The sequence below is a fragment of the Galleria mellonella genome, unplaced genomic scaffold, assembly GCF_026898425.1.
Source record: "Galleria mellonella isolate WM207_F2 unplaced genomic scaffold, CSIRO_AGI_GalMel_v1 utg424, whole genome shotgun sequence".
Lineage (NCBI taxonomy): Eukaryota > Metazoa > Arthropoda > Insecta > Lepidoptera > Pyralidae > Galleria > Galleria mellonella.
This window is the reverse complement of record NW_026442097.1, coordinates 2,801,120-2,862,067: the sequence shown is the minus strand read 5'-3', so window position 1 is coordinate 2,862,067 and position 60,948 is coordinate 2,801,120. Positions and strand designations below refer to the sequence as shown.

General features: G+C 36.5%; 3 protein-coding genes across 3 annotated transcripts; 2 read left to right on the top strand and 1 right to left on the bottom strand.

The window, feature by feature from the left end:
- Positions 1-610: 610 nt before the first annotated feature.
- Positions 611-9,131, top strand: LOC113516217 (cuticle protein 1). The gene is made up of 3 exons (XM_026900600.3): positions 611-728; positions 6,072-6,253; positions 8,502-9,131. Exons 1-3 carry the CDS (start codon positions 714-716, stop codon positions 8,584-8,586), a joined length of 282 nt encoding a protein of 93 aa, XP_026756401.2. The 5' UTR covers positions 611-713; the 3' UTR covers positions 8,587-9,131.
- An 8,720-nt stretch (positions 9,132-17,851) lies between these two features.
- On the top strand, positions 17,852-20,844 carry LOC113515372 (uncharacterized). Its single transcript, XM_052898391.1, has 3 exons — positions 17,852-18,002; positions 18,431-18,571; positions 19,752-20,844. The coding sequence occupies exons 1-3, from the start codon at positions 17,937-17,939 to the stop codon at positions 19,998-20,000; spliced, it is 456 nt and encodes a 151-aa protein (XP_052754351.1). The 5' UTR covers positions 17,852-17,936; the 3' UTR covers positions 20,001-20,844.
- Positions 20,845-21,873: 1,029 nt separating this feature from the next.
- On the bottom strand, positions 21,874-28,114 carry LOC113516164 (glucose-6-phosphatase catalytic subunit 1). Its single transcript, XM_026900545.3, has 7 exons — positions 27,890-28,114; positions 27,121-27,285; positions 25,627-25,815; positions 24,877-25,007; positions 24,051-24,247; positions 22,628-22,749; positions 21,874-22,146 (listed from the first exon to the last, which is right to left on the bottom strand). The coding sequence occupies exons 1-7, from the start codon at positions 27,940-27,942 to the stop codon at positions 21,918-21,920; spliced, it is 1,086 nt and encodes a 361-aa protein (XP_026756346.2). The 5' UTR covers positions 27,943-28,114; the 3' UTR covers positions 21,874-21,917.
- Positions 28,115-60,948: the final 32,834 nt, after the last annotated feature.

Genomic DNA, 60,948 nt, shown 5'->3' with positions numbered 1-60,948 from the left:
TGAACGCTGATATGATGATGATGATGATGATAATTAATCTATTAAAAGTATTAATTTTGTGAAATTTCGAAGTTTCTTTTTTTTACTCTAATACCATTGTTCTATGTTTCTACTTTTTCTTCTGCTGTCTTGTATTTATTGCTTTTACTGTCTTTTTACATTCCTACCTTCTTCCTCTTCACCTAATAACTTTTTATATTAATAATTCTTTCAACTATAGGAAGCTACATTATTATTTTTTTTACAACACGGGGCAAACGAGCATACGGCTCACCTGGTGGTAAATGACTACCGCCGCCCATGATCACCCACAACACCAACGGCATTGCAGGTGTGCTGCCGGCCTTTTAAAAAGGAATATGCTCTTTTTTGAAGGTTATGTTGTCGTATCGGTTCATTATCAGTGAATAAGACAGACGGTATTTTATTTAAAAAAAAAACTTATAGATAATACCTATCCTAGTCTCGAACCAGGGACTAGTCTTAATTATTTCATACGCACAGACACGTTCTAGTTACAATTTTATTATATGTAAAAATACCTCTACGACAAACTCGTCGGGACCAGTAAGGGCGTCGTTACCATAACAACGGGCTATCATATCAGTGACAATCGTGCGTACGCGCACCTCGCTACATATAAAAACGATCGCGTACACCAAATTGTCATCAGTCTCACAGCAGCGTTGAGAGGATACACACAAACACACACAATGTACGCCAAACTGGTGAGTTTATATCATTCACTAGCCTATTCCTGTGGTTTTTCTCGCGTATAACCAATATATAAATCCTGTGTTAAATTAGGAAAATAATCTATCCGCGTACGAAATGTCAATCAAATTCGCTCGGGGGGAAAGGGATTGTTAGTAATGGAGACTGAGAATTCCATTGCTAGCAATATACCTAACCAGGTCGACCTCCTCGCGATTCCCCCTGGAAACTATCATGGTTAATTCCTGATGAATTCATCATGATGGGCTAACTGGCCTGTTTTCATTCTCATCTATCAGCCTTCACTGGTGCTCCGCCAGCGTATCCCGTTAGCGCAGGCGGGGTTACCATACCATTTTCACGATATATATTTCAAAGATAATGTATTAAGTATTGCTTTATTTTTTTTTAATTCAATAATGCACCGCCTACGTATTTCTCTGTTCGCCCAATGGTTGACTGGTAGAGAACGCCGTCCGGTGTTAAGTCCGCCAAATTTAAATAGAGTTTTACTGTTGATTAAAGTTTAAATAAATAAAAATGTAAACTAGTAAAAATTAAAAATTTTGAGGGAATGGTGACCCCGCCAGCGCTATCAGTATACACTGGCGGGGCACCAGTGAGGGATGATTGGTGAGGATGAAAAGGCAGGTCAGTCAGCCTATCGTGACGAATTCAACGATAAACTTGTCAGGATAGTTTTCAGGGGGAACCGCGTAGAGGTCGACCTGATAAAGTATATTGATAGCAATGAGGATTAACCTCTCCATTACCAACAATCCCTTCCCCTAATACGATATATTAGAAAAAAACCGTTTTTCCATTTTTTACCCGCATGAATTTCTTCTTTTTTTATTAAAAAAAATGGCATTATAAAATTTATCAAGTTTATCAATGTGCACAATAATACATTTGCTATCTATGCCACAAGTGGAACACAAATTTGTCGATAGACACGTTCTCGCTGCTGTACGCGTGAGTTAGAACGAGACAGTAGCGTTCGGTGTCTTATTATTTATCATATATACGTATGTATACAATATCATGTCATATCATATCAACCGTCTACCATCCGCTGCTAAATGTAGGTCTTCCCCAGAAGAGGGTTTTGCCAGTAGTTGCCATGCTTGGCAAGGGGGTTGGCAACTGCAGTTAGGCTTTGGTGATGTTTAAAGAGGGACAGCATCATCGTCATTACCACCTTTCATGTACTCCTACATACTAAATATTATTTACTTTAAAATATACACATTTTAAAGTATATAATGCAATTATTTGCAAACTAATTTATTTGCGGCTAAAATCTAAATTACGTATACACTATCATCATTATTTTATATATATATCAATTTCATTATATAATTGTTAAGCTACAATATAACCTATCAGTGTACCGAGTTTCATTCGAAAACGTTCAGTAGTGTTTGCGTGAAAGAGTGACAAACATGTATCCATACAGACTCGTAATTTTTTTTATTATTTTTTTTTTACACCCTTTTGTCACATTTATTTAAATCTCTTAGTAATCTTACTATTATATATATTCTTTATTGCACTTGTAAGTTACATATAAAATAATGTATTTATAAATGTTGTGAGCAAGGGTGGACTTATCTCTGACAGAGATCTCTTCCAGTCAACCCAGTACAGTAAGAAAGCATTTCGTTAGCGGACAGCTGAAGTGTTACAACTGTTAATATTAGTTTCCAATAAGGAACTAGCACTTTAACTGCTGAACCGATGTGTCTTAACAATAAGTTAAATGAAACAATAAACGCACAAAACAGTGGGTGGCAAGGTTACGTGGGTGTAATTATGACATACAAACAAACATACAGGCGTGATAGGAATTCCAATTTGAATAGCACGCACTGCCTGCGACAATTTGTAATACATTATATATTTACATAATTATATGTCATTAAGTATTTATAAACGCAGGTAGCAGTGACGTAGGAATGAAATTTTCATTGTGTAAATTATTACTATTTGAAACTAGTCGTAAATCGCGGCTTTACCCGCGTGAATTACGATGAAACATGTACCAAATTTTATTCAAATATCTTCACCTTTATGGTAAACTTACGAAACTGAAAAAGATACATTTTTCATCACGCTATTGATCAATAGGAGCAGAGCAGTGAAGGGAAATGTTGGGAAAACGGGAGAAGTTACTTCACTTTTAAGCTTCCATCGCGTGTGCAGCCTTAATGGCCACTTTTTTAAATGTAAGAATGTCCACCCGTGCGACGCCGGGACGGGCCGCTAGTAATTAAACATAATCTGATATCTAATCTGACATTAATACACGTATATTAGCTACCTATTAATATAATTTTGCTACACCCAAACAAGGTTTCATGTCACTCTACATAAGAACATTGTAACAACTCTGTATTATGTATATGAATGTATTATAATAAATAAATATATAATAGTGAGTGAAATTCAAATATATTTGCAAATTTTCAAATTTAATAAATTTACGTAAATTTAGTATAATATGTTAAATAAAATTGCTTATGTACCTCTGTCCCATTCGTGTTTCTACCGTGAAGCAGTTGTGTCTGCATGGCTGTGTTTCGGTTTGAAGGGTGCGATGTGGCGTGAATTTACAGGGTACAGAGGAATAACATCTGAGTACTCAGGAATGGCAACGCATGGGGGTATCATGGGCGGAACAGTGTACTCTGTTATGTCCACGGTACTGCTCATGTCTATAGGCGACGGTGACCACTTTCCATCAGGTGGGCCGTCAGCTTGTTTGCCATTCTATGTTATATAAAAAAAATATGTGTTTCATAGTAGAATATTCGCCGTGTGGTCCCGGTATAGAATAAGCCACCACTTATTTTCCTGAGTGTGTCGTAAGAAGGGATTAAGGGAACTTGACAGTCGAGGGATGGACAGCAGCGTCCCTCTTAAAACATCACCAAGTCCTAACTGCGGTTGTCAACCCGTCTGCCAAGCGTGACGACTACTGGCAAATCCCCCCAATAGAGGGAGGCTTATGTCCAGCAGTGGACAAATAATGGGTGATATGATGATGATGACGACAATAGAATATCACGAAAAGCTATTTGTATGTTTGATATTGAAACATGGCGAAATGGCTGAACCGATTTTAATAAAATTTGGTACAAAGATAAGAACTAATCTTGATTAACATTATTATATAATATTCTATCTGTTCTCCTTTAACCAAAGGTTGTCTGTAAGAGATTGCCCTAGCGATAAGACCGCCTTTTGTACCTTTATGGGTATATTTCAATCTGTATTTACGTTACTGTATTTCACTTGAATTATTCACTTGTCATTGTATATTTTTATTTATGGTGCGATAAAGAGTTAAATAAATAAATAAATATAATAGACTTACATACCTTTATAATATTTACTACCTTTTGCCCGCGTCTTCGTACGCGTATATTTTGAAAGTTTTACATTCTTAAAGGTTGAATTTTAAAATTCTTTCCTTATTGTTTCCTTACGTTATTTAAAGAGCATATCTACAAAATTTAAAATTTTTAGATTCAAAGATCAAATGTGCATAGTAATAGCGATCAATGAAACAATTGGAACCCTCTTTCATATTTATGTATATATTATATCAATACATTCAAAATTTTAACGCAGACAAAGTCACAAGACATAGAAGGTATTTAGCGTTGTTTGTTATTTCATAGTAATAAAAATTTAAACAAACATAAGAACTTTATCCTCTACAAAACGAACTATAAAAATTGGTCTTAATCGGCGAAGAAATCACATCAAAGGAAAAGTTTATAAAAGGAATTTTCTCCCGCTCATTGCCGAGGTTTTCCCCAGAGACTTTTTTTTTATACCACTGAGGTGGCAAACAAGCATACGGCCCACTTGATGGTAAGCGGTTACCGTAGCCTATGAACGCCTGCAATACCAGAGGTATTACGCGCGCGTTGCCGACCCTGAAGAAACCTCTTTACCCCCCTTTTGAAGAACCCCATGCTGTAGTCTCTTGGGAAAACCTCGGCAGGGAGCTCATTCCATAACCTGAGTGTTAGTGGGAGGAAACATCTCTGAAACCGCGTTGTACGCGACCATTGAGGCTGTAGGACATGAGGGTGAACTCCCTGTCGATGGCGAGCCGTACGATGATAGAAAGTGGCCGTAGGCATCATTATAATATGGGTTCTTCAAGAAGGGCATATTAAGATTTCTTCAGGGTTGACAACGCCCACGTGACACCCCCTAGTGTTGCAGGCGTCCATAGGCTACAGTGACCGTTTACCATCAAACGAGCTGTATACTTGTTTACCACTTTTGTATAGTATAAAAAAAATAACATACGATACAAGAAATAAAATGTGAAGAATTAAGAAAGTGATACCTTTTCGCGTGACAATTTCTAATTGAAAACTAAATTGTTTTGAAGAAATTTCACGTTCAGTTTTTAATTAGATTAATAGGGCATAACAAAGGCGTTGGCTGGTGCAAGCAAAGCATGCAGTTGCAAAACTATTGGGCAAATTTACTTGATTGCTCGTATCAAGTAAATTTGTAAGTAAATTTAAACGGTTATTATTTTTTTTTTTTTTTAGTTTAGTTGATGGCTCAGAGGAGTAGATTTTCTTTTTTTATATACAACTTAGAATGGCAAACACGCTGACGGCCCACCTGATGGAAAGTGGTAACCGTCGCCTATAGACACATAGATCATTATTGGTAATTATGTATTAAAGTAAGTTTTTAAGTGCGTATGTGTTCCGGCATAGAATGGATCGCTCCTATCTTTGCCGTGGGTGTCGTAAGAGGCGACTAAGGGAGGACGAGGGATAGGCAACGGCGTCCCTCTTGAAATATCTCTAAAAGCCTAACTGCGGTTGGCAAACCGCCTGCTAAGCGTGGCAACTACTGGCAAAACTCCCCTTATGGGGAACACATGTCCAGCAGTGGACATTTAACGGCTGAAGTAATAAAAAGAATAGTGTTTAGGTACCAGAGGGAGACATTGTACAAAAGTCGATTGCTTGGGTACCTCTGTTCCATTCGTGTTTCAACCGTGAAACAGTTGTGTTTACATGGCTGTGTTTCGGTTTGAAAGGTGGGATATGGCGTGAATTTACAGGGTACAGAGGAATAACACCTGAGTCCTCAGCAATGGCAACGCATGGGGGGTATCATGGGCTCTGTTATGTCCATGGTACTGCTCGTGTCTATAGGCGACGGTTACCACTTTCCATCAGGTGGGCCGTCAGCTTGTTTGCCATTCTAAGTCGTATAAAAAAAAAATAAAAAAAACCTACATTTATTATACATTTGAAACAGACAAAATTTTAAAAATATATACGTAAGATAAGATGTTGTTTTTTTTTTAGTTCATCCTTTGCGCCGTGGCGGTGGTAGCGCTAGCCCGCGAGTACCCAGCCGGCGTACACCCAGCAATCTGCCCCAACTACCCATACTGTGATACGAATACCCTCGCTCGATTCACCCCTGACGGGACGCCCATCCCTGAATGGATCTACAACCCTGGCATTCTACCAGTCGCCCCTTCTGAGTAAGTTGACAGCCGTAGTTAGTTTCTCCACTTTAGAACTAGATGGCGCTGTTTATTATCATCATCATCATATCAACTTGTCGTTGCCTCCTCAAGAAGGAGAGCTTTGCCAATATTCGCCGTGCTTGGCAAGTAGATTGGCAACCGCAGTTAGGCTTTGGAGATGTTTTAAGAGGGACGCTGCTGCCCATAATTCTCCCCTTGATTCCTCCTTGACGCCTCTTACGACACTCTCGGGAAGGGAAGGTTAAATGATAAAGAATGCCTATATAAAATCCGTCTTTTGTACCACATTGTATTAGTCGACAAAATTTAAATAAATGAATAAAAACTACGGGCGTGTGGGGAGCGGAAGCAAAATCTTTTATAAGAGAGTTGAGTCTGCGCATTGCGAAAGAGATAGGGGCCATGATCGCCGTTCCGGTTCGTATCTGACTCAAAGGATATCTCTGGCAATCCAAAGTGGAAACGCCGCAAGTGTCATGGGGACTTCGGGTCGGGTACGGATCATGAGTACGACTGATCATTATTTTTTTTTTTTGTGATTAACACATTATTACGTATTAGTTAGTTACTTTCTATTTACTGTAATAAATTATGTAAGTAAGAATTCCACTATATAAAGTAAAGTATTTGAGTCATTTAAGAATTTAAATAAATCAGTAAAGAATAAATTCCCATTCGTGTTTCAACCGTGAAGCAGTTGTGTTTGCATGGCTGTGTTTCGGTTTGAAGGGTGGGATATGGCGTGAATTTACAGGGTACAGAGGAATAACATCTGAGTACTCAGGAATGGCAACGCATGGGGGGTATCATGGGCAAAACAGTATACTCTGTTATGTCCATGGCACAGCTCATGTCTATAGGCGACGGTTACCACTTTCCATCAGGTGGGCCGTCAGCTTGTTTGCCATTCTAAGTTGTACCAAAAAAAAAATTTTGAAGGTAAAAATGTACGTAATCGATAAATGAACATGTTTAATTCCGTTACAATTAGTATGCGTATACCTACCAACATGTACTGAGGAAATATCAATAAATATATCTTCAACATGGTGAACAGTAGCACGCATACTAATGGTAGCGGTAACAAACAAATTGATTCTAATGATTAAACTAAATCAATGATACGGATTTCCTTAAAACAACACATAATTCAACAAAATATATACCCGGTCAGTGTGACCTCGATTAGGCCTAAAAAATAGTTGCAGATTTTGTCACAATGAGGAAGAAACGCCGCAGCACTGAATGTGTCGCTTTAGCCCTCTCATACATAAACGATATATCTCCTTTGGAATACACACTCTATACTTTGAGGTGATAAAAAACATCGCTACTAAAAAGCAATTTAAAATTCCTATCAGCGATAGGAATTAGAAGCGAACTTTAAAAAAAGGGCGAGCACGAAACATCATGGAAAGGTCGCAGTGTCACAGGTTTTGGTGGTTTCCAGGGAAACCATTTGGAGGTCGACCTGATAGGGTATATTGCTAGCAACGGGACTGGTAGTTCAAATTATTAACAATCCCTCCCCTCCCCCCTAATTTAAATGTTTCCTATGTATAATGTTTGTTAAAATACAAATTGATATGTATTTAATTTTTTTTTATACTGCTTAGAATGACAAACAAGCTGACGACCCACCTGATGGAAAGTGGCAACCGTCGCCTATAGACATGAGCAGTACCATGGACATAACAGAGTATACTGTTTCGCCCATGATACCCCCCATGCGTTGCCATTCCTGAGGACTCAGGTTTTATTCCTCTGTACCCTTTAGGGGAGACTACCCTTTAGGAGAGGGAGACTTTGTACAAAAGTCGATTGCCTGGGTACCTCTGTCCCATTCGTGTTTCAACCGTGAAGCAGTTGTATTTGCATGGCTGTGTTTCTGTTTGAAGGGTGGGATATGGCGTGAATTTACAGGGTACAGAGGAATAACACCCGAGTCCTCAGGAATGGCAACGCATGGGAGGTATCATGGGCGAAACACTATACTCTGTAATGTCCATGGTACTGCTCATGTCTATAGGTGACGGTTACCACTTTACATCAGGTGGGCCGTCAGCTTGTTTGCCATTCTAAGTTGTATAAAAAAAAACATTTTTTTTTATAAAGAAAATACGTTATTTATTTTGTTTAATAAACATATAAATATATTGTTGATGTTTTAAAATCATCCAATATGGACAAGCAAAGATCATGACCCATACAGCATATATGTTATATTTTTTTTCTTTTACAGCCCCAACAACCCAGCCAGCGCTGCCGCTCGCTACCCTGCCGACTTCAACCCAGCCCTTTGCCCCAACTACCCGTACTGTTGGTGAAAAGAAAAACAATTCATGTCTATGGATATAGGATTAAAAAAAAACGTTCGTCGACTCTAGACTTTCTGATATCTGAACTTTAATTGGAACCGATCTCACGAATACTATGGTACCAAATATTTAGAACTCTCCTGATGAATTATTTTCAAATATACATTCATCTCTCTTACTCCTTCGTGATTAGAAAAGGCAGAATTGCATTCTGTTAGTTTCAATTTGTTATTGTGCCATCTTCATTGCTAGAAAGTCTGGATTTTACGAAATGTTAACGTGAATTGTGTTCGACACTGCCATATTTGTAAAACTATATGTAAATAAGTCGTGTTTCAATTTGTTCAAGTCGAAAGCGTATTGACAAATCGGCATAGATAAAGAACCATTTTTTTTTAATAAAATAATTAAAATTTGTACAGAATTTTTTTCATTCTTCTTTTAAATCATCATTTTCTTGTATTTACAATTGTTTAGTCATTTACTTTTCCATCTATGCCGATGTTAAATGTGTAAAAAAATGTAAATTGTAAATAAAGTACAGACTTTGTAAATTTATGTATTTTTTTTAATATCTCATACTAAACAGATATAACTGACAAATTCTTTTTTTAAATCGTTGAATATGGAATACAAATGAAAGTGGAAAAACCAATGACCACTTCCACCGCAGTCAATTTAGTGCAACAGTTTTTGATTATTAAAAATGGGGATTAGTAGCTCCATTGTTAGCAATACGTCCTGTCAGGTCGACCTCCTCGCGGTTCCCCCTGGAAACTATAGTGTTCTATTCCAAGTGAACTCATCACGGTAGGCTAACTAACCTGCCTTTTATGGTGTATTGGTGTACATCGATAGTGCGATTTCATTATCACCCATAAAAAAAAACACCGGACATATTATTTTTATCTTAAATATCTACCTTCTACAATGTCTAGATACAATTTTATTGTGACAATGAGGATTGCTGTTAAGGAAAAGTACAAAAAAACAAACAGGATAAGTTTGGTACAAATTAAAACCGACATCGGCTATCCGTCAGTCGATATTGCTCAAGTAATCGAATAAGACAGTAAATAGGTATCGGTAACGATGCATTGTAATCGAATAAATTAACATCGATTTGGTAGCGCAAGGCCGTGTTGTGTGTATAGAATATTCTGGGTGGAAGTGGCATTCGTATATACGTACATATTTCGTAAATGCGACAATGCAACAAAAAAAGTTGATATTAAATAGACTCTTTTAAAACGTTATTTTTTATGATTCTGAAGAAGATTGTATTTAAATAAGTTTCATAGCAACTTAAATATAATTTTCTTCAAAAGGTGCGTATTAACATTCCTCTGGTATTTTTTTAATGGATAATATTGGAATGGAAACCCCGCTGTAGACGCTTGCGGGGCACCAGTGAGGGATGATAGCTAAGCATAAGAAGGCAGGTCAATTAGTCCATCGTAACGAAAACTGGAATTCAGTACAATGGTTTCTAAGGGGGACCACGTGGTCAATCTGACAGGGTATATTGCTAGCAATAGGACTGGTAGTCCGCATTACTAAAAATCCCTTACCCCTCTCCCTCTCTAGGGTTGACAACATGTACGTAACAACCCCCCTCCCCATGTTGCAGGCGCATCTACATACATAGGCTACAGTAACCGTTTGTTATCAGACGGACTATATGCTTGTTTATAAGCGTTATGATATTTAAAAAATGTACCATTAAATCAGTAAATTGTAGTGCAAAGGTAGGACTTAGTGAGATGTTACACTCTCTAGCAGCCAACGTTTGGCATTCTTCTACCCTTCAGGCCCCACATAAGTAAGAGGATTTTCATAAATTTATTCGCACCTGCAAATTCTACGTCTCACTCGACACACGTGCGAGTGAAAGAGATACAGCGTGTATGTGTATGTGTAGTGTATGCTTGCGAGCCCTAACTGTTGTTTAACAGAACACGAGCTGTCAGAACACCAAAGTATATATTGTTATTAAATTCACGAAAGTGTCCGTTCTACCTGTATATTTATTCATATAGCCATGTTTTAGAATGAATTAAATTCTTGTGCTGTCAACACGCAGCGATGGGCAGGTAGGTACGTGAATAATTTTAATTAATTGTTTATTTTTTAATTTTCGAATACGTTGCTTGATTTTTTCATTGTTGCATGCCAGTTTTGTTTATGTATCGATAATAAAAATATAATTCTGTCAACGCTTAATCTTCGGCAATATACCATTCTATTTTCACCCATCAAAAAAAATATCCAATAATTTTGCCAAAATAAATTGAAGTGTTGCCAACTTACTCATTCTAAGGTAGTTTAGGCACTTTAACATTTTATCTAGCTCCTTATATTTTATTAACTCTCATCCTATCCTCAAATGTAGCCCTAAATTTTAATACGTTCATTTTTATTCGTATAACATGGCAATCGTATAACTGTCTATGTGGTCCCGGCATAGAATAGACCACTCCTTTCTTTCTCATGGGTGTCGTAAGAGGCGACTAAGGGAGGGCGAAGGATGGACAGCAGCGTCCCTCTTAGAGCATCTCTAACGCTTAACTGCGGTTGCTAATCCACATACCAAGCGTGGCAACTACTGGAACCCCCCCCCCCCTCCACCCCGCCAAGGGGGAAGCTTATGTTTAGCAGTGGACAATTAAAAGCTGGTATGATGATGAATCGTAATAGATGTTGTCCATACATGGGAGATATTTAAGAAAAATTTATATGAAAGGTCTTAATGAGACCAATAAATGCTAAAACAATAATTTATAGAAATTTTGACTGACTGTACGTTTGTTCAACTACTACACTAAATTATATGCGGTTTGTACAGCTGTTCCTGAAAATCTAATTTACAATTTGTTGTATTTTTTTATCCAGATACGGTGTTTAATATTCGCCTACTTCATTAAATTCCGATTCTAAAACCACACATACAAAGAAGCAAGCAAATAACCAGTGTAAGTAATAAGTAACAATCCCACCCATCTCGCCATACCGGCGGCGAGATCATAAAAACCAATTAGTCTAGAATGTTCCGCAATTTTCACCTCACCTTGCCCTTTCAGTGGGCCTGTACCGACAATTCCCGCCATTTCTCTTCTTATTTATTGAGAGTTGACATCTGCTTAATTCCAGTAATGTGATACCACATATTTTTATTGATAAATAATATAGCAATTTACTGTTCGGCGTTTAAATTCCCCGCCAATGTTGATTGGATGTTTTTTTTTTAATTGTTCCGCAATCAGTGTTGCCAACTCAAAGTTAGGTTTTCTAAATAAATTTCGTCTTTATTCAATAAAATGCAGAATTCCTACTATTATTATAAATGAGAAATAAAGTTACTGTATTTTTTTAATTGTTGTTTGTTAAAAACTAATTCTGGACAATGTTTCTGTACTTGTACAAAATACACAAAAAGACACAGTAAAGAAAATGATTGCTTGGGTGTTTCTACCGTGAAGCAGTTGTGTTTGCATGGCTGTGTTTCGCTTTGAATGATTGGATATGGCAGTGAATTTACTGGGTACAGAGGAAGAACATCTGAGTCCTCAGGAATGGCAACGCATGGGAGGTATCATGGGCGAAACAGTGTACTCTGTTATGTCCATGGTACTGCTCATGCTTCATGTTTGTTAGCTTGTTTGCTATTCTAAGTTATATAAAAAAAATTAACTTTAATGGCTCTGGAAACAAAATTTTTATACACATTTTTTTTTAATAACGGCATTGCAAGTGGAAGACTAATAAAATTAGCCCCGAAAAAACTATATTGGCAAGTTTTCATATCTTACCTCATTCTGCTATTCGGCGTAATATGTCTTCCTTTTGAGAATGAGAATAAATTTAATTGTAAACATTTTTAATAGTTTTTTTTTTTTTTTTATTTTGTAATGAATGGGTGTACTGATTGTCACATTCAAGTTGGTATCGATACTTTGCACGTAATTGCGTATTTTGAAACAAGTCAAGCTCATTATAATGTCCAAATTGATACCGGCGTTGTAGGCCGGATCATTTCGCGATGGTTGAAGACAATGATGAACGAAAATCTCTTTATTGGTTCTTTCAAAGAATGATACAGATTATAAAGAATAACAATATGCGCACAAACAAAATGTTTAATTAATTACATAAAAGCAAGATAAAGAGGCAACAATGGGCGGCCTTATCGCTAAATAGCGATCTCTTCCAGGCAACCTTAGGATGGAAAGGAATGATTAAAATAGTGTCTGGTCAAGGCGTAACAGAAAAATAATGATACTAAAAAAGGGAAAAAAGGGGCTAAAGGTAAATGTAAACTCAGTTTAAACAATGTAAATAAATATATGTATACACATACACATATATAAACGCAGATAAATAATACATACATAAATATATGAATATATAAATATATCGTCATAGTCTTGGAATACTGACGGATCTGACAAAGATTACATATAAAGATCCGTCAGTATTCTACGACTATGACGATATGTCTGGTTTATCCGTCATTCTCGTGAACGGGTGCTTCTAGTAGGTACCAGTTTGTTTAAAAATACTGGTTTATTATTGTCTTTTTTTATCAATATGAATTTTATGATAATTATTTTATCTATTCCTTTTTTTGTTGTAAACTCAACTTTTATTTGAAAAAAGTAATAGCTGAGTTTCCTGCACGTTATTCTCAGTTTTAAATTATATTCCGAATTGAAAGATAAATTCATAAAAAAGTGACTACTAAAAATGCTTATAATTAAATTTACTTAATTAAAAAATATTTTTATATATTTATATATTACATCGCCAAACAAAAGCCTCTTACCGCCTTTTCCAAACAAAATAAGTAAAATAAACGATTCAAGTACCAACATCTTACCTACTCGCAATAAACAATGATTTACCGCCAAAAGTGTATCATTATTTTTCTTATTTTTTTTTTATTTTGTCACTTGTCACAGAGTAAGTAATAAATCTGTCAGGTTATTTTTAAGTACCATAAATTGACTATATCAGAACACCGTCTCGTATGGAAACACGATCGTGAGAAATAACAAACGATAATAAGCGGTTCGCCTGCATCCTACGACGACACTGGAATGGCAAAATATGTCGAGCGCCATTTTGACCAATATTGTTATTGTCATTTTTTTTTTATTTAACCTTTAACTGTCCACTACTGAACGTAATCCTTCCTCATAAGAGCAATTTTGGCAGTAGTTGTCACGCTTGGCTGGTGGGTTGGCAACCGCAATTAGGCGGGGGGGAAAGGGATTGTTAGGAATGGAGACTGAGAATCCCATTGCTAGCAATATACCCAACCAGGTCGACCTCCTCGCGGTTCCCCCTGGAAACTATAATGGTTAATTCCTGATGAATTCATCATGATGGGCTAACTGGCCTGTTTTCATTCTCATCTATCACCCTTCACTGGTGCTCCGCCAGCATATCCCGTTAGCGCAGGCGGGGTTACCATACCATTTTCACCCATAAAAAAAACCGCAATTAGGCTTTTAGAAATGTTTCAAGAGGGACGCTGCTGCCCATCCCTTTGTCATGAAGTTCCCGTAGTCGCCTCTTATGACACCCACGGGAAAGAAAGGGATGGCTTATTCTATGCCGGAACTACACGGTCAATCATTACTGTAATAAATAAAAAAAAAATATATCCTTACTGTTATATAATTTATTTATTTAAATAATTAACCAAAATAAAATATAGTACTAAACTTAAAATATAAATTATATATGTCTGTATATGTCTGGCCGTCTGTTTACTGTTGATTTCCATTACTAGATTTTTTTTATAAATTTGTATTCTATACAAATTACCGGTGGATCCCTCATTGGTATCCCGTGAGCATTTATAACTTTAGCATATTGTAGTGTAGCAACATTGCAATTATTTGTCAATATTAAAAAAAAATTAACAATTGTCAATATTATGTAATAATTTAAAATTGACTTTTTGTTGAAGTATTTTAAAATTTTTTCCTGTGTTACCAGTACGAATCGATAAAGTAGTTATTGTCTTTTACTTTTTTTTTTTTGTTGTTTATGAATAGAATATAATATATATATATATATATATATATATATATATATATATGTATATTAATTATAATTTAGAAATTATAATGTATTCTAAACAATGTAAAAATTTATTGAAGTATTGATTAAATTTTCATTGTTATGCCACCATTTTAGTTACCAGCAGTTTTATAAAGTATAAATATTCCTTACTAAAAAAAAATAACCTTAAGCATGAAATCCTTTGCCGTTTAAGCAAGAAAATAAAAAATGTCTTATTTTTGGCGGGAAATGTCAACTACGTCAGTTTTTACTTTTTTCACACTCAGGACATCTGCGGTGCAGCCATCCGCGCCGCCATTGACCTTGCTAGTTGTCCGATATGAATGTCGGGCAGGTTATATCCGTAGCAAACATCCAATACTGAATATAACCAACATTTTTTTATACATCTTATCTGCATCTGCAATTAAATGCTTGATTCATCTTTATGCGATCAATCAAGCATTTAATTACAGTCCTAAACATAGACACCTACAAAAAAAAAATTCAATAGTAAAGATCGTGTTGACGTATTTTTATTTAAAAAAATAAAAAAAAATGGCGCCATCTTGCATAATGGCTTGTATTGAAAAATATGTACGATCCATTTTACCAATGCTCATTAAAATCTTCCTGCATCTTTATCTTCGCTACAACCAGATTCAACATATATGTTTCCATTAATTAAAATAAAAACTCCGTACAAATGAATATTCGTTGATTTCTTGTTAAACTTACTTATATACCAGTTTACTAAATGAAACAGAGTAAATACATTCGGATTTTATAGCAATTAGTGTCTCGTCCTTAAAACGTTTAAATACCATAAATTACTATTTTTAGATTAACTATTTAATAATAATAATAAACTCTTTATTGCGTATATAAACAAGGATATATATACAATAATAGATAAATATACAAGGAATATTTATACAGAATGTAATGTACAAAATGTAGCCTTAATAATAATACTACATAGTAGATAAGTACAGAGAGAAAGATAGATGGCGCAAGTCGGACACAATAAATAAAAAAAAAAAATTGTATTATTTTTCTAATTCTTCTTTCATGCAATTTCGAATGGCACTCAAGCTGACAGCCCGCCTGATTTAAAATGGTAACCGTCGCCTATAGACATGAGCAATACCATGGACATAGCAGAATATATTATATGGCCCATAACACCTCGCCCCCTTCGTGTTGCCATTCCTGAGGACTAAGGTTGTCCCATTCGTGTTTCAACCGTGAAGCAGTTGTGTTTGCATGGCTGTGTTTCGGTTTGAAGGGTGGGGATATGGCGTGAATTTACAGGGTACAGAGGAATAACATCTGAGTCCTCAGGAATGGCAACGCATGGGGGGTATCATGGGCGAAACAGTATACACTGTTATGTCCATGGTACTGCTCATATCTATAGGCGACGGTTACCACTTTCCATCAGGTGGGCTGTCAGCTTGTTTGCCATTCTAAGTTGTATAAAAAAACGCCATATCCCACCCTTCAAAGCGAAACACAGCCATGCAAATACAACTGCTTCACGGTAGAAACACAAATGGGACAGAGGTACCCAAGCAATGCATGGCCCGTTGCGAAGTGAGCGTCACCAAGGCGGGGTGCGCGTGCGGGAGGGAAGTTTAGATCTATGAGTAAGGTGGGTACCTACCTTACTCATAGATAGTACCTGCGCGGCTCAGATGCTTAAATCTTTAAAATTACATAACTGCTTCACGGTAGAAACACGAATGGGACAGAGGTACCATATATATATAAGCTATCAGTATTAATATAAAGTAAACACATAATATAAGATAAATCAAATGAGATAAACATTAACTGCCACTTGAAAGTTATCGCTTAATAAATATAGCAACTATGTTTATACCACGGCAATGTTTATTATTTAAAATACTTTATTGTATACTTTAAAAATTTATTGTAATAGATTTTAAATGATAGTGTATGATGCCCTTTAGAGAACTGTATTAATCTATGGTTTGTACTCTACTCTGTCATAGATAAATACATAGAGAAAACTAAAGATTGTATTTCTGACTACGCATTCTTATGTATTTAAATTTATTCAATACATACATATAATAAAATCGTAACTGGTCCCTGTCTATACATGGAAGACATATAAGAAAAACTATTATATGAACGCAACAAAACTCAAAACAAAGACTTTTAAATTTTTTATCTGTTTGACTATACCTTTGTGGGCGCTAATCTCAGAAACGGTTTAACCGATCCGATTGCGGTTTCCATTATTGCGTTGCGGTTTGCTCCACTTAACATTGAGTGTTTGTTTTATTTCAATCGGTTCATAAATAAAAAAGTTATATCAATCTAAAGAATCACATATAAAATGTTATAAATTAATCGGTTAGTTGAATTGGCTGAAACTTTTTTGATTATTTTCGAAAACTGTCTACTCGTGCGAAGCCGGGTCGGATCGCTAGTATAAAATATGTTCTAAATAATACATACATACATATATATATATAACGGTAGAAATATTGCCGTGTGGACCCAGCATAGAATATGCCACACCTTTCTTTCCCGTGGGCGTCATAAGAGGCGACTAAGGAACTATAATGGTTAGCTAAACACCAAAGGCTAGCTGCGGTTGCGGACCCACCTGCCAACTATGGCAACTACTGGCAAGACCCCCCCTTATGAGGGAGGTCTGTGTTTAGCAGTGCACAATTGACGGCTAATAGAATGTTATTGGGGGGAAAGGGATTGTTAGTAATGGGGACTGAGAACCCCATTGCTAGCAATATACCCAACCAGGTCGACCTCCTCGCGGTTCTCCCTGGAAACTATCATGGTTAATTCGTAATGAATTCTTCATGATGGGCTAACTGGCCTGTTTTCATTCTCATCTATCACCCTTCACCAGCGTATCCCGTTAGCGCAGGCGGGGTTACCATACCATTTTCACCCTTAAAAAAAAAATAGAATGTTATTGTCACGCTTGTACGGACAGACAAACCCATTTCAAGTTATCATACAGATAATATGTTAATATAGATAAAATATGACAAATGTAATGATAAAACCGATATCTAAGGTCAATATATAGTTATTAGTTTCGATATATATTTTTGTTTACTTACAAAATTCAAACTAGAAGTTTTATAGGTTATATATTATTAAAAAATACTAGTGTAAATAAATAATAAATAAATATATATTAATAACTAAAAAATATCTATAATATTAATTACGCATATATTTATAATAAGAGATAATTCTACACATTGGTATTTATATAAAATTAAGAAATGTTTTTCGAAAAACCCGTTTTGAACACAGAAAAGTTTTACACGTCTACGGACTTGTTGAAATACGTGAGTGTGATTGTTGATTTATTATGAGCCTTCAATGTATTTACGGGATTTTTTTTTGTTAATTTCTTTATATATTGTGAAAAGTATTTATTTATATGGTGGCTATATATCTAATATATAAAATTCTCGTGTCACGGTGTCACGTTCAACTTCTGTTTGTTAATCGCGATTTTTATATGCCGCAATAGGGTTGCAAGATGGCGATCGAATATAATAATTGTAGTATGATAAATTTTCATGTATAGTTCTCGAAATAATGTATATGGTAAAACAACGTTTGCCGAGTCAACTACTATATATAGTATTACCACTCATGAACAATGTATTAATATTTTTGGAAGTTTATTCAAATAAACTTTATACTTTAACAGTCTTCCATTAAAAAAATCTTAAGTACTGCAAGTAATGTTTTAAAAAAATGTTTCTAGGTGGAATCCATATTGAGATATTCTAGACTGAATGAAAGAAGGCGTGTATACAGATCTAATTACAGCTGGCTCGCGTCTAGAAGCTTCTGCGAGCCATTAACGAGGAATGAGTTGGACAAATTCAAATATGTCGTCCACAAGGTAATTAATATCAAGTCAATGTTAATCGACAGCTTCACTGACTAAGACTTAAGAGTAGGTAATATATATTACTCAGTATAAGTGAGAAACTTCTACAGCCTTCCATATTAACTTACAATCGCCGACTGCCATTTTGTTCACGCACATTTTGCAAATATTTGCAGTTTGAGCGCCGAGCGGTTAACACTCCTAGCAACAATCTAATAATTTGCCTGAAAGACTGGTAGGTTTTTTTTGATGGGTGAAAATGGTATGGTAACCCCGCCTGCGCTAACGGGATACGTTGGTGGAGCACCAGTGAAGGGTGATAGATGAGAATGAAAACAGGCCAGTTAGCCCATCATGATGAATTCATCAGGAATTAACCATGATAGTTTCGACGTTTTCGGGATTCTGTCTCCATCACTAACAATCTCTTTCCCCCCAAGACTGGTAGGTTGTAGAAATGTACATTATGGTAAACTTATTCACGCGGAAGGAAAGGGATTGTTAGCAATGGGGTCTAATTTCTCCATTACTAGCAATACATCCTGTCAAGTCGACCTCCACGCTGTTCCCCCTGGAAACTATTATGGTTAATTCTAGTGTAATTCGTCACGATGGGCTAACGGACTTGCTTTCGTCATCACCTGTCACCCCTCACTGGTGCTGAGGTAAACTCATTTGTAAATTTACGTGTGTCATAAATGGCTCAAATAAAAAGTTTATCTATCTATCTATTTAATAATGTTTTTTTTTAATGGGTGATAATGGAATGGTAACACCACCCGCGCTATCGGTATACACCGGCGGGGCACCAGTGAAGGATGATAGGTGAGGATGAAGCAGGTCAGTTAGTCCATCGTGACGAATTCAACAAGAATTGTTCACGACGGTTTCCAGGGAGAACCACGTGGAGGTGGACCTAATAGGACATATTGCTAGCAATGGGGCAGTCAAACTCCATTGTTAACAATAACTTGAAATTGCCACTGTCCTTGAAATAATATTTTGCACGCTAATGTTAGCAAAACATGTTAGGACTATACAAATCCTACAATGTACAACAAGTATGTCTTTGCACTTACTATGTACACATGTTTGCAAATAAATTTATCTTTATCTTTACCTTCCCCCCCCCCCCCAAACTCTTAGACGGGGAGGGTCGTTAGTATAACTTAATTATTAAACATTTTAACAGCTGACATCAGAAAACTGTGCAGTCGTCGCTGTTAAGCTTCAATCGATCACAGAAGAGGAAACCTCAACAGCCGCCATTTTGAGTGCCTTCGAGAAACTTCTCGAAGAGCAGTACAACATACAACTGATGGAGAGTAACGTGAAACGTGCGAAAGAGACAACGATCATTGGAAAGAGAAAGATGAATAGAGTATGCCCAGAGTTATTACCGCCTGGACGTCGGCCTACTGTTTCTTTTATTTTGAACTAAATAGAGAACAATCAATAACAATAATCTAATATATAAAATTCTCGTGTCACGGTGTTTGTTACCAAACTCCTCCGAAACGGCTTTACTGATTTTCATGAAATTTTGCACGAGCAATAACCGGTAACCGTCGCCTATAGACATGAGCAGTAGCATGGACATAACAGAGTATACTGTTTCGCCCATGATACCCCCCACGCGTTGACATTCCTGAGGACTCAGGTGTTATTCCTCTGCACCCTATAAATTCACTGCCATATCTCACTCTTCAAAGCGAAGCACAGCCATGCAAACACAACTGCTTCACGGTAGGAACACGAATGGGACAGAGGTACTCAAGCAAACGACTTTTGTACAGTCTCCCTCTGGTAAAAATAATATTTGAAAAAAGACATTTGAAAAATAAAAATAAATCTATACATACATACATATCTGTCACGCCTGTCTCCCATTAGGGTAGGCAGAAACAATGGAACGCCAAATGCTTCGATTCAAACAAACCTCTTTCGCTCCTTCCACATTCATCAATCTTTTCATACACGCTCGCCGGTTACGGGTACTTTTAATTCGGCCCTTCTTCAGCACGTCGCCTATTTGGTCGACATACGTCCGTCTAGGGCGGCCCCTACCGACATCTCCATTCATTCGTGCTCAAATTCAAATTCAAATTCAAAAATCATTTATTCATGTAGGACATTTTAGCCGCTTATGAACGTCAAATTTATATCTAAATCTCTTATCTTCTTCGATATCTTAGCTCGATAAATCTCTTTCGTAATTCTTCTTTCATGCATCTTTTCCAAATAACTTGTATTAATTTTTTTTTAATGGATAACAACAGAATAGTTACCCGCCTGCGGTGTCGGCATACACTGGCGGGGCACCAGTGAGGGATGATAAGTGAAGATGAAGCAGGTCATGCTACAGCATGAGGTTCTTCAAGGGGGGTGGGGAGGAAGAGGTTTCTTCAGGGTGGACAACGCACACGTAATACCCCTGGTACTGCAGGCATTCATAGACTACGGTAACCGCCTACCATCAGGTGGGCCGTATACTTGTTTGCCACCTCAGTGATATAAAAAATGGTCAGTTAGCCCATCGTAACGAAATTCACTAATGCATCAATCACGACGGTTCCCAGGGGAAACCGCGAGAAGGTCGACCGTAGAGTATATTGCTAGTAATAGATTTTCTAATCCCCATAGTAAAGGGAATTAGAAAATTTATTACTTAGTAAACAAAATATTATTTTGTTAGTAAACAATCCCTTTTCCTCCATATTAAGACTTCTACAACTATTTTACACGAAATAAAACAATGTTTATTTTAAAATGGTGTTTATTATTTATAAACATTTAAAATGGATGACGCATAGCTATCCAGTTTTTGGTGTACGCTTTTCAAGTAAACAAATAAAATATAAATTCACAAACAGAATTATCACAGCTTTGAACAATCTTAAATAATTGACTAATTCAATAAATTACCTATTTACATTCATCTATTCCTTTGCAGTGTTGTCATAAAATTAAAAAAAATAACAATTTACAATATTTCTGAGTATTAAAAAAGTACTCTGATAGCGAAATAAATATTATTTTATAAAAAAGTTACCTAATTTGATAAAAGAATTCTAATTTTCTTTTTTTTTTCTAATATAATATTTTAAGCAATTTTTTTTTTTTTTGCTTAGCCTGTTCGACATAGACAATGTGGCCAGTCAACGATTGTTTTACATAATAAGCATTATACAAAACTTACATAATTGAAAAAAAGTTTTTTTTTTATTTGTGATACTTTTTTTTCTTAACTGCGTTACGCAAGGCGTTATGGCCAGTCGAATTTTGCTTAACGAACAATTTAATAAAAAAAAAAATTCAAAAAAGGAATTCTATTCTCTTTATTATTATCTTCTTCTAATTACGCTACTTTCTGCTTGATCGGCTTTGAGAAAGGCCACATAGAGACCGCTGGAACTAATCTTAAAAGTAGCGCCGGCTTCAAAGCGCCTACGAGAAAGTGCATAGCATAAAACCACAATGCGTCGGATTTGCATATATTGTCTTGGAAGTGGCGTATTGCGTACACTATCAGGCCGGTGGTGAAGGCCGAAATTGTCAAGGATCTATTTTTAGTATCGTGGCGATACCTGAAAAAGAAATGTCAATAGAATTAATCTCGAAAACTCATAAAACGACTTTTACAGCCATTCAAAATATAACTGGGCTTGATTTTTTTTTAACCCTTCGAGTGCCGACGAGCGCCATCGCCCTCGTGAGCTTTGCAACTAAAAGTGCCACGAGCGTCATAGCGCTCGTGAAATCAGTCGCTATTTAGCTTGCTGTAAAAAAAAAATATTAAAATTGGATAATTTTTGGAGGAGATACAGTTTTTTTAGAGACAAGGGTAAATAGCATCAACATGACAAAGATTTCTTTGGCATTTTTAAGTAGACATGAGTAAAAATCAATGGCACTAAAAGGGTTAATAGATCATAATGGAATGGTAATTCCGCCTACGCTAACGATATACGCTGGCGGGGCACCAGCGAGGGATGATAGGTGAGAATGAAATAGCAGGTCAGTTAGCTTTAGTTTTTGATATTAGCAAGGATATGAGGAATCACTCACTGTGCCACGGCTGGGGTGACGCAGAGCGCCCAGCCCAGCAGCGCCGACGTGGACTGCACGAGGGAGTACATGGGGGTCGTTGACACGTGGATATCATCTGGAGATTCACACCAGCGGAATGCCTGCAAATTTATTTATACTTTATTATACACACTGATAAAAATATGACAGAAGTAAATGTACAAAGGAGAGCTTTACTCTACAAGAGTTCTCTTCCAGCAACACCCAAAGTGGAAAGGAGCATCAGAGTCAATGGGTAGAGCAGAGTATAATAAAGTGACAATTTTCAAATTAAAAAAAACTAAAGTTTATACATAGCTAATTATATCATATTTAATACGAGTATAATATACATACATACCAGAGGGAGATTTTGTACAAAAGTCGTTTGCTTGGGCATATCTGTCCCATTCGTGTTTCAACCGTGAAGCAGTTGTGTTTGCATGGCTGTGTTACAGTTTGAAAGGGGGGATATGGCAGTGAATTTACAGGGTACAGAGGAATAACACTGGACTCCTAAGGAATGACAACGCATGGGGGGTATCATGAGCGAAACAGTATACTCTGTTATGTCCATGGTACTGATCACGTCTATAGGCGACGGTTACTTCTTTCCATCAGGTGGTCCGTCAGCTTGTTTGCCATTCTAAGTTGCATAAAAAAATACATAGACACAAATGTCGTCCTACACTATGTTTTTTTTTTGATGGGTGAAAATGGTATGATAACTCCGCCTGCGCTCACGGGATACGCTGGCGGAGCACCAGTGAAGGGTGATAGATGAGAATGAAAACAGGCCAGTTAGCCCATCATGATGAATTCATCAGGAATTAACCATGATAGTTTCCAGGGGGAACTGCGAGGAGGTCGACCTGGTTAGATATATTGCTAGCAATGGGATTCTCAGTCTCCATTACTAACAATCCCTTTCTCCCCCCTGCACTATGTTTGCCCTTATGACCCGCACTCAAAAACATTTTATCCTCATCGGTTTCAAATTTTCCAGCTATGTTTCCAACCTATTGCCACTTCAGCTTGCTAATCCTCTGGGTATGGAGTGAATAGGATTGTTAGTAATGGGGTCAAATAGCCCCATTACTAGCAATATACCATGTCAGGTCGACCTCCATGTGGTTCCCCCTGGAAACCATCGTGACTAATTCCAGTTTAATTCGTCAGGGTAGGCTAACTGACCTACTTTCATCTTCATCTGTCATCCCTCACTGGTACCCTGCCAGTGTATACCAATAGCGCAGACGGGGTTACCATACCATTATCACTAATTAAAAAAAATCCTCTGGGCTATGTCAGTCACTTTGGTTCAGATATCCTCATTTCGGATTCTATCATGCAAAGAATCCAAGCATAGCCCTCTCCACAGCTCACTGGGTAATTTCAAGTTGAACTGATGAAATTCACTGACTAGTTTAACGGTCCAGTGTGGATCCCAGCCGCAGAGCGTGAGGCTGAGGTAGGTGACAGCAGCGATGGCGACTGTCACGGCAGCGCTGAAGATATGCCAGGCGACCGCGCGGGCCGCCGGCAGCCGAGCGTGTAGCCCATACCGCCAGATAAACGGGTCGGACACGTAAATACACAGCGCGGGGGCCAGGAATGAACCTGGAATGTAGACCGACGGGGATAAGTAATAGAGCTCATTTTCAAACGACTTCAAAAACATTTTAGAAGAACAAGCTGACGGCACACCTGATGGAAAATACTAACTGTTGCCTATAGACATGAGCAGTACCATGGACATAACAGAGTATACTGTTTCGCACATGATACACCCCATGCATTGCCATTCATGAGGACTCAGGTGTTAATCCTCTGTACCCTATAAATTCAATGCCATATCCCACCCTTCAACCGAAACACAGCCATGCAAACACAACTGCTTCATGGTTGAAACATGAATGGGACAGAGGTACCCAAGCAAATGACTTTTGTACAAAATCTCCCTCTGATAAAACAATTTTTTTTTAATGGATGAAAATGAAATGGTCACCTGCGCTAACGATATACGCTGGCGGGGCACCAGTGAGGGATGATTGGTGAGGATGAAAAGGCAGGTCAGTTAGCCCATCGTGATGAATTCATCAAAAATTAACCACGATGGTTTCCAGGGGGAACCGCGTGGAGGTCGACCTGTTAGGGTATATTGCTAGTAATGGGTCTGTTGGATCCCACTACTAACAATCCCTGTCCCCCCCAGACAAATATGTTAGCCCAGAACATTTGGTACTCACCGACTAACGCGCCCAGCAGACACTGGTGCGGGAAGTGCGTGGCGACGAACATGCGCGCGAGCATCACCGAGCCGAGCGCGCAAGCGAACACAGGGTACACCACATACTTCCACCACCAGACGTAGCACTTTCTGGAGACCACAGTATTAACAAAGTACATATTATATCTCAAAGTTTGAAGATGAAGGTCTTTAACCAGTGCCTGTTGAGGGGGGAGGGATTATTAATAATGAAGACTAAGGGCCCTATTGCTGGCAATATACTCAACCAGGTCGATCTCCACACGGTTCCCCCTGAAAACCGTCAAGGTTAATTTTTTTTTTTACAACAGGGGGCAAACGAGGATGCGGCTAACCTGATGGTAAGTGACTACCGCCGCCCACGGTCACCCACAACACCTACAGCATTGCAGGTGTGCTGCCGGCCTTTTAAAAAGGAATAATAATTTTAGTGAAATTTGTCACGATGGACTAACTGACCTGTCTTTTCATCCTCACCTATCATCCCTCACTGGTGTCCCGCCAGCGTGTACCGATAGCGCAGGCGGGGTTACAATTCCATTTTCACCCATTAAAAAAAAAGAATTTTCCAAATCGGTTTACAACTGACAGAGTTAAGAGGTAACAAACAAAAAAAAAACAATCAGTTTTGAAATCAGTTGAAAATGGGCCCGCTAGATGGCAGTAGAGGACAGCTGTAAAGTTTATTAGGTAAACCAGTTTTTTTTACAAAATTTATATGAAATAGTACCTGTCATTCATAATGTGAGATATCCACATGATTAGGAGTATGAGGATGGTGGCGGTGGTGGCCGTGTGACCAGAGGGGCAGCCGGGGCCCGTCTCACACGTGTGCCGCGACTGCCGGAGCTGCGGCCGCGGCCCGGTGTAGAAACTAGTCTCTCGGACCCACCAGTACGGACGGTCTTCCAGTAGCCACCTGTTTATATGAGATGACAATAGAATGGTAAGCCCACCTGTTATTGGTGTACACTTGCAGGGTATCAGTGAGGAATCACTGATGTTTTTAAAGTATTACAATGGAATAGTGACCCCGCCTACGCAGTCTGTATATGCTGGTGGGGCACCAATATCGGATGACGAATGAGGATGAACTCAAGTGATTTAGCCTGATAGGCTAACTTACTTGTATTGGAAGAATGGTATTGTAAGTAATGTGAACTACCGGTCCCATACTCTGTCAAGTCGATCTCCTCGTGGCCATCTTGGAAACCATCGTGTTTCAAGTGTTATAATTCCAAATGTATTCATGACTATAGGCTAACTGACCTGCCTGTTCATTCTCACTTATCATCCCTCAATGGTGTCCCGCCAGCGTATAGCGTTAGGGCAGGCGAATCTACCATTCCACTATGATCCATTAAATAAACCTCTATTTATTATCCTATCTTTAATATGTACATGATCCAGGGGATAGGGATTGTTAGTAATGAAGACAGAATCCCATTGCTAGCAATATGCCCAACCAGGTCCACCTCCTCACGGTTCCCCCTGGAAACTATCATGGTTAATTCCTGATGAATTCATCATGATGGACTAACTGACCTGTTTTCATTCTCATCTATCACCCTTCACTGGTGCTCGGCCAGTGTATCCCGTTAGCGCAGACGGGGTTACTATACCATTTTCACCCATCAAAAAAAAAAATTATATGATCTATTAAAGTTGGTAGGCTATGCACAACAAATCCTATATTTATTTGTTTAAATAATTAAAGATCCAAAACATCTAAGATAAAGTCCCACAAAAAAAAACTAATTCTATACTTTAATTCTGGACAAAACCAGTTGTTTCGATTTAAAAACTACTGAAGTTATATTGATAAAATATCTACGAGACCACACATACATCTATAAATACAACTTTTTAGATTAAAAAAAAATCCAAATCAGTTTAAAACTAATGTAAATATGAGATAGAGAACATAAAAAAGAAATGCAACCGAATGGAGAACCTTCTTTTTGAAGTCAGTTAAAAAGAATAAACACAGTCTTCTATTAAATTGGGTAAAGTATTGGTATTGGTAAAGATAAAAAAGGGGGGTAAAGAGGTTTCTTCAGAGTCGACAACGCGCGCATAATACCTCTGGTATTGCAGGTGTTCATAGGCTACGGTAACCGCTTACCATCGGGTGGGTTGTACATTGGTTTGCCACCTCAGTGGTATAAAAATAATTTATTAAATATTTTTCTTGCATGCACTGTCTTTATTACATTACACTTACCATTTCATAACAGAATTCAACCAGCTCCCAAAAGCCATGCAGAGTAACAGCTGTGCTCCAAACACAGAGTCCACAACGGATACCACGGGAAACAGTATTTCCAGCACATGATGCGGATTTGACAGGTCATTTACAAGCTCAAAAAATCCCTCCGAATCCTCAAACCTGTAGATAATAAAAAACATTGCTCGTGTTTGTAATTCCAAAAAAGAATATAGGTATCAGATTTTGTTCTACAAAATGTTCAAATAATAATGTTATTTTGATTAATTAAACTACTGAAATAATTTTAATGAAATTTTCATCGGACCAATTTTAAAAAACTCTTAAGCTGGGCAAAAGTCTCCTCTATCTCCTTCCAAAACTTCCTATTCAACAGCACCTCAAACCAGCCCCTTTTAAATGTGTCTATCCTCACAGCTTCATAGGCTGACTTCGGCGACACTGTTCATCAGTAAGCACCCATTGGGTGAAGATCTTAACCCACCTATCGGGACTCACACGACTAATATGATCCGCCCAATGCCATTTAAATTTGGCCGGCTCTCTTTATTTTTAAAATTTTCTTTTTAAAATTATTTATCTTTACACTAAAATCTCGCCTGGAGTAGACAGAGAGACGTTATTAAGATATTATTTAGTATATTTAATAACAATTAATTATACTATTATTAAAAATGTATGACCTTCCTTGTCGGCTTTAATGCTGTAATCAAATTAAAAAATCGATAAGAATAACACGTGAATTATGAACATAATGCTTACTGACCAGTATTGAATGAATTCTATACAGGATACACCAAGCGCGTATAGTCGGTCCATAGTGATTTTTATGTAGATTTATCACAGAAACATTTTATTGTACGTATCAATGCTACGAGAATTTGAATTTAAATTTAAAAATACAAAGTCAAAAATATTTGAGAGCAATGTCAATTTTTTTTTTTTTAGTACGTTTGTTCCGTTTGGAACAGGCTAAGGTCGGAGACCATGCTGCCTAGTCTTCAAAAAGATAATTTGTCTGGAATGAGCAATGTCAATAAAAACTGTCAATGAGGTCGATTCTGAGACGTCAATTCTCTAACCGATACATCTAAAATTAAAATTTGATGTTGATATCACAGTAAAAGCTTATAATAAATAACTCAATATATTAATTAATTTTCTAATAAATTTAAATCTAAAATTTCATAATTTTAATTTATAATAATGTATCAAGTAGTAATTTTGCATAATTATCAAATTAAAATATTAAGATTATAAATAAACGTCTCAGAATCGGCCGCAATGTATGTATCAATGTCTAGTGTCAAAGTCATATGTTTCATATTTACAAATTTTGTTTTTTGCATTAACTTTGCTTTAATTCATAATTTTATGTCTTTGTTTGAATTGTAAGAGTTAAATAAATATAATATAAAAAAAATATTGTTTTCAAAACCTTTTCAGTCTATATTTTTAGATTACGATCAAATAAAATGATTTGTTTATGCGACATCTGTTGGTTAATAGTAGCACTTTAAGAATTTAGAATTGCTGTATGTTGCCTACTTGACAGAAGATGGCAGTAGTAGTATTATTCGTATTAAAAATAAAGACCCAACAATTTATCGATCTGATTAAAAATCTCAATAGTCGTCAGTTCAAATCTAGCAACAAACTTTATAGTAGTCTATGGGGGAAACCTATGTTCAGAAGTGGACAGATAATAGCTGAGATGATGATAAAGAAACAAACTAAAATTTTATATTCCATCCGTGTTTCTGTCGTGAAGTAATTGTTTTTATATGACTGTATTTCGGCTTGAAGAATCGTTATGACAATGAAATTATAGGGTACAAAAACATAAAACCTTAGTGCTCAGGAATAGCAACGCATGATATTTATAATGGGCAAGAGAGTATGTCCATGTCTACGGGCGACAGTTACCACTTTCCATCAGGTGGACCGTCTACTTGTTTGACATTCAGAATAGCATAAAAAAATATATGCCAATTAAAGATATCAACACAATTTCGGATGATGAGAGATTACGTGTACAATATTTAATTATTCTGAGAATGACTGCGGACAGAATGGTTTTCTACACTTGCCCCGTTATTATAAATGTATGGTTTACTAACACCTTACAATCCTATTAATAAAATAATTAATGATTTTGTTTCACAAATAAAAAAAAAAAACTAAATTGAATCATGTCCAAACCAGTTATTATCATTTAAAAAGTAAACTACTAAAAAGATTTTGATTCCTGATGATTGCTACGGGATATATCTGTAAGTATATCTTTTCAGATAAAAAAAAAAGAATTTTACATTTTGGTTCATAAATGTCGAAGTCACAAACGTAAAAAAAAAATTTTTTTTATACAACTTAGAATGGCAAACAAGCTGACGGCCCACCTGATGGAAAGTGGTAACCGTCACCTATAGACATGAGCAGTGCCATAGACATAACAGAGTATACTGTTTCGCCCATGATACCCCCCATGCGTTGCCATTACTGAGGACTCAGGTGTTATTCCTCTGTACCCTGTAAATTCACGCCATATCCCACCCTTTAAACGGAAACAGCCATGCAAGCACAACTGCTTCACGGTTGAAACACGAATAGAGGTACCCAAGCAATCGACTTTTGTACAAAGTCTCCCTCTGGTAATATAGTCTAATCCATTTGAGTAGCTCCTTCTTTCTGAAGTTGGTAGAAAGCGCGCCATTAAAAAAAATAAGGCTGTTTTTTGAAATGTTGCCACTGTGTAGGTGTTATTTATCTAAGACCATTTTAAGTACATTGTTTAAGAGGTTTATTATAAAACATGCAACAACACATTTCACCTCTGGATACCTCTATATAAGTTTAAAATTAAATATTTCTTCAAGTATTCATTTGGCTGGCGAAGATTCCCTAAGCGCAGTTAACCGCGCTAAGCGGCTAGATGGCGCTCCTCTCCGGAGGCGCGTAAGGCAGGATTATTGTTTTAATAATTGAATATTATTCTACGGTAGCAATACAGTGGCGGTCACAAGTGCTGATCGCAGAGGAAAATACCGTTGAAATTTATATTAAAATATTGTCTTGTCAATCCTGAAAACAAACCTTTTTACTATAGAGAAAATATTTTTTTTAATAAGTGAAAATGGAATGTTAACCCCGCCTACACTATAAGTATATACTGGCGGGGCACCAGTGAGCAATGATAGATAAAGACGAATATAGATCAGTATGACAAATTCAACAAGAATGGTTTCCAGAGGGAACCACGTGGAGGTCGACCTGATAGGGTTTTCTTTAATGCATGATAATGGAATGGTAACTCCGTCTGCGCTAATAATATACACTGGCGGGACGACACCAGTGACGGATGGTAAGTGAAAATGGAATGGCAGGTCAGTTAGCCCATTGTGATGAATACACCTGGAATACAGCAAGATGGTTTCCCTTCTTTCTTTTTTTATGAGTCTTTTTTTTTACTAAATTCATAATTTAAAAAAAGTGTTTATTTATTTATTTATTTTATTTAGTAAAGTTAGTGCTAATTAGCTTTTTAAATCTATTGTTGATTTGGGATTATTGTTTTTTTTAACATGTCAATCCCTATATATATATATATATATATATATATATATATATATATAATATATATAAAATCAACAATATCACATTTACACATTTAAAAGTTTTTAGTAAGTTTAATACCCACCTCGTATTTTGCGTTTGCGTTAAAAAATTTCGAATTATGGAAGCGTTCCAGAAGCAAGCTGTTTCCGTTACTGTACGTTAGATATAAAATGGGGCCTGGTTTGGCCAAATTTAATCTTTGCCGTGTCGACGAGGGAGTATACCGCACGTGAGACGAAGTTCATGGGAGTATGTCTCAAGATAATTCTACAGCAACTACAGAAAAGCTAGTGCGAATTGTAAATTTTTTTATACAACTTAGAATGGCAAACGAGCTGACGGCCCACCTGATGGAAAGTGGTAACCGTCGCCTATAGACATGAGCAGTACCATGGACATAACAGAGTATATTGTTTCGCCCATGATACCCCCCATGCGTTGACATTCCTGAGGACTCAGGTGTTATTCCTCTGTACCCAGTAAATACACGCCATATCCCACCCTTCAAACCGAAACACAGCTATGCAAACACAACTGCTTTACGGTAAAAACACGAATGGGGCAGAGGTACCCAAGCAAATGACTTTCGTATAAAGTCTCCCTCTTACTTACAAAGATTTATGAAGATTCATGTGAATACGTATAAGACTGGGTCCACGTTTATGTCGATAAGTTTGTGCAACCTGAGTTTCCGCAACTATCCACTAGAGGCGTTGTTGAATTTTCACTACACATTATCGATGTAAACACAGTTGAAAGCTTTACATAACTCACACTGTACTAGCCACTTCGAAACGATGTTTATATTTATAGGGTTTTATTGATAAGTTTTACTTCTGTTCTATTTGATTCCATATTTAATTAGTAACGATTCAAACTGACAAATGAAGAAACTAAGAAACTAAAAAAATTACTTGTATGCTACAGACAGACAATTCCACATTCCAAATTCAAATATTTTCTAATTATTGTCTATTGCTGGCAACTTGGACAGCCGGCCTTTTTATATGTTTGAATTTTTATATTATTTTTTAATTAAAAAGAGTAAAGATTTTTATTATTTATTGGTTTTTAATAGATAAATTCATAAACTACTCAAACAATTTTAAAAATTCTTACACCTTTTTTACCTTTTCACCTAAATTATAAATCACAATTAAAATGGCTGTTTCTTTTTAAATATTTTTTTTTTAAATGCCACGTATATCAACCCAAACATCTATCTGACGATATCCATCTCATGCACACCGTACTGAGCACTCGTAAACGCTGTATGATCACATAGAATTATTGCATTAAAATATAATCTTCTCCCCTTAACCCCCCTCTACGGCAACAGGGAGGGAGGCGGGCTCCCCTAACTTGGTGAAGTTACGTAGGAGGGGGGAACAAAATGCGCACTTCATTGTTATTGCTAAATTGGTTAAAGTTGTGAATGAGTTTAATATCTATAAAGCTTTATGTACAGATTTGAATGACATATCTTAGTAATATGAAGTAATCATACAAATATGTTAGTAATATAAAAAAAAAATGTAACTAAACAATATCTGTACATGGGAGATATTTAAGAGAAGCTGATATTAAGTTCTTAACTTATTAATCAACTAGCTGATGCCCGCGACTTTGACCGCGTAGTATATGTTTTTTTTTAATGGATGATAATGGAATGGTAACACCACCTACGCTATGGGTATACGCCGGCGGGGCACCAGTGAAGGATGATAAGTGAGGATGAAGCAGGTCAGTTAGCCCATCATGATGAATTCAACAAGAATTATTCACGATGGTTGCCAGGGGGAACCACGTGGAGGTGGACCTAATAGGACATATTGCTAGCAATGGGGCTGTCAAACTCCATTACTAACAATCCCTTTCCCCCCCTGTATGACGCGTGGTATATGTTATTCCTGTTTAGTATAATAATATATACCTACCTATTTATTATGTCTGGCAATACTGGACCAAAATTAACAAATGACGTGTTGTTCTCACTCTTTGCCTTATGTCAAAATGACTTTACTTAAGTAGGTCGTCTACTAAACTGTATAAGTTACTTTTAATTTTTTAACTATCCCACGGGAACTCTTTATTTTCTGTCATCAAAAATGTCTAAAATATTGACCTGGGATGTAAGGTACCACCATGCAAAATTTCATTTAAATCGGTCCAACAGTTTCGAAGATTAGCCCGTACAAACGAACAAACAGACAGTTGAAACGAAAAAATTTATTTAAAAAAAATATTATTCGGTTTCTAGCGTTTTTTTTTCTATGTACAGACATTCCACCTCTACAGTTTTATTATATGTATAGATAAAAGTCAAAACAATATCTTTTAGAAATTTTGTCTGTCTGTAAGTTTGTTTTGACACCAAAGGTTAATTTTAAACGCTCGCGCTATTTACACATATTTAATTAACGTCAGCAAAAAAGAAGCAGTTATGTAGGTGTTATTATTTTACTATTTACTTACCTGCAAATTTTTTCATCACGCTAAATCCCCATAGTGTATTTAAATATCATGTAAAAACTACTGTACTAAATTCGATTCGTATACCTTCGTCTACCGTGAAACAGTTGTGTTTGCATGGCTGTGTTTCGGTTTGAAGGGGAGGGAGATATGGCAGTGAATTTACTGGGTACGGAGGAATAACATCTGAGTCCTCAGGAATGGCAACGCATGGGGGGGTATCATGGGCGAAACAGTATACGCTGTTATGTCCATGTTACTGCTCATGTCTATAGGCGACGGTTACCACTTTCCATCAGGTGGGCCGTCAGCTTGTCTGCCATTATAAGTTGCATAAAAAAATAAAAAGACTAACTAACATGATACTCTCATCTAAAAATATTATAACACGTATCAACTGGAACATATACACTGACATTATTTCACATCAATCCATTTAAATATACCACTTAAAACATCTAAAGCAATCCTTATAAACGCTCCTAATATGTCACAGCTAAAAGTATCGGCCTATAAAGCAGCAATTAGCGTTCGTTTTTTAAACACAAATAGAAATGGGGGAGGTATAATGCAATATGCTTGTTCGCTTTTTAAAACGGGACCACTCAATTAAATGGATAGCGTTTATGAAGCTAGTTTAGTGGTGTCGGTATTGATTTGTTTCTTTTTTTTTTGTTTTTTTAAAGGTTAATTTTGTAATGCGTGTTTAGAAAACGGGAAACAGGAAGTGTATTGCTTTAAATTGTTGCAGTTAAAACGTATGGGGAGATGGTGAACATGATTCTCGAATTATGACGAATAATCCATTCTTATACGATGACATGAGATTTCGATCTTTTAATTCTATCTTCCGATAAGGCACCAACGAACGGTATCTACCATAGTAACTAAATTTACAATATATCTATACGAATCCATATGATATTAAGTTACGGGTATTATAAGTATTTTTTTTTCAATGGATGATAATGGAATGGTAACTCCGCCTGCGCTAATGGTATACTCCAGCGGGGTAATAATGAGGGATGATAGGTGAGAGGGAGACTTTGTACAAAAGTCGATTGCTTGGGTACCTCTGTCCCATTCGTGTTTCTACCGTGAAACAGTTGTTTCCATGGCTGTGTTACGATTTGAAGAGTGGGATATGGCGTGAATTTAGAGGGTACAGAGGAATAACACCTGAGTCATCAGGAATGGCAACGCATGAGGGTATCATGGGCGAAACAGTATACTCTGTTATGTTCATGATACTGCTCATGTCTATAGGCGACGGTTACCACTTTCCATCAGGTGGTCCGTCAGCTTGTTTGCCATTCTAAGTTGTATAAAAAAAAAAAAGAATGTAAATACAGATCAGCCCATAGCCCATCGTGATGAATACAACTGAAATTCAGCACGATTGTGGTCAGGAAAGACTACGTAAAAGTCGACCTGACAGGGTATATTGCTAGCAATCGGACTAGTATTTTTTTTTATACCACTGAGGTGGCAAACAAGCATACGGCCCACCTGATGGTAAGCGGTTACCGTAGCCTATGAACGCCTGCAATACCAGAGGTATTACGCGCGCGTTGCCGACCCTGAAGAAACCTCTTTACCCCCTTTTGAAGAACCCATGCTGTAGGCTCTTGGAAAATTAATATTGTAATGTAAATGTAACAATATGTACAAAATTTGTATGGATCCTGGTAATCTTATTAAAGCAATTATTTATTATTATTATTAATAATAATAATAAATTAATTAAGTATAATATTTTTTTATACAACTCAGAATGGCAAACAAGTTGACGGCCCACCTGATGGAAAGTGGTAACCGTCGCCTATAGACATGAGCAGTACCATGGACATAACAGAGTATACTCTTTCGCCTATGATACCCCCATGCGTTGCCATTCCTGAGGACTCAGGTGTTATTCCTCTGTACCCTCTAAATTCACGCCATATCCCACTCTTCAAATCGTAACAGAGTCAAGCAATCGACCTTTGTACAAAGTCTCCCTCTGGTAAATATATAAACTACTTAACAGAATTTAAAAACATTTCATCTATAGAAAGCTACATAATCAGTGAATATCTAACATGGACTGTCCTTGTCACCCCATTGTCAAACATGTAATACCATCGATGATGTGCATCATATTCTATCAGAGTGTCGTATTAACACGAAGGAAAGAGAAGAATTCATGCGCCACTTTAACTTGAATAAATTTAATGTTGGTCTTATTCAATCTATGTTAGCTGAACTTAAACCAGAAATGTTTGAACATCTCTGTAAATTATTGATGCCCATTAATTCTTCTCTTTCCGCGTCTAGGGAAAGTAGATAAAGTTTTGTTTGAGAAATCAGTTCAGGGTACGATAGGACTGATATACCTGAGGAAGGTAAAAGCCTGTGTTCCATTTTAAGCCACTAGTAATCGAATAAAAACATATCTATTTAAATATATAATACAAATAAATTATATGTGCATAAAAACAAAAAGCATATATAAATAAACATAATAAAAACTAATAAACTGAATAATCCACCTCTTTATCACGTAAATCCGAGTGTTGATTTAAAAAAAAAATATAAACATCGGTGCCAGAACACAAGGGCTCGGGGCGCAGGTGCCGACGGCGCCCCCCGGCGGCAATTTGACAGACTATTAATCCGGATTTAGCCGGTTTTAAGCGGATTAAGGGTGGATTTATCCGGCTTTAAGTGGTTTAACAGTATGCCCTGTAAACTTTAGTTATGACAACTTGACAGAAGTTATTTCAAAATAACAATTTAGGAATTCATTAACTGTATTTGTGGAGGTTAAATTGTCAAATGTAATTAAATGAACTTCATCAATAACAAACTCTTATTGATCATATTATAACGTAATAAAACAAGATAAATAATAATAAAACTGGAGAAAAAATACGTCAAATAAATTATTAATACTCAAGTAAATTTAATACACAAGTAACAAATAAAAAACGTTTCTGCTCTCTGGTACCTAGTAATGTAGATAGGTATACATATTTCGTGCTTAGTATGGGTTTCGTTTTGTATTTATAAAAAAAATTGTGTAATAAACCATAGACTTTGAAAACATAAAAAAAAAATATTGTTAAATACTATTGGTTTTGTATCCCCTCATAACCACAGCCATAATTCTATTACATCACGTTTTAAAATAATATTGCATATTTTATGTCGACCGCAATTTAAAAAACATACTTTCTTTCAATAGGTACCAACCCAAGAAAAAACTTCGCGCCCTTTTAACGAACCGCCATTTTCAATGGCAATAGACAAGAAAATATTTTGTCATTTTTAACAATACATCGATGCGTTTATAAAGCGTGACTGATTTGTCTATTCTCACCGCCTGCCAAGGGCATAGGAGAAATTGTTTTATTGCTATGTTCTGACTTTTTGGTCACCTTACGGTAGTGTTTAATTGTTATATTGCGACCGTACTTAATTGAGATATTACTACACCCTACGTGTATTGTATTAAGTGTAAAATTTGTCAAAAGCAGCAACTTTAATAACAGTTTAAATATTGTTTATTCTTTATTGCATGGAGTAAAAAAGATAATTTCCTTTGATGCCAAATTATTGTTGTAAATTATTGTTATACACTATTTAAAAAATTTATATAAAAATTCAATAACTTATGCAAAAATATAATAAAACTCATTGACAAAGTAGTATATTGAAATAAAATTGTTATTGCTTATTCCTTTATTTGTTACGCTTAGCATAAAGAGTAAAAATAATAATAAAGCCATGTAAAAGTATATAAATCGTTATACGAACTGTAAAACGAAGAATAATCATCCTAAATACTAAATTCAATAAGACACAAATACGATTTTTTTATTATACATTCATTCATTCTAAAATACGTGGCCTTTCTTTCTTTTCTAGTCGGATAATTAGAGTAAGCCTTACGAAAATACACTAACGACATTACTTGGTACACATCAAGCTTGAAGAGCTCTTAACGGAGGTATTTTATAATATGAACTAGATATTCTTATGTTGGTCATACTTCCTAACACATCTACCTAGAGACCAGTAGATTGATGCCTCAAGATCCACACGTGCGAACCCCAACATGACATATAAAATTCACCGCCACCGTACCCGGCCGTCACCTCGTGCGATCGCCATTTGTCGCAATAAAAAAAGAAAAAAAGGATTGTCTTTTGATTCCAATTTTGAATTCAATCTGCGCGGGTCGGGCCGCCATGATTTTATTTTCATGAGTGTCCTGGGACCGTACGCACGTCGCCGAGGGTTGCGACTGACGAAATATTTTTAATAATAAATGAGTTGAGAATCTTGTTATAATATTATATTGATATAAGCGAGGGATAATGTTTTCGTTATTGTTTTTGGCTGTTGTTGTTTATGATTTGGGGCGATCGTGATTACACTGTAATCTCGTTGTAATCGTATTAAAACTTTTTTAATTGTTGTTCCTCTGACGACGATTGGATGTTAATTCTAGTTATTAAAGTAATTTTATAATTAAATATTTATTTATTGTATAAGTATGCATTTTTAATATACATAATTATTAACATACGTCCTTACTATTATTGTAAATGTGAAAGTGTGTATGTTTGTTTTATAGCGCCTTAATGTCTTAACCAATCACTATGAAATTTAGTTTTTTTTTTATACAACTTTGAATGGCAAACAAGCTGACGGCTCACTCGATGGAAAGTGGTAACCGTCGCCTATAGATATGAACAGTAGCGTGGACATAACAGAGTATACTGTTTCGCCCCATGCGTTGCCATTCCAGATGACTCCGATGTTATTCCTCTATACCCAGTAAATTCACGCCATATCCCACCCTTCAAACCGAAACACAGCCATACATATATATATAGTATACACGTAGGTATAATATGGGATGGAGAAGGATATAGGCTATTTTGTATCCCACTCGGTAAACATATCCCGGTCACGCGGACGAAATCGCGGGTAAAAACTAGTATAAAATAGGTAATAAATAATACTTCTTACGTTACTGATCTATCTGCCCATATAATCTAAATCTAGGGTTAAATCTTTAAATGCATGTATGTAAATAAAAATCCAAAGCCGAATGTATGGAAGTGTATTAACTCAGAACAGCGGGGGAACCTCAAAACGGATCCACCTATTTGGCTGATTCTTTTTTATAATGTTTTTAATTGTCAGAGCATTGTGTTGAAACAAATGTTTGTGAAAACGCACACAAAACTGTAATATTTGGGTTCAAATATTATATTTAAAAATTAAGTGAGTGAGTGAAAGGGAAAATTTCCTCTCATTTTTTTTATTAGTACCTCCATGCAAAGCCGGGACCGGTAGCTAGTTTTTAATAACTTCACCTTCCTTTTGTGACGTAAAAAGTCTACGAAACATTTTTCTTAAATTTCCACGTAAACTATAAACTCTGACAATTTGATAGCACTTGTCTATGGTCCCAAATATCTACTCGCATTTCTATCGATGCGTGCATTTTATTTGTTTTTAAATAAAAATAACGAGATTATTAGATAGATAAATAGATAATTTACTTACATTACTTACAGCACACAAATTACAATAAAAAAAAAAACATACACAATAAAAGAGATAAAAGAATGAAAATAAAAAAGCACAAAATAAAAAAAAAAAACAAAATATATAAACTAACAATCTCCTTTCTTTGCCTTCCTCCATGCGTGTGCCATAGTAACATAAAATGGCCACACCTCAGTTTATTGCTTTGCCCTTAAAAGAGCAAAACAATATCTAAATATTGTACAATGGACTGTGCTCAGAGGAATTGTTTAAAATGATGCCAACGACCTCTTTCTACCGTCGTACTGTTCGCCACCGGCAGGAATTCACCCCCATACCTACCTCGGAGCGCAGATGGTCGCTTACAACGCAGTTTCAGAGAGGTTTCCTTCCAAAAATGCTCAGGTTATGGAGTGAGTTTTCTGTCGAGTTTTTTTCCGAAAGATGGAATGCACGACATGAATGATGGACAGCATGGAATTCTTTAAAAATGGGCTAAAGAGTTCAGACATCAGGGTCGGCAACGCGCGCGTAATGCCCCTGGTATTGCAGGCGTTCATAGGCTACGGTAACCGTTTACCATCAGATGTGGCGTATACTTGTTTGCTACCTCAAATCAGTGGTATAAAAAATATAATTATAATATTGACAGCAAGGGAATAGATGCCCCAGTTTGCAGATGGCAAATCGGACTATCAACAATCAGGTAATGATAAAGCTTTCAAAGAAATTTACATTAAAAATTATACCTATAAATAGAATACCACAGAGGTAGATTTTGTACAAGAGTCGTTTACTTGAGCAGCTCTGTCCCATTCGTGTTTCTACTGTGAAGCAGTTGTGTTTGCATGGCTGTGTTTCGGTTTGAAGGGTGGGATATGGTGTGAATTTACAGGGTACAGAGGAATAACATCTGAGTCCTCAGGAATGGGAACACATAGGGGGTATCATGGGCGAAACAGTATACTCTGTTATGTCCATGGTACTGCTCATGTCTATAGGCGACGGTTACCACTTTCCATCATCAGGTGGGCCGTCAGCTTGCTTGCCATTCTAAGTTTCGTAAAAAAAATCTAATCGAATAACTATAAACTCAAAAGTTTGTGACAATGGATCTTTGTTACTCTTTTACACAAAAACTACTAAATGAAATTTGATACACAGCTGGGTTTTTTTTGGGCAGCAAACAAGCTGACGACCCACCTGATGGAAAGTGGTAACCGTCGCCTATAGACATGAGCAGTACCATGGACATAACAGAGTATACTCTTTCGCCCATGATACCCCCCATGCGTTACCACTTCTGAGGACTCAGGTGTTATTGCTCTGTACCCAGTAAATTTACGGGTTATATCCTAGCTTAACATACTTATAAGTTTATATACTGTTCCACGCGGACGAAGTCACGGGAAACGACTAGTTTTATAACAACAATTTATATAAGCTATTTATGTTAAAAACACAAATTTAAATCCTGCTTGAACTCCCTACCTTAATCTCGACATTCAACAAGCAACCACCTAATTACTTTAAAATTTATACACTCACCCAAATAAAACCTCTCGTTACGTGGAAAAAAAAGATTTCCTTAAAAAAGATTTTTCCTTTTTCTTGAAAAAGAAAAAACAGAGCATCCCTCACCAAGAACTACCGTCACAATAATACCGGTGCCCGGTTACTTTTTAATCCGGGTACGGTCGTAAATACCGGGATAGGCCGCATCACGGATATTCCGGGACAATCATCCCGCTATCTGCACTATTTTTTCCTGCTAAAATGTAGCTTTTACCTTTGGGAATTGCATAATATATCTATGTATGTTTTATTCGAAAATATATATATATAAACTTATTTCTTTCTAAACGTCTTTTAACAAAAGGTCTACGTCATTTAATGTTTTTATGACTATTTTTTATGTTACAAGATTACCACGACAATTCTGAATTGATTGTAATATTTATTTATTTATTTATTCATTAGTACAAATATGTGTACATGGCGGACTTAATGCTAAAAGCACTCTCTCCCAGTCAACCATAGGGAAGTGTCAGAATACTCGAATGCGGTACTAGTAATTATTGATATACATACATAATAAAATTACATATATAAACGAATAAATATATATGAATAACAAATATACTTACACATATATGACATATACTATATTATACACGAAATTGAGAATAATATAAAGTACTTATTGTTTTTTATCAATTATTTGGGGGCGAAGGGATTGTTAGTTATGGGGAGGTTAGTCCCTATTTTTTTTAATGAATGTATACACTGGCGGGACACCAGTGAAGGATAAGTGAGGATGGAAAGACAGGTCAGTTAGCCTATTGTGATTAATTAGGTACCTGGATTTCAGCACGATGGCTTTCAAGGGGCCACGTGGAGGTCGACCTGAATGCGTATATTGTTAGCAATGCGACTAATAATTCACTTTACTAACAATCCCCTCCCCCCGGTTAGTCCCTATTGCTATCAATACATCCTATCGGGTCGACCTCCAAGCGGTTTCCTCTAGAAACTAACGTGACTAATTTATCGTTGAATTTATCGTAATGGACTACTTGACCTGTCTTTTCATCACCAATTATCCTTCACTGGTGCCCCGCCAGTGTATACTGATAGCACCGGCGGGGTTACCATTCCATTATCATCCATTATTAAAGCCTGACAAATTAGAAATGGCAAAATCAAAGGTTATTTTTTTAAATACTTAAAGCTTGTAGTTGACGTTCTACCTTTTTTTTCTCTTCTACCCGTTATCAAAATCGTTTTTTTTACGGTCGAGTCGTCCGAGTCCGGTGTCGGTCGAGAGATGGGCAGCAGCGTCCCTCTTAAAACATCACTAAAGCCACTAACTGCGGTTGGCAACCTGCTTGCCAAGGGGAAGGAAGGGATTGTTAGTAATGCGGACTACTAGTCCCATTACTAGCTATATACCCTGTCAGGTCGACCTCCACGTGGTCCCCCCTAGAAACCATCGTGCTGAATTCCAGGTGTATTCATCACGATGAGCTAACTGACCTGCCTATTCATCCTCATCTATCATCCCTCACTGGTGCCCCGTCAGCGTATACCGTTAGCGCAGGCGGCGATACCATTCCATTATCATCCATTAAAAAAACCTGCTTGTCAAATGTGGCAATTACTAACAAACTTACCCTTATGGGAGAAACCTGTGTTCATCAGTGGATAGTTAACAGCTGGTATGATGATGATACTACTAAGGTATACTACTTGTTTACGACTGACGTGACAGGTCAAAATATTATCAAAATCGATACAGTATTGATTAACAAAAATGTCATGTAACATAGACAAAAAATACAAATTAAGAACATTCCCCATTTAAAAGTCGCTTATAATCAATTCTATTTTTCACCCGAACCATAGTTAACATATTCCAGAAATTGTATTAAAAAAAAAATAACCAATACAGAAACCATAAACAAAAAGAGCTTAGTCATCGTCACCTACACCAATACACCATAAACAATAGTGCAAACAATATATGACAAGATTATTTACACTTTAGAATAGCAACCGAAACTAATCATATGCTACTGGTAGCTACATAAACAATATTATGTCAGCGGGGAATCAACCATTAGGGGCCAAATAACCTTTTTTGAACAATTACGAGTCGGCCGAACGCAATCATAAAAGCTCCTTTGCCTCCCAAATGCTGGCATTAAAAAAAAACAAATATTTTTCACGAATTTGTTTCGAATGTTTCCCGCGTTTTATTGTTCTTTTTTTTTCTATGTTGGCTTTGTTTATGGTTCATTGATTATACAGAAATGTGTAAACATTGTTTGTAGTTGCACGAAAAAGAATGTAAATTTGAAGAAATTGCTACAATTTCTTTTTGGTTACTTCCTAAGTTATAATAATAACAGTTGATGAGGTGTGTTAAAGTTATCTAATTTATTATTACTATGACCATTTGTTTTTAACATTTATTCGCCTTATTAACAATACCGTAGATAAGACAATGTTATTTTTAAACGATTTGGTATGTATTTTTTTATGTTTTTGTATGTATTTTATGTATTTACTTATTATATATTTTTATTTATTTATTTATACCTATCGGTCTTTTTACTTGTAAAGACATTTTATTTATTTATTTTTAACTATAACATTTAAGCCGATTGGTACACATGTGTGACTGTAACTACTAATGAACTGTCAGTTTTCTCATATTGGGTTTGCTGGAAGAAATCTCTATTGGAGATAAGCTCGCCTTTGTGCACTATTATGTTTGTTTTTCATTTTAATAACCTTTTGTGTACAATAAAGAATAAAGATAATTTGGGAAAAAAGGGCTTCTCAATTTGTATGAATTTTTTTACGATTATGTAACGCGATTACATAGTCAATTCTGAGCCGATTTTCACAATTTGTTTTACAATAGATAAACTGTACTGATAGATACGCGATTTCGCGTTCAGATACCAAATCATTTCTATATATTCTTAGATAGACTAAATATTTAATCACGCTTTAAGTCGACTTGCGAAACAAAAAAATGTACAATTTAGTTTATTTAACAAACGGTATTATGTAAATTTAATTAATCTAGATAGGTACTTAAATGATTTGATTTACCAGCATAATAGACTAGTAAAACATATATATGTACCTATCTCGCTGTATATTATATATATATATATATATATATATACATATTATCATATAATTTTGGATATTAATATGACGGATAGATGTAAAAACAATATTTTTTAGAAATTTTACCCCTCTGTATGTTTGCGCCGGCATAACGCAAAAACTATTGCACCAAATTGAATGCAGTTTTCAATATTATGCTCCTGAAGGTCTGAACTTAATCATCTGCTGAACATACGCCTCCCTCTTAGAGGATTTTGCCAGTAGTTGCCACGGTCGGCAGGCGGATTAGCAACCGCAGTTAGGCTTCAGAGATGTTTTATAAGGGATGCTGCTGACCGTCCCTCGCTCTTCCTAAGTCTCTTACGATACTCACGAAAAAAGGTGTGGGCTGTTCTATGCCGGGACCACACGGTGATGATGACAATGACATACATTTGTATAAATGACATTCTACCAGAGGGAGACTTTGTACAAAAGTCGTTTGCTTGGGCATCTCTGTCCCGTTCGTGTTTCAACTGTGAAACAGTAGTGTTTGCATGGCTATGTTTCGGTTTGAATGGTGGGATATGGCGTGAATTTACAGGGTACAGAGGAATAACACCTGAGTCCTTAGGAATGGCAACGCATGGGGGGTATCATGGGCGAAACAGTATACTCTTATGTCCATGGTACTGCTCATGTCTATAGGCGACGGTTACCACTTTCCATCAGGTGGGCCGTCAGCTTGTTTGCCATTCTAAGTTGCATAAAAAATATGACAATCTAATTTAATTCATAAATCCTTATAAGTACCACGCAGACGAAGCCGTGTAAAACCACTAATGTAGAAAATACTTCTCAAGTAGATACTTAATATGAAATAAAAGTTAATAAGCATTTGAAAATTCTGTGGTACAAGCGTTTTAATTCGAAAATAAATATACTCAAAGCGTGTTACAATGTAACCTCAATACACCGCTGGTTGCTCGCTGAATAAAAGCGGGAAAATTACTTCAACCTCACCAAGTTGAATAACGACGTAAACGCCACCCATTTCTGTCCCACTCTAACACTAAAGTCCCCAATCTCCCATCCCTCCCGCACTTGCAGAAGAAAACCGAGCGAGCTAAGCTTTTTCGCAGATGAATTTCATTCATGAATCGCCCTCGGGTTCCATGATGGCTGATTATACAATGCAATACTGTCCGGAATACTGTGAACGCTTTTCCGACGGTTTCACGTTAGAAAATGTATATGGACTTACGGAACGGAACGCTCTAGCGAAACGGGGCTTTTATCTCCGTTCCGCCATTGGCTGTTTCAAAAAAAGTACGCAGCTTGTGATTGGCCAAAACAAATTGCTCGCGCCGTGTTCTTTATTGGGGTGAAATACGAAACAGCGTAAGTGCCAGTGCCTTTATGATATCGAAACGTCGTAACTCCACGTTCCCTCGTGTCGGTTAGGACGTTTTGATTCTGATCACGTAGAGCTGATACGCGAAAGTTGCGTTCCAGAATGAAATTGCAATATTAGAACAATTATACGAGTTTTTCTTTTTGACAATGAGATGCGTTGTTTAGAGGTGACATATGTGACAGGTTTTTTTTAAAAGCAAAAGTAGTAATTTGTCAATTTTAAGGATATTTTTTGTGTATACATTTATGTGATACCTTCGATTATGTTCTACTTCCAGAAGCACTACAACGATATGCGTGGTTATGGGTTTAATGCAGCTGAAGATGGACAGCGATGTATGTATTAAATATTGTCATTTATTACTATATATTTTTACTTTAGTCAGTAACAAACTATATATTATATTTATTATCATAGATTTCTAAGTCTTGCACTAACACGAAACGGATTGTGATACAATTAAATAAATAATTATTATTGTTACTAAAAATAATGATATTGGGATCGATTCAAAGGCGCCTACTCTCCATAATTAAAATCTGAAATCAACAAATATGAAAGCAAAATCTTTATTCTAAAGTTGGTCTTAAATAAAGTAAATTTCTAATAGATTTAAGTATTAAATAGATTTAGTTTTTGATGGTTTATGAATGAATTAATTAATAAATGAATGGTTAATTTTCTCTCCACAAAAGGTAGGAAAACTAACAACTCGAGGTACAAAATTAATATGTGAGACCAATTTTGTGAGAGACTGATGCCTGCAATAGGTTTTGTTTTTTTTTTTATACAACTTAAAATTGCAAACTAGCTGACTGCCCACCTGATGGAAAGTGGTAACTGTCGCCTATACCTAGACATAAACAGCACCATAGACATAACAGAGTATACTGTTTCGCCCATGATAATCTCTATACCATTCCTGAGGATTCAGGTGTTATTCCTCTGTACCTGTAAATTCATTGCCATATCCCATCGTTCAAACCGAAACACGGCCATGCAAACACAACTGTTATGAATAACCGATCTGTAATAAAAAAAAGATCACTCGTTTATTTTTGATATTGAGACGTGAATCGATGATCGATCCATAGATATGAATTTATCTGCGATTGATTTGAATCTTAGTTTGCGGATAGATTATTAACAGCGGTCGTTAGTCACCTCTTATGACTAACGACCGATGTTAATAGGACTCAGGGGAAAAAAACCATGGTCAATTCTATGCCAGGACCACACGGCAAACATCTTATACTTAATTGTAAAAACCACCCGCTGTTAACATCGCGTCATTTCAACGCACAGTAGCAATTATTTTGTCAGCACTTGTATTGTAGGGCGTAAATCTTTCACGTCAATTGTTTACGCCCATTGAAATTGTTACAATGGTTTGGTTACAACAAACATTTGTTTAAACGTTAAGTAATTTTACGTAAACAAAACTTGAAGAACGTCGTTCCCTATTAGAAATGGTATAAATTTATGTAAACCACGTGGTCACGCCAAATCCATTAATTTTAATTGTCAATTATTTTTAATCTATGCTCGCTTAAATCTACAGCAAGTTTACGCATCTGTGTATCTGCTGTGGCGCTACAGGTGAAGAAAAATAAAATGGTTGTCAGTTGCTAATATGGCCGCTTTAACCGCATAGAAAAAAATCTTATTGTTTGTGACGCTTAATTGATCCGCTTGATTTATAATAAAACATTATCGTTGTTTTATCGCTGTGCAGCTCGCGTATGTATCTTGTAATATCATGACAGTGACAACTGTAAAAAAATTCGCTACAGAGCAGTTCTACGGGAGATCAAGGTACTGTGCCAGTCCATATTTACCTATACCATTTCCTACATCTTAATTGGTCCTTTATTTTGATAGATTAATAGATAACCGCGCCACCACTATACACGTATTATTTTATAATTGCCTGTTTTATGCATGTTTTCTGTAGTATATAAAAAACTATTTGTGCCTAAGGTTGGCAACATTGAAAATGTAACATGGCTTCTCTCTCTGTCATGGCGTCCTACATTAAAGTGCATTGTCATTTATAAGCATTTATTTTTATTACAAGGAAAAGTTATTTAAGCGTACAAAGCACATTCAAATGTTTTAAAACATTATATTTTCATAATTTAACAATAGAGAAAGAATATTAATAATAAATCTTTTGGAATGGTTTGATTTAAAGATATAAATTTATAATAATAATGAAGTGGTGACACCACCTGCACTAACGTCGAATAAATTAGCCCATCGTGATGAATACACCTGGAATTCAGCACAATGATTATTTATATTTTATATATATAATCATTATTGTACGTTATTCATGTATGTATTTTTTTATATAAGTATACATTATTAGTTGTTATTTTCTATACCTAATTACCTATCCCAATAATAAAATACCACGTGTGTTCAAAGGTTGACTGGTAGAGAATGCTACTTGTATTAAGTCCACCTTTCGTACCATATTTTATTTTTATTTTAGACAATAAAGTTATTTAAATAAATAAATCAATGATTCTCAGGGAAGACACCATAGAGATTGACCTGACAAGGTATATTGATAACAGTTAGCTAGGTTATCTGCATTATTAACAATCTTCCCCTCCCCCCTCCAAAAAAATAATAATATTTGATAACTTGTTCAAATATTTACAATTTAGTAGTGCTTGTTTCGCGCTACGAGTGCGTAGCGTCACCGGTTCGATTAGCGGCTTGAGTGCGAGTGTTTTTCGTTTTTTAGTGTTTAGTTCGACTAGCGTGGTAAATACGCTGAATTCGCCATGTTAATTGTGATTCTCGATACTGTTGCAGCCACCCGCTTCACGCTGCCATCGCGTCGCGAGTGTAGCGCGAGTTGTGTACGTGACTCATACTAGACGTAACTAATGAAATGCAGTGCGAACGCGTTTTACTGCATAAACATCTCGAGTCAGCCTTCCTGCCACTACAAGTGTATTGGTATGTCCAAACGCACATTTCCGCCATAAGCGGATTACACATAGGGGATACACATCCCACTCATTACCCCAACAATCTCAACTACCGCTCACATATATTGAACATGGCCCTTCTTAAGACCATAACCCAATGGTTAAGTGCCCTGGAGGACTATGCCGAACTTAGCTCCAATCACAGCCTGGTCACCCTTTTAATGGGCCCTCTGGCCGACTAACCTCCCTTGATTAAGACCATCATTGACTGGCAGCGACTTACAAAATCTCATGAGTCCATTTCCTCACCGAATCTCGATCGAGTTCCAGACACCATAGAGTCCACCGAGGACCGACCACGTACAGTCGGCAGTCAAAGACTGTTCCAAGGATATATCCGCGACGGACGACCGTCAATATCAACTCCCTGATAAGTTAAAAAGGTTAAAGAGCGAAAAGAACACAGCCATGCGAGATCATGACCGCTAACCCTCCGAACTGAATCGAATCCGTATGCGTGCCTTACAACGACAAATTAAAGACCGTACTACGGAATTCCGTGACGATCGGTGGGACTACTCCAAGAGATCACGACATCGCACACCGCGTATTGGCGAGCGTTTGACAAAGTGTGGCGCAACGACTTGATATACAAGCTACACCAATTGAAAGTGCCAGACAATCTCGTGCACATCATACGAGACTTTTTATTGAATCGATCTTATCGGTACCACATCAACAAAGACCAGCACCCGATACGAGCCGGCATCTCTCAAGGAGCTGTCCTCTTCCCGTTATTGTACTCGCTGTACACTACTGACATCCCCCTATTTCCCAACTTAAAGGTCGTATTGTCACTCTTCGCAGATGCGATCCCCTCTTCACTCACACTCAGCAACGCGATATCATCGCTGCTAGACTACAAATACGTATAGCTTTATTTTGTTTAAAAAATAATATAAAGGATGGTATAAAAAGCCCTAAACGTATTTTTTTTAATGGGTGATAATGGAATGGTAACCCTACCCGCGCCACCGGTATACACCGGTGAGGCACCAGTGAGGGACGATAGATAAGGATGAAGCAGGTCAATTAGCCCATCGTGACGAATTCAACAAGAATTGTTCACGATGGTTTCCAGGGGGAACCACGTGGAGGTCGACCCAATAGGGCTTATTGCTAGCAATGTCGAACTCCATTGCTAACAATCCCTTCCCCCTCCCTAAACGTATTGGGCGAATGGTTTTGTTGGTGGTACATTGATCGTTAAGATCAATCTCGAAAAATTGTACTTGTATAATGTACTTTAGCCATGAAAAGGGCCCTATGACTCACCCGATCGAATTATTCGGCTAAACAATTCAGTGAGTCCCCCGAATTAAATACCTAGGCGTCACTTTAGACATCCGATTACACTCACGTAAAGCGAGTCCGCGACAGAGCCGCCTACGTTCTCGGATGCCTATACCCCTTCGTCAACAAGCACTGTAAAATGTCGCTTAATAATAAACTGATATTATAAAATAAATAAATAATATAATAAATTGTCCAGGTTGTCTGTAAGCGATTGCTTCTAACGATAAGACCGCCTTTTGTATATGCACATTCTGTATCAATACTCCTTGTATACATCTCTATTGTGCGCAATAAAGAGTTTATTATTATTTTTAAATTAAATTACTTCACTTATAATTATTTATCGTATCACAAGCTTACATCTGTAACTAAGTACATCCAAATAATATCTCCAAATAATTTGAATATAGATGGCAACTCTAAAATCATAACCTCTTTCGCCCCTAATATAAATGGCGGACGTCGGCTGAACGGCAATTTTTCACGTCGTATCTCCATCTGAGCGCTAAATAATAGACCGAGTCGACCGTTAGATATTCATGAAGTTTATTTTTCATTAGCCGACGCTCAGTCGCTATAATTGCAGTTTGGATGGATTTTTATATTCCGGACCTTTCCGGTTACAGCCGGATTTGAGTTGTCAGTTTGATTGAATTTTATTTTAGGAATAACATTTAGTTACATATTATTAATTGAAACTGTGGAACATTTTTAAGTGATTTGAAAATGGAACTACTTATACGGCCTGTGTTTTCTGTGTGTGCATTAAATACAGGATAGTTTCGTTAATTTTAACCCGATTTTAATAATCCTTTTTAAAATCAACATAATTTATTCCCGTGTTGATCCTATAGTAATTTTATAATAATTGAAGCAGCCGTTTTCTTGTGATCATTTGATTATTATTATATATTGATTATTGACCAATTTGGTAATAACAGTGGCGATCAATCTTCTAGTGTTGCCAGTCACACACATACTGATGGTAGCGGAATTAAACAAAATAATTCTAATCAAATAACCAGTGATATGGACTTCCGCGAGATAACACCTAATTTAGTAAAAAAAAATTGTGGTCTTTTTATAGACCTTAATACGTTGAATCATGTGTCAACATATTAAGGTTAAATCTATAAAATAATTTATCATTCACTAATAGGTTTTATTCGTTTAAAATAATTTTAGTCAAATTTAATTAAATATAGTTTTTTTTTTACGTTTGAAGTAAATTTTTTCTCTGCAAAAATGTAGAATGTCCTGAACGGAAAAATAAGAATGGCCACCCTAAGTCCATAGACAATTCGCTCGCCCTCATTCCCTTATCATTTATTACATTGTTATCTCACTTGTACCCTATTACAGATATATTTCTCATAGCATATTATTAGAAAAGATATTTGCTGCGTCCATTTTGTTAGTTGGGCCCAGAGTTATTCATTGGCGTTCGCCTGATGATAGATAGGCATTTTGTTAGATTTATTTTATCATAGACAATCTAGCTACTTTTTTTTATCTTTGTTTGTGTAATATTTTTTTTTTATTCGTGCAGTTAATATAACGTGCTTTATTTCATTCGGTTGTCTCGCCCGTGTTTTTTGTTGCTAAGCAGTTGTACTTTCAAAGATATGCTTCGATTTAAACATGGAACATAACAGGGAAATCACTGCGTTATCTATGAACTTATTACGAGCCATATTCGAAGGCACAACAGTTTAATCCATGACAATGTATACATTGTGATACGTCGTGATGGGTATCACGATATATCACAAAATATCTGTGATGGTCATGAGGTCATGGTCTCACCAGAGGGAGACTTTGTACAAAAGTCGGGAGACTTTGTACAAAAGTCGATTGTTTGGGTACCTCTGTCCCATTCGTGTTTCTACCGTGAAGCAGTTGTGTTTGCATGGCTGTGTTTCGGTTTGAAGGATGGGATATGGCATCAATTTACTGGGTACAGAGGGAAAACACCTGAGTCCTCAGGAATGACAACGCATGGGCGGGTATCATGTGTATACTCTGTTATGTCCATGGCACCGCTCATGTGTATAGGCAACGGTTACCACTTACCATCAGGTAAGCCATCAGCTTGTTTGCCATTCTACGTTGTATAAAAAAAAAAACAAGTATATATTGACAATTGTAGTTAATTAGATAAAGATACTCTTTATTGTTTCCTCCAAAAGATTACAATAGTAAACTTATTCATATTTCAGAAATAAATAATCGAGCCAGTAGATGGCATCGATAGATAGATGGGATCGTTAGCAATGGAGTTTGACAGCCCCATTGCTAGCAATATGCCCTATTAGGTCGACCTCCACGTGGTTCCCCCTGGAAACCATCGTGAACAATTCTTGTCGAATTCGTCACGATGGGCTAACTGACCCCACTTCATCCTCACTTATCATCCTTCACTGGTGCTCCGCCGGTGTATACCGAAAGCGCGGTTGGGGTAACCATTCCATTATCACCCATTAAAAAAAATTCACTTTTGCGCCTTCCACTTCTATATGTTCTCCTTTAACCAAAGGTTGTCTGTAAGAGATTGCCCTAGCGATAAGACCGCCTTTTGTACCTTTATATATGTATATTTTAATCTGTACTCCATGCTATTGTATTTCAGTTGAATTGTTTATATGTCATTGTTTATTTTTATGTTTTTTGGTGCAATAAAGAGTTAAATAATAATAATCACGAATAGGATAGTTCTTGCGAACAAACCTGATATCGTGGTGATGGATCGGGCACTCTCGAGGGTGTCTTTGGTGGATGTCACCACACCGTATGACGAGAACCTCGTTAAAGCCGAAACCGAGAAAAAGAGAAAATATCCCGACCTGGCTAACGAGGTGATCGAAATGTGGGGGGTGACGACAACCGTTCCACCGAAATCATTCCAATCGTTTTGTTGATGAACGGTCTTATCCCAACTAGTCTGGAACAACATCTCAGACGGTTGGGATTCCGAGGCGGCTCACTCACGGGAAAGATGCAGAAAGCAGTGCTCATATCCCTTTCAGACCTGAACGATACGGGCGTGAGTTGTAACTTTAAAAAATTCTAAAACCGCACGCAATTCATTTTTACGCACGAATTTGAAATAACATGATAGTGAGATTCTAAACCAGCCAATAAGAAATCATTTTAGCGGTTAGGTGGTGCAGTAGTCTTGTGCGTGCCAGCAAGATGGCTTGGCTCCAAAACACGAAAATATATTTAATCTGAAAGAAAAAAAATCTTGGGTCTGAAAGGGTTAGATACTGCCCGCATTGTACGCCGGTTACTCTCCCTGGAGCCCTGAACCCCGGCCGACGGTGCTTCTGACGGGGATTAATTTTCCTTGAGAGGAGAGATGTGAATTTTTTGAAAAAAAAAAATATAGTAAGTATGTCCTGAACTTATCCGGGAATACTTCAAAAGAATGGTCACCAGACATCCGAGAGCAGTTTTTCCTTTCGTTATACGCTTATCATTTATTGCTGTTATTCGTCGAATATATGAATGGTACATTACGTTATTGCTATATCATTATAATTTTCGGCTTAGCCTTTTATTTTAGGGTTGGCACGAACGGGAATCAATAAGAGGTTCACGCATATGTCTCCTTTGATTTATTTTGGGTTAAAATCCTGCAAGAAATTTCATAATTTGGGCACTGAATAAAAAATAATGAGAAAATTAATATTGATCTTGGCTGAAGCCGTATGGTCCCGACATAGAATAGGGCATCCCTTCCTTACGCGTGGGTGTTGTAAGAGGCGACTAAGAAAGGGCGAGGTATGGATAACAGCGTCCATTTTAAAACGTCACAAAAGTCTAACTGTAGTTGCTAATCCGCCTGCTAAGCGTAGCAACTACTGCGAAAACGCCCAAAGTTGGAGGGTTTTAGCAGTATTATTATTATTACATGACATACATACATACATACATATCTGTCACGCCTGTCTCCCATTAGGATAGGCAGAAACAATGGAACGCCAAATGCTTCGATTTAAAGAAACCTCTTGATAATGTATGATAATGGATGATAATCCATAAAAAAACCGTCACATAGTTACTACTCTATTCTGTCTATACTCTATTCGCCCATGCTGTCGGTATACACTGGCGGGGCACCAGCTAAGTATGATGGGAGAGGGATGAATTCGGGTCAGTCAACCCATAATGACAAATTAACATCGAATTCGACAACGAATTCCAGAGGGGCCGCATGGAGGTCGACCTGATAGGGTATACTTTTTTTATAGATGATAATGGAATGGTAACCTAACAGCGCTAACAGTATACGCTGGCGGAGCTCCAGTGAGGAATGATAGGTAAGAATGATGATATGGTATACTGCTGACAATGGACCACTAGTCCCCATTACTAAAAATTCCCTCCCCCTGAGTAGTAGTAGCTAGCGACTAATATAGGGGACACCCGTCCCCCGTCAATCACGAACCGCTCAGCAGCGCGCTCAATAATGCCGGGAGCCTTAATTAACTTCGCACGTTCATACTAGTGATGTGCCATATCAGGCCGACTCGAATACCAACTCGAATATATTCTAGTTACTGTTATGTACTCGCCATGTGATCCTAATATAGAATGGACGGAAGGGATGCAGAAATTAATAGTAATGCTGATTACCAGTATACCCCGTTGCTAATAATATACCCCGTCGATCGACCTCCACGTGTTCCTCCCTGGAAACCATTGTGTCACCATTCCATTATCATTTATTAAAAAAAAAAGACATATTATCTACCTTTCTCGTGGACGTCGTAAAAGGCGACTAAGAGGACTTAAAGCTCGAAGGGTAAACAGCAGCGTCCCCCTTAATACGTCACCAAAGGCTAGCTGCGGTTACTAACCCGCCAGCATAGCAAATAATGAAAAAAAAACTACAGACAAAAACCTCCTTATGGGGGAAGCCTATTTCATGTTCAGCAATTAAAGGCTGATAATATTTTCCTTGATAAAATAATTAAATCATTTTTACTTCAAACAAACTTAAATTTAAGCATTTTTAAATAATCATTTTTTATAATTCTACTGCAGTCATTTCGGAATGCAATTTTATTACAAAAACGAAAGAGAAACTCACCGTTTTTTTTATACCACTAAGGTGGCAAACAAGCATACGGCCCACCTGATGGTAAGTGGTTACCGTAGCCTATGAACACCTGCAATACCAGAGGTATTACGCGTGCGTTGCTGACCCTGAAGAAACCTCTTTACCCCCCTTTTGAAGAACTCCATGCTGTAGTCTCTTGGGAAAACCTCGGCAGGGAGCTCATTCCACAACCTGAGTGATCGTGGGAGGAAACATCTCTGAAACCGCTCAGTACGCGACCATTGAGGCTGTAGGACATGAGGTTGAACTCATATAATCTCTATATAATCACTAAATATGTTGCCACTGTCAAATATTCTATGTGACGTTCTATTTTGTTTGTATCCATAGCATAATTAAATTAATTTTGTATGCCAAATTTTAGTGAAGATAGTGATAGTATTTAAATATGATGCGCCATTCTTTTTACCATTGTTCAAACAAAATAAAGATGTCTTTATTGTATTTGTATGTATCTTGTACACTAGAGTACTTGTTTGGGACCTCAAACTCGAATAAAGATTCGATTCTACTTTTATCAAGTACCAAATTACTCGAATACCAGACTCGAACTCAAAAGATCGACTCGGTACATTACTAGTTCACACCAATAAAAGTAGCTAAGACTTTATTAAGTAATTTACCGTGAACCCTGACAGATGGCTAGTCTTTGTATCTGATCGCGCTTGTTTATGGCACGTCTGTAAGGATAAAGTTAATTATAGACCAACTGGCTGCTACCCGCGGCTTTGCTTGTGTAAAATAAGATGACCTGTATATACAGGATTATATTCGACCTCTGTGAAACACATTCAGTAGTTTATGAGTGATTAAATAACATCTTAATTTCACAAATACCTTTTCCTATGCAAATAAGTTATTTTTAAAACTTGTTTTCTTTTTTAGGAAGACCCCCCACCAATTAAAGTAACAACCTCAAATATATTTTAGGGAGTCAATGGTTTTTTTTTATGCAATTTAGAATGGCAAACAAGCTGACGGCACACCTGATGGTGTGCTACCCGTCGCCTATAGACATGAGCAGTACCATGGACATAACAAAGTATATTGTTTCGCCCATGACAGCCCCCATGCGTTGCCATTCCTGAGGATAAAATTTCTATGCTACCAAGCTATAATCCTTCTTTAGACCTTCAAATAATAATAATTTTCGAAATCTGTTTATAAATGACAAAGTTGTGAGGTGATAGACATAAAAAATACAATCGAATTGAGAACCTTCCCGTTTTTAAATTCGGTTGAAAATATAAGTAGATAAAAATCTAAATAAGTCTTTTTTCCCAGACATTGTACAAATAAATTCCACTATTATTATGAAAAAGTTTGTAAAGCTGTTTTAGATGTTTGCTTCACGATTACGCTTAAACAGCTGTATGGATTTAAATGAAATAAATACACGGTTAGGTTACTCTAACTTAACACATAGGATACTTTATATCATAATTCACGCTAACAAACCCGCGGGATGCAGCTAGTATTTTTTTTAATCAAAAAGAATTTATTAACGTTTTCTTTTTTACAAAAACAAAGTAGATTTTTTCCAGGTTTATAAAAATTAACTCTTGAAGATTAACAATATTTGTTAGCACTCTTTATATCCTGAGGAGATAAAAAACATCTTAAAATTCCTATCATTCATAGAATTAACAGGGACCAGCATAAAATATCATGGAAGATAGTGTCACAGTTTTGTTTCTGCTTAGAAAAAGCCTGTCTTTCAATAATAATACTAAAAACAGCACTAGTTCTTGCCCATAGTTCTGTTCACATAAATCCATTTGATATCATAGGAATTTCATAGGGAATATAGAATATATTACTCAGGGACAAAATAACTATTTGTATTGGATGAAAAGAATTGTTAGTAATGGGGATCTAACAGCCCCATTGCTAGCAATATACCTTGTCATGTCGCCCTCCACGCGATTCCCTCTGTAAACGTCGATTTTTTGTGGAATTGGTCACGATAGGCTATCTCACCTGCTATCATCCTCACCTATCATCTCTCACTGGTGCCCCACTAGCGTATACCACCATATATAGAGGTAACTATTTCATTATCACTCACTAAAAAAAAATTATTTGTATGTGTGTATATAACATGTTGTGAATTTTATATCAGGTGTTATTCCTCTGTACCCAGTAAATTCATTGCCATATCCCACCCTTCAAACCGAAACACAGCCATGCAAACACAACTGCTTCACGATAAAAACACGAATGGGACAGAGGTGGTCAAGCAAACGACTTTTGTACAAAGTCTCCCTCTGGTAAATATTGATGCAGGTGTTCTCAAGACCTTTGCTTACAGCAGTCACTAATCATTTTCTCTCGCACTGCACTGGGTTGACTGGAAAGAGATCTCTTTCAGAGATTTATTTATTTGTTTTCTTGCGGACTGCCAACACTTGTAAATAATATCAGTACCAAAGTCACACACATACTAATGGTAACGGAATTAAACAAGATAATTCTAACCAAATAACCAGTTGTTTCTAAGTAGTGTCTACATAGATTTTGTAATTCTAAAAACCCTTTAATAAAACAATAATTTCCATAACTTTTTTCCCGTATGCACTCCGTGTCGTGCCATAAAGACAAAAAAGTACATTTTGCTTCGCAATAGACAGTTTTTGGCTTCGCAAAAACAGCAGCTTCAATTATATTTTCGACCAACTTCAAAAAGAAGGAGGTTGTCATTTCAGCTTTATTTTGTTTATATTTGTTACCTCTTAACTCCATCAGTTATAGACTATATCGGGAAATTCTTTGCTTATCTGACTGGATATACTTTCAAATTAGTGTCATAAAAATTTAATCAAAATCAGTTCAGTAGTTTAATTATCAAACTAAAATATCAGTTTTCATCACAATTGTAGTCTGTGGGACATTTTTTTTCTGTGGGACACGATCTTTAATTATCAGTCTAATGTGTCTACGTAAAATCATCGATGTATCCTCAAGAACGAAGTCGGTTTTTGCCGAGCACAATAGACCTGTTCTGTGTACTGTGATAGCATCGCCCAGCAGCAGTGTTTTCAAACAGATACAACAATGAAACCATGGGGGCAAAGGGGGTTGTTAATAATGAGGTTTAATAATCCCATTGCTGGCAATATACCCTCTTAGGTCGACCTCCACGCAGTTCCCCCTAGAAATCATCATTGTTAATTCTTGTCGAATTCATCATGGTGAACGAGTGAATACGCCAACTGACTTCAGTTTTCACCTATCATCTTCCAATGGTGTCTCATCGGTGTATACGGATAGCGCGAGCGGGGTTACCATTTCATTTTCACCCATTAAAAAAAATACAATGAAACCATCAACAAAAGAGCATATTCCCTCCTAAAAGGCCGGCAGCAGCCCTAATAAGCCACCTTCTGTGTTGCGGCTGCTCAAGGGCAGCGGTAGTCATTTACTATCAGGTGAACCGCATGCTGGCAGATCAAGTGGCTCATAATCGTCCCTTATTGCAGTCTATAGGGTAGGTCTATGTTCAGCAGGGAACAGATAATGGCTGAGATAATAACGAGAGCCGAAAGAGCCGCATGCTTACTTATCCCTGTGCTGTGAAAAACAAATAGTTCCCTGTACCTACGAAATGACTAAAATCAAAGTGCTTATATTTTTAATAAGTTTACTATTGTAATCTTTTGGAGGAAACAATAAAGAGTATCTATCTATCTATCTATAAAAGTGCTTAGTACGGGTATACAAAATGCTTTACAAAATCGTTTTAATCGAGTATTACTCGATCGGCTATAAATCGAAGTTCGGCTAACATTCCAAACAAATAATCATGAGCGTTCCCATTGTAACCTTCGGCCAATTATCGATTCTCGATGGTATATATATAAGTACTTTTGAAAACGCGCACTAAATTTTATGTTTCTTATTATAATTTATATTTACTATTATTGTTGGTAAAGTTGTTGATCTACCAAATAAATAAATGCTAATACTCGAATATAATGTATTCAAACTCTGTGTATTAAATGTTCGAGTAAGTAGTTGAGCATCTTGTAGATAATCGAGTATTCGAGTCGGACTCGACCTAACTCGACACATTACTAATTAGATTTAAATCATATTTATTTAAATAGACTTGTTTTCAAGCACTTTTAGATCGTTTTTTTTTTTTTATGAATCTACTGCAGCAAACCGAATGAATAGATGAATAAAAATAACCTTTTTTTATGCAACTTAGAATGGCAAACAAGCTAACGGCCCATCTGATGGAAAGTGTTACCCGTCGCCTATATACATGAGCAGTACCATGGACATAACAGAGTATACTGTTTCGCCCACGATTTTTCGACCCCCCATGCATTGCCATTCCTGAGGACTCGGGTGTTATTCCTCTGTACCCTGTAAATTCACTGCCATATCCCACCCTTCAAACCGAAACACAACCATGCAAATACAGCTGCTTCACGGTAGAAACACGAATAGGACAGTGGTGCTCAAGCAAACGACTTTTGTACAAAGTCTCCCTCTGATAAAAACCTGCAAAAAACTCAACAGTTGGGTATTCTTTTAACTCTATATTACCATTATATGTAACTATTTATTTAAATGTACATACCATACTATGTCTGAAATTACACGGTCATTAATAAATCATATGCATGATCTACTAACTTACTTGCCGTCTAGTCCCGGCACAGAATGGGCCACCCTTTCTCTTCTTGTGGATACCGTAAGAGGCGACTAAGGGAACATGGGCAGCAGCCTCCCCTTAAAATATCACCAAAGCCTAACTGAGGTTGCCATTTCGCCAAGCGTGGCAACTAGTGGCAAAACCTCCCAAGGGGAAGACTTATGTCCAGCAGTGGACAGTTAAAGGCTGATATGATGCTGATGACGATTTATGGGAAATTTTAAAAAATAATACGACATTTTGTTTTATATAATAATTGTTTTATTTACTGTCTTTTTTTATTTTTTAAATGTAACTTTTTACAATGTCATTACGCTCTAATTATCAGTAACATAGTTGTTTGACCCAATAGACAAGTGGCAAACGACAAGTACGTTACGTGCGGTAGCGATAACGTGTCTATCGATATCATTTGCCACAAGTTTAGAGAGGCCGACGCTATGAACACTAGTACCTCAATAGACATAAAATATTTTACATATTAAATATTTTACACATTAGATATATGACTAACTATAATAAAACTATACAAATAAATTCTGTACAAGGTTTAAGGTGTATACACATAGAGATTTATCGCCGTGCGATTTTCTGTGCGCGTTTTTTTTTTCAAAAAACAGAAAAAGTGAAACAGTAACAATTTGTATCCTTTTCAAATTCTATCAGTAACACGGATCATCTTCAATAGTTTTTTTTTTTTTAATTAGTAGCTAATTTGACCATTTGCCACCTGATGGTAAGCAAACAGCTTGTTTGCCATTCTAAGTTGTATATAAAAAAAACAACGTGGTCCAAATACGTGGATCACCATCACAGCAGTTGGTACTGTGTTAACGATCATTTTGGCAATCAGCAAATGTATTTTAAGTAGTTAAAAATTTTATAAAAAAAATTTTTTTTTGCCTTCTTCATAGACACGGTGTTATTAGTATTTTCTTTTTAATTTATTTCTTTATTTATTTTATATATTTTCATTTTATTTCTCTCACAGAAAAAAGCTTTTAACTAAAATACACATATATTAGAAAATACTAATAAATTCTCACAATTATGTAGTTGTGTAGTTAATTGACACATCGTCAATTAGCTTGTGATCAAGTTAATGTATAACAAAACTAGTTCTAGGTATATTTATTTTAATTTTTTTGGAAACATGTATCATATAAAAAAAAATTTTAATTTTATTTGTAGAAGGATACTAATAATTCCAATTTCAACCCTTAGACAAATAAATATTTTTTTCCGCTGTGCAAAAAAAACGCGCGGCGAAAATTCACAGTGTGCATTAACCCTTAGGGAAATTACTGGGATCCTCCGAGGCAGAGGTAGGGACAAGCGCTTTTAAATAATGCTTTATGAGTAGGTGTTTGTAATTTATTAAGTTGCGATGTGTGACCGAAACTCAACTAATATAATTGAATGTAAATAACAAGTAAAATTTGCTTCACAAACTCAACACACAATTTATATTTTAAAATTTACAGACAGCCGCCATATTGTATTCGTGGTGAACATTTTTACATAAACAGCGTTGTCATTTATTGCACGAGTGTATAAGGTAATTAAGTAGGTATTTAGTTAAGCTTTGGTCTAACCTATATTTATTAAAAACTAATTATTTACATTATATATCATATAGGTCATAATATTTGAAAATAAATAAACAAAAAAACATGTTGACTGTCAATTCGTCATGATGTTTACACCTTTCTAACTGTATCCCGTGGCTGTGCCCACGTGAATCATTACTAATCATACATAAAATATCCTATGTAAATAACAGAGTATACTGTTTCGCCCATGGTACCATACCTGAGAACGTTGCTATTCCTGAGAACTCAGTTGTTATTCCTCTGTACCCCTTTTTTTATACAACTTAGAATGGCAAACAAGCTGACGGCCCACCTGATGTAAAGTGGTAACCGTCGCCTATATACATGAACAGTACCATGGACATAACAGAGTATACTGTTTCGCCCATGATACTCCCCATGCGTTGCCATTCCTGAGAACTCAGTTGTTATTCCTTTGTACCCTGTAAATTCACTGCCATATCCCACCCTTC

Coding starts and splice junctions, on each gene's coding strand:
- LOC113516217 (XM_026900600.3), top strand. Junction 6,254..8,501: donor CTACCAGTCGCCCCTTCTGA/GTAAGTTGACAG, acceptor TTTCTTTTACAG/CCCCAACAACCCAGCCAGCG.
- LOC113516164 (XM_026900545.3), bottom strand. CDS start 27,942: ATGGACCGACTATACGCGCTTGGTGTATCCTGTATAGAATTCATTCAA. Junction 25,008..25,626: donor TCTCACATTATGAATGACAG/GTACTATTTCAT, acceptor TGTGGTCTCCAG/AAAGTGCTACGTCTGGTGGT. Junction 22,147..22,627: donor GTCACCCCAGCCGTGGCACA/GTGAGTGATTCC, acceptor TTTCTTTTTCAG/GTATCGCCACGATACTAAAA.
- LOC113515372 (XM_052898391.1), top strand. CDS start 17,937: ATGTTTTTCGAAAAACCCGTTTTGAACACAGAAAAGTTTTACACGTCT. Junction 18,003..18,430: donor CTACGGACTTGTTGAAATAC/GTGAGTGTGATT, acceptor AAATGTTTCTAG/GTGGAATCCATATTGAGATA. Junction 18,572..19,751: donor TCAAATATGTCGTCCACAAG/GTAATTAATATC, acceptor ACATTTTAACAG/CTGACATCAGAAAACTGTGC.